At 34.2% G+C, this 60,948-nt stretch overlaps 3 protein-coding genes and 1 pseudogene across 7 annotated transcripts; 2 read left to right on the forward strand and 2 right to left on the reverse strand.

The window, feature by feature from the left end:
* The first annotated feature begins 37,377 nt into the window (after positions 1-37,377).
* Positions 37,378-42,304, forward strand: LOC112727102 (succinate--CoA ligase [ADP-forming] subunit beta, mitochondrial). Its single transcript, XM_025776732.3, has 12 exons — positions 37,378-37,770; positions 38,076-38,186; positions 38,888-38,999; positions 39,214-39,278; positions 39,847-39,924; positions 40,051-40,125; positions 40,223-40,375; positions 40,464-40,598; positions 40,846-41,010; positions 41,297-41,419; positions 41,867-41,938; positions 42,040-42,304. The coding sequence occupies exons 1-12, from the start codon at positions 37,669-37,671 to the stop codon at positions 42,112-42,114; spliced, it is 1,266 nt and encodes a 421-aa protein (XP_025632517.1). The 5' UTR covers positions 37,378-37,668; the 3' UTR covers positions 42,115-42,304.
* Positions 42,305-44,650: 2,346 nt separating this feature from the next.
* On the forward strand, positions 44,651-47,720 carry LOC112729179 (CRIB domain-containing protein RIC6-like). The gene is made up of 4 exons (XM_025779521.3): positions 44,651-44,853; positions 45,296-45,402; positions 46,436-46,535; positions 47,200-47,720. Exons 1-4 carry the CDS (start codon positions 44,784-44,786, stop codon positions 47,523-47,525), a joined length of 603 nt encoding a protein of 200 aa, XP_025635306.3. The 5' UTR covers positions 44,651-44,783; the 3' UTR covers positions 47,526-47,720.
* A 2,294-nt stretch (positions 47,721-50,014) lies between these two features.
* Positions 50,015-50,855, reverse strand: LOC112729180 (uncharacterized; annotated as a pseudogene).
* Positions 50,856-51,713: 858 nt separating this feature from the next.
* LOC112727103 (uncharacterized) lies at positions 51,714-59,066 on the reverse strand. Of its 5 annotated transcripts, none has more exons than XR_003165566.3 (13): positions 58,811-59,040; positions 58,270-58,474; positions 57,613-57,708; positions 57,138-57,241; positions 56,252-56,430; positions 55,310-55,432; positions 55,133-55,221; positions 54,341-54,446; positions 53,872-53,969; positions 53,456-53,710; positions 53,282-53,365; positions 52,152-52,240; positions 51,714-52,051 (listed from the first exon to the last, which is right to left on the reverse strand). XR_003165566.3 is itself a non-coding variant. In XM_025776733.3 (12 exons), the coding sequence occupies exons 2-12, from the start codon at positions 58,375-58,377 to the stop codon at positions 52,223-52,225; spliced, it is 1,260 nt and encodes a 419-aa protein (XP_025632518.1). In that variant the 5' UTR covers positions 58,378-58,474; positions 58,811-59,066; the 3' UTR covers positions 51,714-52,222. The 5 variants fall into 5 exon arrangements, 1 of the variants encoding a protein (XP_025632518.1); XR_003165567.3 differs by having other exon boundaries at positions 51,714-52,067; XR_011868368.1 differs by having other exon boundaries at positions 53,456-53,721.
* Positions 59,067-60,948: the final 1,882 nt, after the last annotated feature.

Below are 60,948 nucleotides of genomic sequence, written 5' to 3' on the forward strand. Positions count from 1 at the left end.
GGTGACGTCTGATGTTTGGGGAACGCCGTCTCGGATGACGAGGTGGATCTCCAATGGCTTCGTGATCAGGGGGCTATTTGTGGGGGTGGTGACGCTGAGCGTCAGTTCGAGCTTGCTCTTTTCGAGGTCAACGAGCGGGTTTGTTATCTTAACCCCAACTCTCCAACCGTTCTGGGTTGGATGTGGTTGTATGAGTCGATGTTCACTCGCCTTGGTGTGCGGCTTCCTTTTTCTCCTTTCGTTCAGGCATTATTGAACCGATGTTCCGTGGTGCCGTCTCAATTGCACCCGAACAGCTGGGCTGCTATTCGTACTTTTGAGCTTGTGTGCGAGTACTTGGAGCTTCCGACTTCGGTTAACGTTTTTCTTTTCATTTTCTTATGCATCTTGCCGACTAAAGAGGGGAAGCATAAGAAAGGGTATATGTCGTTTAAGGCTAAGCCTAATCGACGTATTTTTGGTCTGTATGAGAATTCTTTTCATGGTTTTAAGAGGGAGTATTTTTTAAGGTGCGTCCAGCTCGGGGCATCATCCATTCTGGCTGACTTTGGAAGGGGAGCGTCGGTTTCTGACGTATTGAAATTTTGGTGTCGGGCTGTCATATCTGATGTGGGTTACTTACGAGGCGTTGTCCCCGGAGGATAGGGATATCGCTGGTGTCCTTTGGCACCTTTTGGGGGAGCATCATTTGAATCCTCGGGATGTCATGGGAGACCTGACGGCGTGTCAGACCTTTATCGGTGTGTGTTTTGTCTTTTGTCTTTCATATCTTCCCGATTTAGGGACTTATCTTTCTTTTTCTCTTTTTGCTCTTTCAGTTGAAATGGCTGGTGGTTTGAGAACCTTGGCGAGGTTGAAGGCTGCCATGGATCAGAAGGTAGCTTCGAATGCTTCTCCTTCTACTCCTTCATCCTGTCCTGCCGATGATTCACGGACCGTCTCTCAGGAGCCAACCTCGGCCGGGGGTGGGGGTCCTGGTTCTCTGTGTCCGGGGGTCGCGGGTGGTGATGAGGAGGTGGTCGTGGTTTCAGCTACCGTTGCCTCTCGAAAGCGGAAGAGGCCGGAGAAGGTTAGCAGCTAGAACTTGGGGGAGGAGAGTATGGTGCCCTCTGTGATGGACTGAAGTTTTGACGCCCCGTCTTTCATTGATCAGCATCTCAAGCCTGGCACCGAGGAGTTTTTCATGACTGTGACGTTGCTTTTCAGGCGAAGTCGGTGTATCGAGCTCTTCTCCGTTCTGCCGTGATAGTTCAGAAGGCCGAGTCTGTGATGGCTCAGGTGGGTCTTTTGGACAAGAAGCTTCGTCATTCTCAGGCCTAGGTGGGCAAGATGAAAGACCAGTTGGAGGCGGCGGAGACGGCTAAGTTGAAGGCCGTCAAGGACGCCCAAGATGCCGAGGCCAAGCTGCTCCGTTTATCCGAGGTCAAGACTTCACTGTTGTCCCAACTGGGGGTGAGAAAAGATGGGCTTCGGATGCCGAGTCCCGAGCTTCCGTTCTTCTCGCCGAGGCAGACGCTTTGAAGGTTGAGGTGGCGAAGTTGAAGTGGGAGAAGGGGGAGCTACTGGCGAATGTGAAGAATACGATATCTGCTACCGAGGAGACGATGAAGGCTCAGTCTCTGGTCCTTGCACCAGATGTGGATGTGTCCGTGATAGGGGCGTTTAAGACCGTCCGCGATGGCCAGATTGTCGATATAGAGTAGAGTACTTGTAATTGTTATTTTTCGTAGGTTGTTTCTGGTTGTGGTTGGCCGTTTGGCCGTGATTTTTTCTTCCTCAGACTTTGTTTCTGTTTTGTGGTTGGCCGTTTCGGCCGTGTTTGTAACTTAGGTGCTTGGGCCTTTTATTACTTCTAAGTCATTTTGATGACTTTATTTTTATGATCGGGCCGTCCAGGCCGTTTACGTTTCAAGCCGCTATTTTTTACTTGTTGATGTGTGGGTCATCTGGATCGTTTGTTTTTAAGCCATTTCATGACTTGGGGTCTTACTCGCGGACCGTTCGTTATGACCCTCGTTGGGTCGCTTTTGTGGATATCTGTGTTCGTTTGGCCTCGGGGTAATCGGTCCTCGATGGTAGCTGCGTGTTGTGTGCCGTTTGGGAAGGGCAGTAGTTTAAGAAAGAGGAAAAGAGATTTAAATAATAAAATGGAATTTTTATTAAGATATTGGGCCTCATTAAAACCCTCTGAGGTGGGCGGGAAAGAGTACCCGAAAATGATAGCAAATAAGGAATGAGAAAATATAAACAGATGAGGAGATTTATCTTAAGATGCAAGGTTCTCCATGATGGCTGTTTCTAAGTGTAGTATCGTCGTAGGTTGGCGGCATTCCAGGTTCCCGGTACCTCAACTCTGTTAAGTCGTTCGAGTTTGTAGGCTCCTTTCTCGATTACCGCTTTTATTCGGTATGGACCTTCCCAATTGGGAGTGAGCTTTCATTCCCTGGGAGTAGGAGGACCGATGTTGTTCCGTCGCAAGATGAGGTCATCAGGCCCGAAGTCCCGTTGGATTAGGCCGCGGTTGTACACTTGTACCTTAAGTTGATTCTCTATTTTAGGGCCAGTTCTCGCAGGTGGGCTATGCTTCTGACATCGTCCGTGAGGTCCCATTCTGCTTCTTCGTCGTTGCCCCCAATGGTTCTTCTGGGGTTGGGATCACCGATTTTTACTAGAATGACGGTTTCCAGGCCGTAAGTTAGCTGGAACGGGGTTTCCCCGGTTGAGGTTTGGGGAGGATGGGGGGTTCCGCTAGTAACTTTTTGAAGTGCTAAAAAACTTCTTCGCACTCTGCCTCCTACTTGAAAGTGATGCCCTTTGGGATGATGCTCTGAGGAACTGGGAAAGGACAGTCAGTCGGCCGGTCAATTTTTGAATATCGTTGACCTAGCCCGATCATAATTTTCTTACCCCCAGTGGTAAGGGCCTCCGTTCTTGGGGCAGAAGCTATTTGCTTAGCTTTACACCCGTCCCAAAATATCATTTCTAATACATCAGTGGGGCAAGATTTCAAATAGAAAAAGGGAATAAAGATAGAATAGAATTAAGAATATATTACAATAGAATTAAACAGAATTTATATTTTTTCCATTGCAATATCCCGAAAAAGTAAATCAAATGATTCCCCTTTAATTCTTTTTTTACTTTTCTTTCAAATTAAATTGAAAGAAATTTTCCTCTGGAAAAGACTTTTTTTACCTAGACTGTTCATCTCGAGATTTGCTTCGACCCCGCGCTGGGTGATCATAAATCCCAGGAATTTTCCGGCTTCCATTCCGAATGCGCACTTCGTCGGGTTGAGACGCATTCGGTATTTCCTTAGGGTATTCATTACTAACTCAGAATCATTGATGAGTTGCTCGCCCGAATGAGTTTTGGCCAGCATATCATCGATATGGACTTCCAATTTAGTCCCGAATAAGTCTTGGAATATCTTGGTGACAAGTCTCTGGTAGCTGGCCCCCACATTTTTCAGTCCGAATGGCATAACCGTGTAGAAGTACGTGCCGTCAGGAGTTACGAAGGCCGTCTTCTCCTCTTCAGGCCAATGCATGGGTAATTGGTTATACCCTGAATAGGCATCCATGAAGCTAAGGTATTGGTGTCCTGACGCGGCGTCGACGAGTTTGTCAATGTTTGGAAGGGGAAAGGTGTCTTTAGGACAAGCTTTGTTCAAGTCCGTATAATCGACGCACATTTGCCACTTTCCATTTGCTTTCTTGACTAACACAAAATTGGCTAACTAGGTCGTGTAGCGTAGCTCTTATATGAAGCCAGCTTCGAGAAGGGTTTTGACTTGTTTCTTGACCTCGGTTGCTCGGTCTGGGGATATTTTCCTTCTTCTTTGGGTCACGGCCTTGGCCTTCGGGTCTATGGCTAAGAGGTGGCACATCAGGTCAGGATCTATGCCCAGCATGTCAGCCGGGGTAAATATGAATATGTCCCTGTTTTGTTTTAGGAGGTCTATTAGGTCTTCCTTTAAGTCGTAGGGTAAGTTCCTGTTGATGAATGTGTACTCCTCCTTTGTTTGCTTTATCTGTAGATTTTCCATGTCTCCTTCTGGTTCCGGTCAGGGTTGGCAGCCCTGGAGGGAATCGAGGTCGACAAGAAAGATCCCACCACGTCTCAGGACATTTTGCGGAGGGTTAAGCTAGTATTGTTGCATTCCACTACGATTTTCCAGTCTCCGTGGATTGTTCTGATAGTGCCGTCGTCGGCTTAGAACTTCATGAGTAAGAATTTGGTAAAGATGACGGCGGAAAGGTCATTGATGGTTTTTCTCCTGAGGATGATGTTGTAGGCAGTGGATTCTTGAGGACTACGAACACGAAGAGGATGGTCTTCCTTTGGCTTCCGGTTTCGATGGTAAGTGGAAGCACTATGGAGCCGTCCGGTTTAAGAAAATTGTCCCCGAGCCTGGTTATCCCGTTGCGGTGGGTTTGCAGATTTTCGTTCCAGAGTCCAAGTTTGTCGAAGGCTCCTCTAAAGAGGATATTGGAGTCCTTTCCGGTGTCGACTAGTATCCTCTTTACGAGTCCTATCCCGACTTTTGCGGAGATGACGAACGGGGCGTCTTCTGTCGAGGTGCCGTGTTGGCAATCCTCGGGGGAGAACGTGATCGTCTCTACGACTGTGGGGTCAGAGCTTGGTTTCTAACGGCCAAGATTTTGAGGTCCTTTTTTAGTGCTGATTTTGACTTTTCCGGAGAGACTTTCGAGTAATGACGTTTACGATTATAGTGGGATCTGTTTCTGGATTCTCTTGAGGTGTTTGTGGTCTTGTCTTGGGGTTGCATCTTTCGTGCTCTGGTGATCTGTCCTTTTCTTTTTGTCTTGGCTCCCTAATGAATTTGGCAAACTCCCTCTCGGATGGCTTGTTCAAGGGCGTCCTTTAAGTCGAAACAATCTTGGGTTTTATGGTCGTATGCTCGGTGGTAGTCGTAGTATAGGCTCCTGTTGCCACCCGTCCGCTCTTTCAGTTTTCGAGCCTTCGGGAGAATGCCCCGCTCAACTATTTGGTGGTAGATTTCAGTAATGGGGGTTGGTAGGGGGTGTAGTTTGAGAATTTTCCGACCCTGGGTGGTCGGTTGGTGTTTGCCGGCTTGGGATGTTCTTTTTGAGTTTATCTCAGTAGGGGGATTATGACGAGGTGTCGTGTTGCTGTGCTGCCTTATGTTGGCGGCTACGACTTGGCTCACCTCTTCGTCGTTTATGTACTACCTTGCGACGCTTTGGATCTCGTGCATGGTCCAGGTTGGTTTAGTGGTAAGGTGTTTTTGGAAGTCTTCGTTCATGAGGCCGTTGGTCAGACAGAGACTCGCGACTGAGTCTGTGAGTCCGTCGATCGTTAGGCACTCGTTGTTGAACCTATCAAGGTACTTTCTTGTGGATTTGTCTTGCTTCTGGGTGACTGATGAACGGACTTTTGTGTGGTCTAGAATTTCACAATAAAACATCGTTGCAAGTATATTTTCTAAACCAACAAAGAATTCTTTCATACAAAAATTTGGTTATCACTAAAACAAACCCAATAAAATTAAATCGAAGTATTTAAACCTCGGGTCGTCTCTCAAGGAATTGCAGGGAAGTGTAATTATTATTGGTTATGGAAAAGTATCTTTTTGGGGTTTTGAATAAGGAACAAGGAAATACATTGGTAAGAAAGTAAATTAATAACTAGAAAAGCTCTTGGCAAGGTATGAGAACTAGACGTCCTATCCTAGTTATCCTTATCAATTGTGATGAGAATTGTCCATTGCTCCCACTTAGTTAATCTCTAACCATGAAGGAAAGTCAAGTGGATAAATCAATTTGATTCCTCAAGTCCTAGTCAACTCCTAAGGAAAGACTAGCTTTAGAGGGATCCAAATCAATCAGCAACCTTCAATTATCAATCAACAAAGGAGTTTGATAACTCAAGAGTCTCCAATTACTCAACCAAAGCCAAGAACATAAAATTTAACTTAAAACCCTCCCAAGCATTTTATCAAACACTTGGAAGGCACAACATAAAAGCATAGAAACACAATAAGAGATAATAAAATCCAAACAACCAATTGAAAGCATCAATAACATAAATTGAAGGAAGCAATCATAAACGTGAAATACCTCAAATTGCATTAATAAGAAATTAAATCTAACATGGAAATTCATAAACCAAGTTGGAAACATAAAGTAATCAATAAGGGAAATAAATAAACTAGGATTCTAGAACAAATAAGAGTAGAAGAGAAACTAAATTATAGTAAAGTAGAAATCTAAAATTGAAAGTAGCTAAACCTAAGAATCCTAAAACCTAGAGAGAAGAGAGAGCCTCTCTCTCTAGAAAACTACATCTAAACCCTAAAATTATGTGTATGAATGAATGATTCAATGTGTGATGAGTCTCTGCTTGTCCCCTGGCTTTAGTCTGCATTTCTGGGCTGAAAACTAGGTCCAAACTCAGCCCAAAATTGCCCCCAGTGTCTTCTGTAATTTCTGCACGTGGTGCACGTCACGCGTACACATCAGTCACGCGTACGCGTCGATTGTCTTCTTCGCGTGTCACGCGTACGCGTCAGGTACGCGCACGCGTCATTCCTCGCTGGTCAGCTCCTTGGTTTCTTGTGTTCCTTCCATTTTGCAAGCTTCCTTTCCATCCTCTAAGCCATCCCTGCCCTATAAACCCTGAAAACACTTAACACACACATCAAGGCGTCGAATGGTAATAAGAGAGGATTAATAATTAGCAATTTTAAGGCCAAAGAAGCATGTTTTTAATCATAGCACAGAATTAGAAAGAAAAATGTAAAACATGTGAATTCTATGAATAAGTATGAGAATAGTGGATAAAATTCACTCAATTAAGCACAAGATGTACCACGAAATAGTGGTGCATTAGTGACTCCGAGTAGGCTTATGGGGTGTTTGGATTTGGCAATTCTGGTGGTGAACTGCGCCATGAACTTTCTCGAAATATCATGGAAGCTGGTTATGGAACCGTTCGGGAGGGTGTTGAACCATTTAATCGTAGGCCCTGCCAAAGTTACCGGGAAGGCTCTGCATTGGACAGCATCGGCAGCTCCCTCCAGGTTTATTCTTACCTCAAAGGCCGTCAGGTGTTCTTGGGGATCCTTAGTTTCATCGTATTTCATGTTCATGGGCTTATCAAAACCCTTCGGAAGTTTGGATCTTAGGATTCTGTCGGTGAATGGGGTGGCTCCCATTATCACGTGCTTGCTTCAAGCTCGTTTAGCTTCCCGATGGTGTCGTCAGCCGTCTTCGTTGTGTCGGCGCTCTGGTTCTCGGGATATGTTGCGGTCCAGTTGTTTGTTGTGTCGTCACTCAGGTGTCCTGTTCTGGGCTTCACGATGAGATCGGGTTCTGGAGGTTGCGTGGCTTCCGTGTTCTACGTGATACCGCTTTTTGATTGTGACCCGACCTTCGAGGCTTTGTACCCTGAGGCACAGCTCTTGGATTATTCGAGTTGCCTTTTCGCCTAGGCCGTCAGGCACTCGGGTTTCGTGGGGTGGATGGTTGTTTTCCCTTGGTTGCTGCTGAGGTGGGGTTGGTTGACGAACGGCGCTTGTTATGTTTCGATGAGTGGAATGGGTGGTCTCCTGACGTTCAGGAGTTAGAGCTTGTGTGCGTGAGTTGTGGTGAGGGCTTGGGGGTTGCTCCTCGGGGTTATTTGCCATGCCGTCATGACATTTCAGTCCCCATAGACGGCACCAATGTACTGGACGGCTCCGGTAAGGGTTGTGAGATGGATCGGGAACTTGCGAGTCGGAACGGTCAAGTCAGAATAGATCTAAGAGGTATGGAGTGTGCGATCAGTGACATACCTAAGGGGGCACGGAGCTCCCCTTTATAAAGGTGATGCTAATTATCTTATCTTATCTTATCTGGCCAAGATAAGGGAAGTGTTTGAATTTGAATGTTGGTTAGAAGGTCTAGTGGGCCGGTTTCGGACCTTCTAGAAAAGGGAAGCGGGCCGACTCGGATATCCAGGTTGGGAGGCCGTTCGGGGTGTGGGATCTGAAGGTCGGATCCGTAACAGTAACTAAGACGAATTAGCTTAACCAAATTAATTATAATTAACAAATCTTAGGTGAATAAATAATCCATTTACATATCCAAGTGTTTTTGGCAACTAAGTCCAACCAAGTTGATTCAAACTTAACAAAAACCACTTTCATTACATCAATGTGTACACACGCGTGTTTCAATAACGCAACACATATCCTCTTCGTCTTCGCGATCTTTCTTCTTTGCGTTCTTCCTTCTTCTTCGCTTTCCTCCTTCTTCTTCTTCGCATTCCTCCTTCTTCTTCACGTATTTTTTCTCAATCGTTATTATTTTATTACTGTTGTTGTTGTTGTATTTTTTCTTTTTCTCCTTTTAATTGAGATTCATTTGGATTAAAAAATAAATTTAATGTATTTTTGTTGATGATTGAGTATTTTTTACTGCTACTTGTTCAAAACTAAACTAATTTCGGTTCATTTGTGTGTTAATTGAGGTTCACCTGATGCTGTTGATAAGTATTGACCAAATTTTTTATTCTTTAAGTAATTTTGGTTCATTTCTTAATCATTTGAGATTCATTTGGATCTAGAAATAAATTTGATGTGTTTTTGTTGATGACTGAGTTTTTTTTACTACTTGTTCAAAACTGAATTAATTGAATGCAATGGAGTGGAATCTAATGCAATTGAATAAAGCGATAATGAATAATTTCGTTCTTGTTTGCTAAAAAATTTGGTCAATACTTATCAGTAGCATCAAGTGAACCTCAATTAGCATACAAATGAACCGAAATTAGTTCATATTTGAACAAACAGCAAAAAAGACTCAACCATTAACAAAAACACATCGAATTCATTTCTGGATCCAAATGAACCTCAATTAAATTAAGAAATAAATCGAAATTACTTATGGAATAAAAAATTTAGTCAGTACTTATCAGCAGCATCAAATGAATCTCAATTAACACACAAATGAACTGAAATAAATTAAGAAATGAACTAAAAATTATTTAATGATGGCATAAGAGAGAATCAGAACTAATAAAGATATTTGCAAAATGTTAGTGTTATTGGTGATAACGATAACGAAAGAGAAAGATAACGAAAGAGGAAAAGAAGAAGAAGAAGACGCAACATCGAGAGAGAAGAAGGAGGAAGAGGAGGGAAGAAGAAAAACTTGCGTACGCAAATTTGGAAGAAAAAGAAGAAGAAAGAAAAAAAAATTTGCTATTTCCGTTAAAAGTGAAAAGTTGTTTACATTTAAAAATTAATTATGTATCGCGTAAATATAGAGGAGGTTATAATAATTTGATTGAATTTGGTTAGTAAAATCACTTGGATTCATAACATTATTGGTAAACAAAACCAATAGTTACTTTTATCTTGCAGTTACAAACAATCATTATTGGTGTAAGAGCTAGTAAGAGTGATTTAGGTTTTTTTGGTAATTTTAACCTGATGAATTTATTTGTAATAAAATACGTTATAAAGCTGAATATTATATTTATTAATTATTAATAATGAAAATTAGTAATAATTGTAATATACAATAAAATAAAATTAGAAAAAGTTAATAAAATTATTTTTTTTATTAAATATAGAGAGACTCGAACTCACACATTCTTAGATAAATATAAAGAGACTATGTCATTTGAACTATAATTTATAGACGAAAAAGTCAATAGAATCATTAAATAATAAAAGTAAAATTACATAAATAGTCCTTACTGTTGATCAAATTATAAAGAAATAATAATTTGCAAGTTTGATCAATTTTTGGTTTAAATTCAATTAGACGAGTGATTTTAATTAGTTTGGACGGACGTGATCATCAATGGGTCAATTCACTACTAATGTATTGCTATACTATTTTTATTTTCTTTATTTTTTGTTTTGTTTTTTATTCCTTGCGATATTCTTTAATGATGATAAATTCAATCCTCTATAAAATTCAAGTTCTAATGATTAAAATAAATATATTTTTCAATTTCCACTAAATTGTTGTTTACCACATATTTCTTATGAAATAGTACAATTTAAATAGTACTTCTGAGGGCCCAATGCCCATTCTATACAGTAAGGCTCTTTTGATAAATAATCTAATTTATTTTATAATAATTTTTTTTATCTCAAGTATCTTATAATAAAATTTATTAAAAGTATAGTTATTCAACATACATATTAAAAATTTAATTAAAATTAGCGGAAGAATCAATCTATCTAACAAAGATATATAATTTTAAAAAATTTTATCATAATAAAAAATTATTAAAAATTAAAGTGTCTGATCTAAAATTTATTAGAAAATAATTTGAGTATTTGCTTATATTTTAATCACAAAAGCTGTAATTTATAATTAAATTAAGTTGGTCTAGTAGTTAATTTACTAGTTTATTTAAGCAAATATCAAAAATTTAAATCCCGCCTTATACATGTCACAATAATTTATTAACCAATCACAAATTTTTAAATAAAATTTTAATCTACAATGAATTAATTTTTAGTCTAAAATATCATAAGAAACCAAAAGCTGTAATTCACCATGAAAATTAAATAATGGTGGCGACATTAATGCGTGTATGGAGTGTTATATATACCTACTAGTTCTCAATTCAAAATTTCAATACCCATGTCCCATGTCATCAAAGATTCAAAGGCATGAGTCTACGATGCTAACGAACTATGAAGATCCAAATAGATAGGCAAATTAAGGCAATAAAATTGAAGGTAGGAAAAAAGAGAACTCACCTAACAATTTTATTTATTTACTTTTTTTTTTTTTGTGATGGACTAAAATCGTTGTCATATATTAAAGTTATCGGTTCAATTCTAAGAGACTAAAATTAAATGTTTTTCAATTTTAGCCAATTAAGGTCAATTATTGATTTCGTTGCCTAATTTGCCGTATCAGATTCTATATACAACGTTATTTTGCATAAGGAAAAGTCTAGGGCCAGCAATTTTATTAAATTCTGGCCAGCATGTAATCAGTAAAAAAAAATGAGCCATTGGATGAAATCTTACACTAATCTCACACCATTAAAACTATCTTAATGACTATTTAATGGCTACAAATCACAAAAGTTGCTGATCCCTATACCATTCCTCTTAGCATAAAGCGACGGTTGCCTAAATTTAGAAAATATTATTTTCTAAAAAAATGTTTACTAAAAAATTATAATTTTTAAAGATAAAAAAGTGGATGCGTGCCTAAGATCTATTAGGCAATATTTTAACTCCTTTCTAAAATATCGTTTCCTCACACTAAAATTGTTTAAGAGATTAATTTATTTATTTTTTAAAATTTATTTATAATTAATTTGTTGATTTAGTGCATTCAACGTGTTCCTCGCCCCCTCATTCAGTCATTCTGTCGCTTTCAAAGTTTATCTTAACGTACATTATCCTAAAAATAATACTTGGTTATTATTGCAAGAACGCCCAGAATGAGATATAATTTGATGCATGGAACTTGGCAGGAAAATAATGAAGAGGGGGGTGTCTATAATTTCATATCTTTTTTAGGTTTAATTATTTTATTATTTTTTATAATTATTATATTCATAATTAAATTTTTATATTTTTAATTAAATTTTATATTATTTTTAATTTTATAGTTAAATTTTTTTTGTGTCAAAAATATTAAAAATAATTTTTTTTAAAAAAATATGATAAAAAATCTAATTAGATTTAAATTATGTGTATTTTTAATTTATAAAAAAAATATTCTGTTAATTTTAATATTTTTTATAATAATAAAGATTTAATTATAAAATTAAAAATAATATAAAAATTTAATTAAAAATATAAAAATTTAATTATAAATTTAATAAAATTATAGGAGCAATAGATTAATTAAACTTTTTTTTTTGTTAAATTTCAATATGAAAAATGGTAAGAAGAGATTTTATTGTAGGGCATACCACAATCCTACTTTCATACATATTTTATGACTTTCTAAATTTAAACATAAAAGAATTCAAACATCCAATATTTGAGACACCATTATTTGTAAATAAATAATTATTACATAGGCAACCAATCTTTATTTATGATATTGATTGGAAAAAGAATTAATATTTAATTTAATCGTTGAACTCGTATGCAAGTCTTAATTTAGTTTATAAAGTTTTAATTGTTTTTTTTTTTAGTTTTCAAATTTTGTAAATGTGATTTATATTAATTTTTAAGACAATTTTTTATATAAAAATGTTAATGAAACATTGATATGAACAACCAAATATTATAAAATGATTTTGTTTTGATTTTAGCGCTTAGATAGTCTAAAAATGACACAAGATCACTTGCTTTGGGAGAAAAATTTTTAATAAATATCATTTACGATGTTTTTTTTTACTATTTGAGTGCCAAAATAAAAATAACATCGTTTTATAGAATTTAACGTGACATCTGACTATCTACATTAATATTCTATTAACGTTTATGTATCGAAAATTATTTTAAAGACTAACATAAGTCATATTTATAAAATTTGGATATTAAATAAAGATTATTGAAATTTTAAAAATTAAATTAAAGCTCGTGTGTAAATTGAAAATTATCTCAATAAATAAATAAAATCCAGAAAAGCACACGGAAGAGGAATGCATTATATGTCATATGAGAGTGACTATTTATAAAAAGAGTGAGAGCTAGGTGTAAATCTCTGACCGAGTGAAGAAAATATTTGTAAGAATTGAACTCGTAATTAAATTCATTAAATTATTAATTTATTAATTTATTGGTTTAATTGATAAATTAATGATTGAACTGTCAAAATCGATGTTATATAAATAAAAAATATAAAATAATTAAAAAAATTAAAATACATATTTTAACTAATATTTTAAGAATAATCAAATCTTAAATTTTAAAGATAATTAATACAAAAATAGATATAAAATTAGTTAATATTACTATAATAGTATCTTAATTTAACATACTAAGAATAATAATTTATAATATCAATAGATTTCAATATTAGTATCAAAATAGATAACTTTAATCACAACACTAATATTAAAATAGATGAAGTAGATTAAATAAATTTTTAATGAAATTTATATTTTTATTAATAATGGTACATAATTAAAAATATAATTAATTCAAAAAATTAAAAATTAAAAATTAAAATTAAATTAAATAGCTATAAAATTATTTAATTCAAAAATTTATTATATAATTAATTTTTGTCCTATATAATATTGAGAAGTGATCGCAGAGTGGCGCGCTGGGAGGTTCTTTGAATCCTGGCTCTACCAATTTGAAAATTTCCAAAATAACACATGCTAAATCACAGCTCTTGTAAACCAATAAAAACACATTTTTAAGATTTAACAGAAAAAAAACACACACATTTTAAAATTTTTTCATCAAGTGCAGGGAATTAGAAATTTTTAAAATCAGAAGGATTTATTCATTCTCCCCTATATTTTAGTCTTGTGGCTGCTTAAGCTGTTGGCTTACCTACTCATTCTTTTCTCAAATAAACTATGTGATCAGTATATGAGCATTATTGACCTGATTTTCAAAATTTAATCTCAACATTGGCTTAAATATCCCATGTGATGGAGAGCTGGATTTCATCGCTTTTCAATGGCAACTAACTTTATACTTATTGGGGTATGATTGGAACTACCACATTGACTTTCAGTTACATACATTACCCCTTATTTTTATTTTTTGAATAAAATAGTTCTGATTTTGCAAGTAATTTATTTAGTTTCAATTTTAATGATTAAAATGAGAGATAATTTAGTACAACTGTAATGATGACATAAAAGATAACACACATGTATAATTAATGTTGCAATACATAACATAAATTAACACGTGAGCAAATAATATTATAATATATGATACAATTATCTACGTCAATATGTTACATTTTATTTACTAACTCATCATCATATCATTATATGTGACCAAATCATGATGTGACACGTGTTATTAACGATCAATGTTATCAAGCCACATCAATACGTCATAAATAGAAAACATGTTAAGAACTAAGGTGGGTCATATTTGCTAATCTCAAAGATGTTTTTAGTGTAATTTAAATCGCAAAAAGAACTTTAAAACTTTAGTTGAGGTAACTATAACATTATAAACTTAGAACAGACAAACGTAGTTATAAAATACCTCAACAAAAATTTCTGACATTTGTTCAAAAAAATAATGATAGAAGCTTTTCTTCCTTCCATGAATCCCACTATGATTTTTGTTATTTAAAAAAACGAATAACTAGTAGTAATTTACTAATTTAGTTTTGGATTTTTTTTCAAACCAACTTTATACATGTCAAATATTTTTCTGTAAGAAGTATAAAATTTCAAACAACTAATTATGAGTTTGATTTAATTTGTTTTCATTGTTGACAGTATAAAATAATATAAAAATTTTATTTTAATGATTATTTAAACAATAATACTCTGTAAATAATTTTACTTAACAACTAACTATACAAAATTAAGAGAGGCATATATCATAGTATGAGTGTTATGCTTGAGAGTTGAAAAATAGAGAGAACTTGAAACAGAGAAGAGAAAGAGTAAACTTGAGTTGTGATTGTATTGAATTGAAAAATTATCTATTACATTGAGTAAGTGCTGCTTATATATATAACATATAACAGGCACAGTACCTATTAAACAAAAGCTAACTAACTTTTGATAACAGACTTATATAAAAGATAGCAGTATCCAATTACTAAAATTAGAAGGTAGATGATTTTGTCATAATATCAGCTACTTGCTCATTGGAAGGAACATGAATTACTAAAATTAGATGATGAATGACTCTTATAAAAAAACAGATCAAATTCAAAGTGTTATGCTTTGTTTGGTGCATTTCCATGAGATTAGTTGATTTGTGAAAATGTAATGCTTGATCAGAGGTGCCAGTTAGATATCTCAAGATTCTCTTTGCTGCACACCAATGATTGACTTATTTTGTTCACAGAATAAGCAATGGTGACATATTGTCAACCACCTACAATGCTTCTAAACAAAGTAGGATCCTCAAATAAATCCTCTGTTGCAACAGTAAGTCTAGAAGTTGAAGAAGATCATGTATATTTTTAGTCTGATTCAAAGTAATAATGTTATGAGAATGTCTAAAAAAAAAATTGAAATCACCAAGGTCTTTTAATAAAAAACTAGAATGCAATTTGTTGAATTTTATTTTCATCACCTCCAGTTACTAACATGTCATCAACATATATTAGTATGTATGTGACAGAGTGAGAAGTAAATCTTAGTGTTTTGAAATCCTATAGTTTTAAGAGAAGCAGTAATAGTTAAATAGCAGGCTGGAGGAGTCTGTTTAAGACCATAGATGAATTTATTTAATTTACAAACCAAGTGAGGATTAGAGTGTTCAAAGCCTTGAGGTTGGGACATATAAACAGTCTCATTGAGAAAAGTATTATGAAAATCATATTGCTTGATTCTCCATCCTTTAGATAAGGCTATGGTAATAATGATTCTGATTATGTTACTACTATTTCATTTTCTTGCAGTTCAACCAAGGACCAAGAAGGGCTTTATACTCAGTGAGCATTGCTTCCATATAAACTAGTGATAAAAGAGCATATTTGATGGATTTTGGCAAACAAGAATCTGACCTGATGAACTTTTGATCTTGTGAGCATTGGATAAGTACTAGAGGAATTTGATTTGCTAGACGAAATAAAAATTGGATTCATAGAAGAAGGAGGAACAACATTTTGTTGTGAAGTTTGTAATGAGGTAAACAATGATGATGCAGGAAAGGTATGTTCTCTTGACACTATTATTTTTCCTTCTTTAGTTTAACATTTATAACATTTTTGTTGCATACAATATCCAATAAAAATGCATAGTCTTTTAAGAAGATTAGAGTAAACAGTGTTAGAATATGAATAGGGAAGCTTATGAGATTTTGCCATAAGTGATATTACATTTGATGAATCATGAAGAACACAATGACAATGATGATATCTTACAAACTAATGGTGGTTGGAGTTGTAACGGAAAGAAGAGAGTTGATAGAGAAGATATTAGTAGAAGGAAACTCATTGTGAAACTTCAGATTCATGTCTTCATTACAGTGATTTAATTTCACATTACCACCATAGAAGGAGTATAAATACTAAAGTTTTAAATATCGAACTGATGGAGTGTTTAAAAATTTAAAAGTTCAACAACCAAAATTCAATTGAAATTGAATCAAATATAATAAAATAATATTTATTATTTTAAATTAGTTAATAACTAAAAGATTATACCGATTTAATTAGTCAATCAATTTTTTAACCATTTCATTATCAAACGTTTTTTATTTTAAATTAAATTAGTCTAATAACTGATTCTCAATTAATATGATGGAATTGACCTTTTTAGTCCGATTATCAAAATTATGATAAATACACTTACATTTATTTCACTAAACTATGATTAATTTTTTTTTGGTGACTAAACTATGATTAATTTAAGAGGTATAACAATATATACAAACTTTTTGTGTTGTTTCCCATTTATTAGGAAAAGCATGTGCTTTTGAGGGACCTTTTATTAATCGATTATTTTTCGAGATCGAATAGATGGAATTGAGTAGTTGGAATTAATGGTTGGCTTTAGTTGAATTTTAGCCTATGATCAACAAGTTTTTCTCCTGCAATAATCTCCAATTATATGCTTTTTAATGTAGTGGTTTTCTACCAACTTTTATTTTGTCTACTTTTAAACGTTTTAAAATGCGTTTAGTTTGTATTTTTATTTTTTATTTTTATTTTTATTTTTAATATTTTTATTTTTTAGATTTTATGAAAAAATAAAAATAAGAAGTAAAAATAAAAACATAAAATAATAACACAAACTAAATGCACTTTTAGAATTTAGTTGGCAGGAACAAGTGGAGCAGGACGGGGGAAGTGCGGACAGACTTCACAAGGCTAGGTTGCAAGCGAGCCTGAGACGGCTAACTAGAAAGGTTAGTATCTCGGTAGCAACTGGCAATGTAGAAGGGGCCATGGCGGATGTGGCTGACGGTGGTGATCCCCTGGGGGCAGGAGCAAGGTCTGAACCGGGAACAGGGGGTCATTCAGAGGGCGCAGAATTCCAGGGGACGCAAAAAGAGCAGGTCCAGGAAAATCAAGCAACTTGGACACTGACTGTGGAATCGGGTGCTGTCTTATATGATGAGGAGGAAGACATTATGAAAATTTTGCAAGCACAAAATGAGGAAATAGCGGCAAAGAGAAGAATGGCGAAGCAGAAGGAGAAGGCGAGAAGGAGTCGGCCAAAAAATCAAAATAAGGTGAGTAAAAATTTGTTTAAATGATTGTGAGCTGTTGGAACATTAAGGGGTTGAGGGGGGACGGAAAATTGAGCATGGTGAAATCTTTGAAGCATAAATATAACCTGAACATGTTAGGACTGCTTGAAACAAAAAAAGAAGTGATTACTAAATATGATGTAAGGCTTTGGGGAATTAGTACTGCTGGATGGGATTATGTAGACTCTGTAGGGGCAGCGGGGGTCTGTTATTGATGTGGGATGATGGAATGTTTCAAGTATATCACAGCTATAAAGGTGAGAGGTGGTTGTGTGTTGAAGGAGTATTAACAAGGACCAACTTTCGTTGTGCCTTATGTGGCAGGAGTGTGTCAGATTCCTTTCTGCTTTCTAGGAGACTTTAATGAAATTTTACACATTGAGGATCGCAAAGGAGCTACTACCTTACCGGCATCATCGGAAGAGTTTAAGAGGTGGGTGCATGACATGCAGTTGATAGATTTACCTCTTATTGATAGGAAGTACACATGGTTTAGGGGTCGCTCTTGTAGTCGGATTGACAGGGTTCTGGTCAATATTGAATGGACTGAGAAGTTTCCGGATATTTGGCTAAAAGGGGGCCCAAGGGAGTTGTCCGATCACTGCCCGTTGATCTTAGAAGGTACAAGACTAGGAGAGGGACCTAGGCCATTCAGAAGTCTGGATTCCTGGTTTACGCATGAGGGGTTTCTGAGAATGGTGAAGGATGAATGGAGAAGCCTCGGAGAAGTGCAGTTCACGTGCAAACTGAGGGCTTTAACAGTACCACTGAGGTGATGGCACAAGGATAACTTTCGGGACCTGGATAAGAGACTTATGAGGTTTGAGGAGGAGATCACCAGGCTGGACAAGTTAGTTAGTGATGGGGTGTATGATGGTACAACGGAGGCTAGACGGAAGGCGCTGGTGAGCTTTTGTGAAAAATGGTACATTAGGAAGGAAATCCACTGGAAGCAGATGTCTCGGTCCAAGCATGCTGAAAACATGGATAAGAATACCAGATACTTTCATAACATTGCCTCGGCCAGAAGACGGAATAATAGGATCAACGCCCTGATGATACATGGAAGACTTGTACGGAATCAGGCGAGAATAAAAGGTGCAATTAGTCTACAGGGACTTATATAGACAGGATTATGCTCCGAGGATTGGAATCAGAGATGGCTTAGTGAAGCAGATCCATAGGGATGAGGCTGAAGAACTGGAAGTGATGCCATTGGAGGAGGAAATCAAGGAGGCCGTGTGGGACTGCGAATCTTCAAAGGCACCAGGGAGTAATGGGTATAACACGAACTTCATAAAGAGATGCTGGGAGGACATTGGGCCGGAATTCATTGCAGCGGTACTGGGGTTCTTTCACAGTACTAAGTTGCCGCTGGATGGTAATGTAACGTGGGTGACTTTAGCCCCAAAGTTTGAAAGTGCAAAGGAGGTGAAGGATTTTAGGCCGATTAGTATGGTGGGGTGTGTGTATAAAGTAATTTCGAAGGTGTTGGTACGAAGAATGCGATCTATGATGCCGGGGTTAGTCGGTGAGACTCAGACTGCTTTTGTAAAGGGTAGGAAAATTCATGATGGCGCACTTATAGCCTGCAAGATGGTTCATTGGCTGAAGACGCGGAAAAGGACAGCGGCTATTATCAAACTGGATTTCCAAAAAGCCTATGACAGAGTAAGATGGAGTTTTGTTGATATTGTACTCCAGAAGAAGGGCTTCGGCCAACGATGGAGGAATTGGGTGAAGGAGTGTGTTACTACGGCCACCATGTCAGTCTTGGTAAACGGGTCACTATCCAAGCAATTCAAGATGGAAAGGGGACTAAGACAAGGAGACCCACTTTCTCCACTACTATTCGTGCTAGTGGTCGATGTCTTGCATAGGATGGTGGGAGAAGCTGTCAGAAACGGGCGCATTGCTCCGTTACTGGTAGGGAGCGCTTATGTTGAACTGTCGCACTTACAATTTGCAGATGACACCATTTTGTTTTGCCCGCCGGTGACTGAAACAATCCTAAACTATAAGAGACTGCTGCGGTGTTTTGAGTTGATGTCTGGACTGAGTATCAATTTTGATAAGTCGAATTTAATATCAGTGAATTGTGATCAAGGATGGATTGATCATGCGTGTGGGCTACTGGGACGCCAGCAAGCCGCTCTACTGGTTAGATATCTGGGAATCTCTCTAGGAGCGAATCCGCGCCTGGTGAAGACTTGGAAACCAATCATCGATAAAGTGGAACAGAAGCTTAGCTTATGGAAAGCGAAGGTGTTGAATAAATCAGGTAAGCTTGTACTTATTAAATCGGTCCTGAATAGCCTCCCCATATATTACCTAAGTCTGTACAAGATGCCGAAAGCGGTGGCGAACAAACTGATTGCTCTGCAAAGGAACTTTATGTGGTGCAAGGAAAATGGTAACTCTGGTATAGCTTTGGTCAAATGGGAGCTAGTCCAGGCTCCAAAAAAGGCTGGGGGCTTAGGGGTAGGTGATGCAGTGCTGAGAAACACAACGCTCCTGTTTAAGTGGTGGTGGCGGTTTTCAAAGGAGGATTGCCCACTGTGGAAGAAGATAGTTTGTTCATGCAACAAGTTGAACCCGGATGTAATGCTAGCAACTCAACTTCTACCAGTAAAAGGAGGGCCTTGAAAAGACATATGTCAGCTAAATATAAAAGAACAACGGATTCGAGATAAAGTGGTTAATGGCCTAGCAATGGATGTAGGCAATGGTCTGCAAACCCGGTTTTGGAAAGATAACTGGGTTCAAGGTGGTGCTCTCAAATGGAGTTTTCCAAGGCTCTACTCCATTTCAAGCCAGCAAGGGGTTGTCATTGGGGATTGTGGATTTTGGGATGGACTAGAATGGATATGAAATTTTCAATGGAGGAGGGAGTTATTCCAATGGGAGCTGGAACTTGTCCATCAGCTCCATGAGAGATTAAGGTCAGTTAAGCTATCAGCTGGTCGGGAGGACAATATGGTGTGAAAGTTTGAAAATAAAGGTATCTTTTCAACTAGCTCTGTGATCCAGGCCATACAATCGGAGATACTGCCGGCTGAGATTACGAGCTATAGCTTCACGAGCTCCCTCTAGAAAGTTTTTGTACCTCTGAGAATTGAGCTTTTTGGGTGGTTTGTGCTAGTTGATAGAGTGAACACCAAGGAGAGGTTGACTAAGCTAGGAGTTAACATTCTGAGTGATAGTATGTGTGTACTATGTGCCAAAGAAATCGAATCTGCTGAGCATTTATTTCTTCGGTGTGAGGTTACATGGCAGGTGTTGTGCAAGTGGTTGAGGGCACTTCGTCGAGAGTGGGTAATTCCTGGAAACATTAAAGAACTCTTTGGGAGTTGGCGTGGCATGCACGATAGACAACAAGGGCAGAGGGTGTGGATGATAGTGTTCTTTGCAGTGATTTGGAACATCTGATTGGAACGCAATGCACGGATTTTTAAGAATGAAAAAAACGAGTATTGAGATAATTCACACACGGATGGAGTTGAGCTACACAACATGGTATGGTTGTGATCCTGTGGGAAGCTGATGGCAGTGATGGAGAGGCCAGGGGTTGAATGTTTTCTGTTGGTAGCTCATTATGTTTCTATTTTTTTATATGCTCCGCTGTCATATGTTGAGCTTCCTTCGTTTCAAAAAAAAAAAAAACTTTTCTAACCAATTTTGTCACACAGCTCCTCCTGAGCTTGAACTCTTGATATTTAAAACAACTCAACTGGTATTCTAAAACTTCTCTTCTATGTTTTTTTTGGTGTCTAAACTTCTCTTCTATTTGGTTCCGCGTAAGACGATGACAAATATTCAAATTTCAAATATTTGATTTTATTGACTTAGAAGAACAATATCTTTTACAATTTTAGGTGATAAAAATATTGATTTTATTCAACTTTTTTTTCTTTTATAAAAGAGGATGTTTTTTGTTAATAAATTATAGTTCAAATGGTATAATTTTTTTATACTCAATTAAGAGGTCGTGAATTCGAGCCTTCCTATTTTTGATATAAAAAAAGGATGTTTTCAAATGAATAGTCGGTTAAGCATTTTGTTTTAAGCTTATTTTGATTTAAATTCTCCTAATCCTAGCAATGTAAATCAAATCACGTCCTCATTCTAGCAACTACAAAATCGATTTATGAATTATGATATTATAAAGCATCTATGACCTTTCTTAAAATACTATTCTAAGTAATCTCATCAATACCAAAAAATAAAAAAGAGTTACCAGGATTGGTTGAGTGATCAGTTACAGATTTAAATCCTACCTTATGCAAGTAGTAATTTATTAATCAATAATAAATTCTTAAATAAAATTTAGATTGTCACAAATTACTCCTTAATATGTCAGATTAGAAAATACTATAGACAACTAAAAAAAAAAGATATTTTGATCAAATTTAAATAAAAATAAACAACAATAATAAATTAAGAATCATCCAATTTTTAAAGTCCAAAACCTGAAACAACCCCTCCAACAATAAGACACATGAGTTTATGCAGAGAAGTGGTCTGGTAGCTCACTAATTTTAATAACATTACATGAATATAATTTTTTTAAAATTATATCGATTTTATCCTGACATTATATATTATAACCAAAAAAATTATAGAATCAAATTACTTTTATAAAAAAGTCGTAGGAGACAAAAGTCTTCGTCAACTAAGAAGACCGAGATTTCTGTAGATAAAAAAAATAAATAATAAACTTTTTAGTTATTATCTTCATGTGAACAAGTTTAATTTTTTTACTAATAATTAATTTTAACGTTTATTATCTAAAACTTGAAAGAATTTAATGTGTATACTTTTATATTTGATTAGGTGTTAAGTCTGTTGCACAAATAAAAATAATTAATTTCCATGCTTATAATATTCTCTCTCTCTCTCTCTCTCTCTCTCTCTATATATATATATATATATATATATATATATATATAATTAGATATTAATATAAAAAAATTTATATTGATAGTTATAAAATTAACTCAAAATTAAATTTTTTAAAAACAATTAAATCTTGATTTGAATTATTAATCATAACATTATTATTCCCTCCAAATTATATATAATAAATATTTAAAGGAAGAGAAGTGAAAATATAGATTAGAAAGATAAACGGTAAAAATTTTGAAACTAAATAAAAAAAACTTAAAAAATGCATATAATAATAATAATAATTATATTTTTTATGTGAATAATATTACAAAATTATTTTTTAATTATATTTAATTATAAATTTAATGTATTATAATTTTACGAATTTATTTAAATTATATTATTTTGTTAATTTTATTATTTGTATAACATAAAGATAGAGAGAGATAGAGAATGAGAGAGAAAAGTAAGAGAAAGAAAAGAAGAAAAAGGAGAGAGGAAATTTGTTAATTTTGGAGAAAAAGATTTTATTTTAATTGCAATGAAAGAATATTTTGTGACATATTTTAGTTTGTCAAATTAGTGATATAAATTATAAGTTATATATAGAGTATGAAGGATAAAGAGAAATAGAGAAGTGGAGATATGTAGATAAGAGGATAGAGGAAGGGAATTTATTAAGTTTGGAGGAAAATATTTTATTTCAATTGCGATGAGGGAGTGACATGTGATACATTTTGGTTATTAACTTAGTAATATAATATAGCTATATTTTAATTTCAATATTTCAATTAGAGAATGTCATGTTGCACATTTTGATTGTCAAATTTGTAATTAGTTATTGATAATAATATATAAGAAAAATAGAGTGTGTAAAAGAATGAGAGAGATACACACAATGTCAGTTACTCCTAACTCTATATATATATTATTGTATTAATAGACACGTTAATGTATAATTTATTTATTAAATGTATGTCTCGTTAACGGATCCAAAAATTGTAATATGGAGTGCTCAAATTTTAGACAAATTTTTTAATTTTTTTATAAGCAATTTAGGCATAATATGTAGTTCTAGATAATATTCTAAACCAAAATTTAAGCTCAGCCATTTGTAAAAACTGCTAACTATGAGCAAAACATGCTAACTACACAACTAGCATAGAGATTTAAAGCAAAGCTTTTGGTCTTAAATGTGAATGAATTGGTTGCCATGATTTGAAGTTAACTCTACTGCGCGATCTTGGGAGAGAAGAGGGTGGAAGGTTCTGCCCTTCACGCAACGGCTGTGGAGTTTGTGAGGCCCAACAGCGACGAGGAGAATGGTGGGGGAACGGGAGGGCAGGAAGCAGGACGGCTGGTTGTTGGTGGCGGCGGCTGTGATGACCATCGGGTAGAGGAAGATGACGTGGATAGTAGTAAGCCGCGAGGAGCTTGTCGAGCCACTACTGAGCTGACCGGCGCCGGGAATGAGTTGATCGGTGGTGCAGGGCAAAAGGCGAGTCTGGCGGAGAACTGCTTAACCAACAAAGTAAATGGTGTTAGGTTGATGGCATATTCCGATGAGGAATTGACAAAGAAGAGATATGAGGCTGCTGCAGAGGGTGACGCTGTAAGCGCAGGAGAGGTAGGAAAAACAGTAGCTAGGAATGAGCTGGGGGGGTTGAATGGATCCTGTGCCAGAGCAAATAGGGTGAATGTGATTGACAAAAGGAACACTTGAGCTAGCTCGATGAGGGATGGTGAAGCGGAAGAATTAGATTCAGGGGATGAAACTATTTTGTTGGAGGAAATTTGTGTCCAAGAGGAAGGGGCTATAAGGGACTTGGAGAAGTCGGGATGTTCAGATAATGACGTTGACAGTGAGTCGTACCAAGTAGAGCAAGGTGGTAATTGGGTTGCAGACTTGGAGAAAAATAGAGTAGCTTGGGATTTGGCGATGGAATCAGGAGTTGTTCCTTATGATGAAGAATATGATATTATGACTGCTCTTCAAATTCAGAATGAACTTATTGCACAGAAAAGGAAGCAAGCAAAACAAAAAGAGAAAGCAAGAAGGAGTCGTCCTAAAAATCGGAATAAGGTGTGTAATACAATTTTTAAATGATATTAGTTTTTAAATGTGAGGGGTTTAGGGGGTTGTTGGAAGCTTGGGTATGGTGAAAAATATAAAACAAAATATAGTTTGAACATGTTAGGATTAATAGAGACGAAAAAGCAGGTGGATACAAAGTTGATGCGGTGTAATTTTGGAAAAATGATGCAGTGGATTGGGTTCTTGTGAGTTCCGAACGGTGCTTTTAAAGGTTTTTTGTTGTTGTGGGATGTACTAATATTTGACTTGCGTAATTGCTATAAAGGGGAGAGATGGTTATGTGTGGAAGGGGTGTTGACGAACAAGAATTTTAATTTTGCGTTGTGCTGGTTGAGTTTTATCTATGGTTTGTGTCAAGTCCCTATTTGCTACATGGGTGACTTTAATGAGGTTGTGCAAGTGGAAGAAAAGAAATGAGCTAGTATGTTTACAGTATCAGCAGTAGTTTTTAAAACATGGATACAAGATATGGAGCTGGTGGTTTTAGAGTTGATTGATCGGAAGTTTACGTGGTTCTGGGGTCAATCGTGCAGTTGCTTTGATCGGGTATTAGTTAGCGTGGGATGGATTGAAGAGTTTTCTGAGACGATGCTGAAAGGCGGGCAAAGAGGTTTATCTGATCATTGTCCTTTGATTGTGGATAATAGTAGATTGCTAGGGAGTCCGAGACTGTTTCGGAGTTTAAATTCTTGGATCATTCATGAGGATTTCTCAAAATGGTAAAAGAGGATTGGTGGGGCTAGGAGATTTCTCAGGTGTTTTGGATTTTTTCAACAAATCAATTAGGAGCTACAAGAGTGGACTGAGTTTGATCTTTTAGTTGTTGACGGCATTGCTAGATATGACTATGGAGGGATGTCTGTTTGTTTGATTAGCATTTATTTTTTGTTTATTTGTTTTGTTTAGTTTCTCCACCTTGTTGTGTTGAGCTCTTTTCTTAAAAAAAAAAAAAAAACTCTTAGTGAGAAATGCTGGTAAACTTTGGTAGTAGGTAGTTTTTTCTTTAACTTTAGTGAAACTCTAAACACTACAAGAAAAATATTGAATACTGTTAGATTTACCGTCAGATTTAGCATCAGAGGTTAGCGTCGGGTTTAGTGGCAGCTTTACCGGCGGATTTTGCAATGAATTCGTTGGGCAAAAGATTTACCGTCGAAAACCAGAATCCGACGGCAATAGTTGGAGGGAAAAGCGAAATAATTGGCGCCACGATTACCCTCGGATTTACAGGCGAATAAATATGACGATAATCTTGATTAGTGAAACGTTACATTTTGATCAACTGCGAAGCTTTATCTGCCAGTAAATTCGACGGTAAGTGTGTTCTAAATTCGAACCACAAACCCTCTTTTCTCTCATTTTGAAATACTTTCTCTCTCTTTAACCTTCTCTCTTCTCACTCTCTCTCTAACCCTCTCCCCATTCCCTCAACGTTCCTCCAATAGCCTCTTTCGACGGTCCCCTCTTGTCAGCTGAATCGAATCGCTACTGTTGGTGCCGCTTTTGTCGCTACTGTTGTCGCTGCCTCTGTCGCTGCTCGCTGTTGCTCCCTCCAGGTAGCACCTTCTTCTCTTCTTAAATTTGGTTCTGGCTTGATATTGGATCACCATTGATGAGAATAGATTCTAAATTGATTCCAAATTGAAAGTTAAGAATTAATTCTAAATTGTGTTTTTGTTGTATTGTTGTTTATTGTATTGTTCTAAATTTTAACTAATTAGGTACTCAACTAATTAGTTAACAATGTAAATCATATAATGTCTAATATAATTTAAATTTAGAGACAAATACATTTTACAATATTAGCTTGAATAAGGTCTAGTAATTTATACAAACTAGAATTTAAAGTTTTGATTTGAATTTACAAAAGTATGTCAAGTAATAGGTTTTAGATAATATTTAATCTCATCAATCTAAGAGTCGAGTTAGAAAGAGAACATCATTAATATTTAACAATGCTTAATGATATGTATGTTTTAGTAGTGTTAAAGTTTGAGAATAGTTTCTCGAATGGTTAGTTAGGTTTAGATTCAAGGGTTCTAACTTTGTAAAGTTTCGTGTTTGAATATGTTTTGATTGTTGTGTGGTTTATCAACATGAAGGTTAGCACATTTTTAGGGAAGGTTATGTCAAAATTTCTTGAAAATAATATAATTGTGGGAGGGTTTGTGTTAATTGGTATGCTCTTTGTAGACATGACGACAGGTAAAGGTGATGGATCGGTCGTGGTTGTGGTCGTGGTAGAGAGAAGATTTCTACTGGTACCTCTAGGACTTCTCAATCGTCCCCTTCTACTCCGACTATTCCGGTGATGTCACAGGCAATGGGTGTACTGGACCAGCTGTTCATCATGGTCCTTAACCCCAATTACAAGGCTCCTTCTACCTTGACGACGCTGTCTCCATCCGTTCAGCAGCCCATTGATGGGACGATGCCACCTTCATCTGCTCAGCAGTCCACTATATTGACACCGCCGCCTCCAGCGACAGACACTATGGTGCCGGAATCCTCTCACAGATCCCAGCCAGATTCTCCTCTACCACCTCCCATCGTATGGATGGCGATTTGTCCTGATGGGACGACGACGTGAGTACTATTTTAAGTCTTTTATATGCAAACCATTTTAGCTAGTCAGTTTAATTTAGGTTAAATTACACAGTTGGTCCCTACACTTTCAGTGAAATTGCAAATTGGTTCCTACACTTTAAAAGTTTGTAATTGGATCCCTAAAGAGAATTAAAATTTGCAATTTAGTCCCCGCCGGTCAAAAAGTATTGATTTAATAGGATATTCTCAGAATATGCTGAGAATATTCTGTTAAAATAGAGTATATACTGAGAATATTCTGTTAAATCAAACACTTTTTGAACGACAGGGACTAAATTACAAATTTTAATTATCTTTAGGGACCCAATTACAAAATTTTAAAGTATAGGAACCAATTTATAATTTCACTAAAAGTGTAGGGACCAACTGTGCAATTTAACCTTTAATTTAATTACACTCAATTTTCTAGTTTTAGTGGATTTAGATTGTTAAGATAGGTTTAACTTAGAATAGTAGGTTTGAACTACTGAAAGTGTTTGCTAATTCTTGATTGTTGATGGATATTGCTGCTTAAGGTATATAATGCGATATAGATGAAACTATTAATCTTAATTAACTGAACTGCTTATTGATGATTGATGGATGTTGCTCCTTGATTCTTGATTCTTGTTTGTTGATTGTTGATAGATATTGTTATTTAAGTGAATTGTTGATGGATAGAGATTTTGGCGCATTCTAGTTATAGATGAAACTTTGCCAAAATTTCTAAAAAAAAAAATCTAAATATAATTGAAGTTTATAGATTACTTCAAATAATTTTTTAGTAAACTACTAATCTTAAGTTTTCTATTTATAGGTTTACGCCAAATAAAAATGCATGTACACAGGAGTGTACTAATGTAATCAAATTGATGTACGACCACCCATGGCCGAGCTACAAGAAGATCCCAACTGAGACCAGAGAGTGATAATTTTAGAAGCGGGAGGTAAAAACTTAACATATTCAAACCTTAGTTTATATCTTCTATTTTATTTAATTATGTATTTAATTTCAATTCACTCGTGCTAAATGTTCATTCTACAGGAGAAATTTATATGGGACAAGACTTACAATCTCATGATCAGGAAGATCTTCGACCATTGGATGGCTAGGCGGCTTCAGCAGATGTTGGAGGACGTACGTGAGCGTCGCGACCACCTCACCATTTGGCTCCACCCGGACATTAAGAAGACATTGTATATCCATTGGGAGACTGATGAGGGGTTCAAGCGTCGCCGTCTCAAGAACAGAGCTAACAGAACATTGGCCAGGTCGTCAAAGTATACCAGTGGGTCAATGACTTTCATAAAGACAAAGGCCAGGCTAGTAAGTAACTTGTTTCATTTTGTTACTAAGTTCGTTTAGTCTTAATATAATGTCATTATTACTTGACTTAACATGTGGTTTCTAAATGTGTAGTCTAAGTCGTTGGATCATGAGGCGACAATGGCGGAGACCTTCAAGTATACTCACACGATGAAGGAGAACAAAGAGAAATTTGCTAATTAACATGCTGCAGATCATTATGTGAGTAAACATCATGTGATATATCATTTTTAAATTAACTACAATCCTAACCATAAAATGTGTTACACAGGAATCCTACACGTAGAGATTGGAGGCCGCAACCCAACAATCTCATTGTACCGGAGACAACAGCAACAACTCTGCTGCATCAGTCATCGATCCTGATAGGGTTTGGCGCGAGGCCGCATCTAAACCGTAACAAGAATCGCGTGTATGAGCTGGGATCGTTCTTCTCTGACAGCCTCCACACACCCACATTGAGACAAATTTCGACGCTAAAAATCAAATTTTGGCGCTAAATCCGCCGCAAGTTATCGGCGGACAGCAAAATTCGACGATAAACAATTACCGGCGAAGTTTATACCGTCAGATTTAATCCTACAAAAAATTCGATTGTGTTCAATATTTTTCTTGTAGTGAAACTTTAATTGTTGCAAGTTATTAATAATGTTATGTTTAATTTTTTTTTCAAATTATGTAGATCTGTATGTATTGTCAAGATATGCTTCTCTAGTGAACTTCGAAGCTTTTCAGGTAGCTGAGTCTGAGCAAGATGATGCCAAGACAAAAAAAGTTGACACTGAACAAGAAAAATCTGAACTAAGACTTAGCTTGCTCAACTTCAGCATCGATTTCACTCGAATGAACTTGGTATACTAACATCATCTACTTGTATAGAAATATAAAGAATAGTATTATAAAATCTAATCATATAGAAGTATAAGGAATATTAGTATAGAAGCATTAGAGTTGTCTAACTTTAGCTAATGCACAATTATTTATAGGATCTTTGACTCCTAATGAAATTTTATCAATTGAAAATTTTATAAAAGGTGTTTTTTTTGTGAGATTCTTTTGTTTTGTTTTATTAATTTTAGTTCAGAATTACACAATTTTAGTTTAAAATGGGAAAGATGTTGAACAAATGTTTATGATAAACCAATAATTATTGTTACATACAAGAATCAAGAGAAGTAATATTTTGCGGAAGATAATCAAGTAAAAAAATACGAGTAAGAAGACTTACTAATAGAGAATTAGAGATTAGGAGATTCACTAACAACAAATTATTATGATAGATGAATGTGTGTAAATAAGGATTTGAATATAATAGAGAATCAAAGAAAATATGTTTGTAAAAAAGAAATAAATAAAAAAATTACCTAAGAAAGAATGCTAGGGGGCCAGCAACTTTTGTGATTTGTAGCTATCAAATAGTCATCAATGATGGTTTTAATGGTGTGAGATTGGTGTGAGATTTCATCCAATGACTCACTTTTCTTTGCTGGTTACATGCTGGCCAGAATTTAACAAAGTTGCTGCCCCCTAGACTTTTCCAATATTTGTCTCTCTAAAAAAAGATTTGGTCATTTCTCTAAATATTATAAAAATTAATCTTTTTTTTATAATTTTTGTATTAATGCCTTAGCGGTCTTTTTTAATAATTAAATCTCCCTAACAATCCTTTATAATAATTTTCTCATTTTTTTCGTAGTTTCATTTTTGACATGACTGAAACAATAATATCAATAATATATTATAAAATTACAAAATACAAGTAATTTATAATATGTTTAGTTAAGAAGTTATCATATATCTTATTAATTAAAATCAGTTCCTTCAAAAAAAAAAACTTAAAAATAAATTATAGATATTTTTTGAAAGAAATTATTAGTTAAATTTCAGTCTCCATCCCAAAAAATTTCAGTTTTCTGTATCCTGTTTTTTGGAGGTACTGAAGTAACTGGAATATTGTGTCCCAAGATTAAAATTTTAATTCTAGTCTCAGTTTAAGTACCTCAAGAAAAAAGATCTTTATAGAATACAATACAAAAATATCAAAATAAAATGATAGCTGAAATTAAATAAGTTAAGATGAAAAAGTAACATATTTTTTTTAAGAATATCAATTTAGAAAAAAAAGAATATTTTTTACAAAAAAATATCTAAAGTACACAATGTAATTATCAAAATATAACTATATAAGTCATGATTAATATTCTATAAAATAATATAAATGTTAAATATGTTAATATTATAAGAACAAACGAATTTTTTTAAAAATAAACACAAAAAATGAATATATAAAAACTAATTTAAAAAATATACAAATTTGAGTGTATGATATTAAATTAGTTAAATAAAAAATATTAATAAATTAAATAATTAAGATAAAAACTTATCACATAATAAAATATAGTATATATAAAATTATTAAATTATATAATATTTTTTATTTTTTCAAATACATATTTTATATATAGATATAGTTTTTTAAAGTTTTGAAAGGTCGAGATTATTACTCACTCCCCTCTATATCCATTCCAATGTATATATATAAAGAGGACATTTGAAATGAGAATAAAAAGTTTGCGTGAATATGAGAATACATCCTCAACCATTTGATTATTATGAATCTAATTAAATACTTTGTTAAATAAATCACATGATATTAGAAGAAATTCTATAAATACAGATATCAAACACAAGTTATTTTCGGTTTTGTCCCTAAATCTTTTTCAAAAATTCATGTGTTGTCCCTTTGTCTTAGCTACAGATGTCAATCAATTAGAGTTAATATTCAAAATGACCGTTAAAATTTGACTTCTGACTTAATTTAGCTCTCTAATTTTTAATTGAACTAAATTGTACCCCAAAATTTTAAAGCATGATTCAAGTTGACCCCTCTATTCATTTCCGTCACTGAAAAATGATGTGGCACCATTTAACGCAATTATTTTGTTGTTTGCGCCTAAACGACGTTGTATTACTTTTTCTCTTCTTTTTCCTCCTCCTTAAGCAGCCATGGCTTAGATATTGCTTCGAGCTTGAGAAACCTCATGTATGGTCTCAACTTCAGCTTTAGACTCATCTCTACTTTTTTCAATCTTCCTTCGTATAGCCGTTAAATCCGTCACTCACACTCTCTCCTTTTCTCCATGGCTTCTCTCCAACCCATTTTCAGTGATCAACTAATCCTTACCACCTTCATCTGCACACACATGAGCAATTGCTTCATTTACAACAACAACAACAACCACAACCACAACTTCTTCCATTTTCTCTATTTCACTTCAAACTGATTCTTAATTATCATCATTATTATTATTATTGAAAAATAAAATACAGAATGGGGGCTAGGTTTTCGGTGCAGCACTACAACCTTAGTTCACCCTCTTCCTTTATAGAGAGTTCCCTCCACATTCTCAACGCTGTCGATGCTAGAACCGCTGCCCCTCCCCCATTGATCACATCGCTGCCCCCACTGTAAAACATGTGAAATTAGTAAATAATTAGCAAATAAATTAATTATTATCCTAACAAATTAGAAAATAAAATTTTAGAGTTTAATGTGGTAGAATTAATTAGGGTTAAGTATTTTTTCGTCCCTAAGGTATGAGGCGAAAATCTAAATCGTCTCCGACTTTTTTTTGTTATTAAAATCATCCTCAACGTTACAAAACGTTATAAAATCGTCATTTTCTACTTTAATTTTATTTTTTTACCAAATTACCCTTAATAATTAATATAAATAATAAAAATAATATTAAAAAATAAAAATAAAACCCTTCCCCCACACCTGCACCCCCACTCCGTGTCTCTTCCCTTTCTTCTCTCCCCACCCCATCCCACCCCACTCCCGTATCTCTTCCCTTTCTTTCCATTCTCTATGCATGCCACCAATGGACTTACCATACTGCCTCAACCATAACTCACCCCTAATTCCTTACATTCACCTCCCTGACCCAACCCATATTCCTCATACCCACCATCGTTACAAGACACTCCTCCGTGACTACGCCGTTTCTGAGCCGTTAACCGAAACGCTCTTCCCGAGGGACATCCGGCCTTCCCTCCCGCAGCGAGTTCTCTCTCTACCAGGCAGTTGATGCCTTCGACAATGATGGTTGGTGGTCCGGTGAGATCACCGGCAGGCTTGGGCCTCACTATTACTATGTTTATTTCCGTACAACCAACGAAGAGATCGCTTATCCTTCTAGGGTTCATCATGAGTGGGTTAACGGCGACTGAATTCTCTCCCAAGGAGAGCAACCACAGCCACAACCACTGCAGAATCAGCAACAACAGCTAGGTCACCAAGATTGAAACTTTGAGCCCTGGTCCTCTGCCTTCTAGAGGCCGTGCGCTCCCACATCTCCGCCACCACGAGGTCTACGGGATCTTCACATGCAACCACATCCTCTTCAACCATGCGCAAAATCACACGGGTCGTTGGCCGGATCAAGTTCGGGTCTGCAGAGAAAGCTCTTCTTGTTAGCGTCGAGCTCCATCACCCACAACTGCGACAGCACCAGCGCCAGCAGCAGTAGGAGGAATTTTTTTTTATTTTTGTCACTTCCTTCCTCTTTTCGTGCTTCCTTTTTTTATTTTTTTTTATTTTTGAAGAACATAAAAAATTTCTATTATTGCTGATTTTGATCTGAAGTTGTAGCTGATGATGATTGTTGAATTGTTAAATCTAAAGTTTCTGTTGATTTATTTTATAGTTGTTGTTGTTGAATTGGCTGAAAATGCTGAATTTGTTGTTGCTAAATCTAAAGTACTTAACCCTTGAAATTTATTTTAAGGTTGTTGTTGCTGAATTGGCTGAAGAGGAAAGCTTTTTTGTTTAAACTGAGAAGAAGAATTGGGGCTTGGGGAAGGGGGAATTCGAAGAGAGTAGGAGAAACGGGATGGAAAAAAATATGGAAGAGATATCGGGGGCGGGGGCAGGGGCAGGGGCGGGGGGTGGGGGTTTGTTTTTGTTTTTGTGGTTGTTGTTCTTGTTGCTGAATTGGCTGAAGGGAGAGGGTGTTTTGTTTAAGCTTGAGAAGAAGAATTGGGGTTTGGGAAAGGGGGAGTTCGAAGAGGAGTAGGAGGAAAGGATGGGGAAGGAACAGGGAACAGGGGGAGTTCGAATAGGTAGGGGGTGGGGGTGTTTTTGTTTTTTGTTATTATTTTTTAATATTATCTTTATTATTTGTTAAGGGTAATTTGGTCAAAAAAATTAAAATTGGTGTAGAAAAGGACGATTTTATAACGTTTTGTAACGTTGAGGATGATTTTAGTAAGGAAAAAAGATCGGGGACGATTTTGATTTTGACCCAAGACGTTAGGGATGAAAAGAGTACTTAACCCAATTAATTAAAATAAGAATTTTTACACCAATTTTAAAGAATTTGGCCAAAGATTTGGCCGAACGGACCGAACTAGGCCTGTATTGGGCTCAAGGCCCAGCCCAACCCAATCCACTAAGTTAAATGGCATCAGCCATTTCCCTTCCTTGTTCATACACACACCACACACGTTGAAGAACACAGCCAAGGGGGAGGAGAAGTTGTAAACCCTTGGTCTTGATTCCATCTTCCATAACTTCTCGCTCTGAGCTCCGATCAACACACCATTTGTGGCCACACGACCAGTGCGTTGAGCTCTACAAAGTCCAGTACGCTGTAAGGTGAGAAAGTCTTGCGAAACCTTAGACTAGATGACCATAGGATAGGAATGAATGCATGAGTATGTTGAATGCTTAGTAATTGTTGATATAGATTGTGTAATTCTTTTGGTGGTTGATGTTGGAGATGAAATGGAATGTTAAATGATGACTTAAATGATAGTTGATAAGGTGATGAGAATGAGTATGTATATGTGATGAATTATTGATGATGTTTGATGTGGTTAATGATTCATGATGTGAATGCAGTTGTGGTTGGTGAAAAATGATGATTTTAATAATGATAAATGAGAACGAGGGTTGAGGATATATGAATGTTGATGTATTGATAAATGTGTTGGTATAATTGAGAATCTTGGTATAAAGTAGTTTATATTGAGGTGAGATTGGTTATGAAAGGATGTGGGGTTGTGTTGGTTGTGATAGGGTGTGTTTTATTTTAGGGTATGGCTTGTAAATGTGGTTAGTGAGTTATAAATTTAGTGGAAATAGAGGTTTGAGGAACTTTATGAAAAAATTGATTTTTAGCCGAATTTCGACGAGCCATAACTCAGCTTCCGGACTCCTAAATTCTTTCAAACTTATTTTATATGAAAATTGGGTTCATGAAGTTTACGCTGTTTGAAGAACGGATGAAAAATGTTTTAAAACGAGAAAGTTATGCGCGTCGGAAGTTTGGTATGTAAAGCTAAAATTCTGTAGACTTAACCATTTTTAATTGATCTGCAATGCATGCGTGCGCAAACCCCTCCATACGCGGATTGGCGTTTCTGTCTGGCATGCATGCGTACGCGGACGAGGCAATGCGTACGCGAGATGGGCAAATTGCACTCCCACGCATACGCGTGGCCCCTATTTCAGCAAAGTTAATTTTTGTGTTTTAAAACCCAATTTCGAACCTCTAAACCTTTATTTTTACTTTTTTAGCTCCTAAACCTTAGTTTGATACTTAGTGATGAGACGTAATTAGAAAGAGGTAGTAACTTGGGAGTGAATCAAGTTGTGGAGTAATGAACTATGAGTGTAAAGTGGTGATTTTGAGCTTGAGAAGTGTTAACTGAACTAATATAATTATGAAGATGATAATAATGAATTTCAATTGAGTGAGAGATGAATTGATGATAATAATGACCTTAAGGTGTAATGGTGATTGAATTTGAATGAATTATAATGATGATGAGATTGAAATTGATTGTAATATGCCTCCGGATAAGACATAGTGGTGCTATCCACTTGCTACGGGTAAGAGGCGAGAATGCCGGGTAAGATGCTGTGGTGTTATCCACTTGCTCCGGGAAAGTTCAAGGCTTCGGGTAAGACGCAAGGGCTGTGTTCTGTTGCTGCTTGCTCCGGGTCGAGAACTGTAACACTGCTTGGGTAAGAGGCAGGGTGAAGTTGTTCCTTGCTCCGGGTACGCGGGTAAGATATAAGGGTTGCGGCGTTGTCTCACTTGCTCCGTATTTGGTGTTCTGTCCACGGTTAGCTACCAGGACATGTCAGGATAGCTAAGTAACCGACAGTTGATATCAACAGTCATAGGACAAGCATACATCATGTGCATTTGTCTGTTTTGCTTTGGTTTGCATTCTTGGGTTTGCCTAATTGATATTTATGATTAACTGCTATGTGTTTAGACTGCTATATCTGTAAACTACCTGTGTTTTCTTTGTCTGTTTGTTTGTCTATGTTAAGACTTGGTTAAGTTAGGAATCCCTAGAAAACCACCTTGACTTATGGTTTCTACTTTAGTTCTTTAAATTTTATAATCTGAGTGTCGGCGTTCTAGAATTGCCTCTGGCTTTCTCGAGACCTTATTTATTATATATGTAGGCACCTTAACCATACTGAGAACCCTCGGTTCTCATTAGATACAATATTGTTATTTTTCAGATACAGGTTGAGAAGCACCACTCTGTATTCTGGAGACTCTGATGAAGCGAAGAACTCTTGGAACTCAGGGGCGTATTTTGTTTATATTTATATATGTATATAGATTCTCCACCTTGTATTTTATGTTTGTCCCTCTTAGAGGTTGACTCGGAGAAACAAGTTGTCATTTTTATGCTTTGGGTTGTTTTGGGATTCTCATGTATATATATGTATATATGTCTATATACTCTGTTCGGTTTAACTTTGCGAGCTGGGTCAGGAGCCTTGTTATCTGTATCTTGAAACTCTCTTATCCTACTTCGTTACGTTAACGCTTACGAGAGTGACGCGCTATTCTGCCTAACGCTTTGTTTTAAACCTTCTTTCAAAAGGCTCCTAGTTATAATTTTTTTTACTATATTATATATAATTTTACTTTTAGAGGTCGTAATACCTTGCCACCTCAATTTTATGACATAAGCATAAAACTGAGTGGTAGGGTGTTACACCCACCCGCGAACCCCGTCACACACGATTATGCCGCTATCGTCGTGAGTGCTGCTCTACTTTTCTTCACTTTCTCTGCATTGCATTCACAAATAGAAAATAAGAAAGCTTTTTATGTGATTGAAGCTGTTGATTCAAAGGCTGATTATTCCAGCCAATACAAGCTAGATAAGAGAATGAACAGGAAGATACAGTATGAGGAGGAGGAGGGGGGCGACAAACGGTGCACGTCGGTGCCAATGGCCAAGGTTGCACGACCAAGGAAGAGGTGGCGACGACTACAAATACGGCCGTGGTGGAAGGATGTTACAGGAGCTTTTTGTTAGTTTGTTTGTATTTTGCAGTATGGAAATTTGGAAACCCCCTTTTAGTGTGAAGGAACAGAAAATTGGGTTTTTAAAATTTTAGGGTACAATTTGAGTTAATTAGAAATAGGAGGGCTAAATTGAGTCGAAAGATAAATTTCAGGACCATTTTGAGTATTAACTCGAATAAATTGGATTTATCGGTTAGATTCGTTAGATTCATTCTTAGATTATAATATTTTATCAAATTTATTTTAATGAGTCGAAATTAATTTTAATTTTTAAAGTTAATTCGAAATAAAACTCGATTAATTGTTAATAGATGATTGTTACGGTGTCTAAAAGTATTTGCTTAATTTATTAAAAAAGATTAAAAATTAATATTTAATTTAAAAAATATAAAAATAAATAATTATTAAATAGTCAAAATTTATCCTAAAAAATAAGTTAAATAAAAGTTAGACACCAAATTATAAATACCATAAAATTTACCTGGTTAATAATATTAATTTTAAAAATAATAAAAAATTAAAATAATTAACTTAAATTTTAAAAAACGAATTTAATTGATAAATTTTTTTAAAATTAATTTAATAAACAAATAATGTTTTAAAAACGAATTTAACTATTAACTAGATTGCTAAACATATATCCAGCCACCCTAATAACAAATAATGTTATACTTGTCAAGAGAAATTGACGATGTTATGATGTTATTCTCTCCAATAATAATGGTCAATGATAATAAATTAATAATATACATTATTATTGATTTATTATTTCCATTTCTTAAATACTTTTCAACCGCATTTTTTAAGGAGAAATAATAATTAAAAATAAATTAATAAAATAAAATAAAAATAAAAATGGGAAAGAAATCCTAGGGTCCGCTATCATTGGCGTTCAGCAGCAGCAGCAGCAGTGCAGCACAAAGAGTGCGCGTTCAAAAGTGTCACATTACACATTTTCGCTTTTTCCATTCACTCTTTTCCCTCGCCGTTTCGTTATTTCAATGTCGGATCTCAAATATAACTAAATCAAAAATCCCTCAACATTATTATATCACAATACAGAGAAGGAAAAAAAGAAAGAAGAAAAGAAAAGTAAAGAGAGAAGAAAATGGTTCGGGGACTATTGAACAAGCTCGTCTCTCGCTCCCTCTCCGTCGCCGGAAGATGGCAGCACAACCAGCTCCGCCGTCTTAACATCCACGAGTACCAGGTCACTCTCCTATCCTCTCTCTCTCTCTCTCTCTCTCATTGTTTTCGACAATTTCAAATATGATTTGAATTTCGTTGATTATTATTTACACTTTTAGGTTTAGATATCTATTTTGATGCTTGACTTGTTGAAAAATAACAATGGAATGATAATTGTAGTAATATTATTCGTGGTATTGGTGAATCGTTGTTGAGAATGATGAATCTGCGATTTCGTGATGGATCGAGCGGTGTGACTGATGGAAATGACTACGGAATTTAATTTAATGTTTATTTATTTATTTATTTGTTGTTGATTGAAAATAGGGAGCGGAGTTGATGAGCAAGTACGGAGTGAATGTTCCGAGAGGCGTAGCTGTTTCCTCTGTTGAAGAGGCAAGGAAGGTTATCAAGGATGTCTTTCCTAATGAAAGCGAGGTAATTTGATATAGTTAGCATATATTTTTTCTGTAGAGGAATTTCACTCTCTGACATGTTGAGATTTTCGATAGCGATGCTTTATAATTACTTCTTGTGGTTGCTTATAGATATTCTTGTTTTATCCAACAAATAAAAAGGAGGAAAGATAGGAAGGATATGAGTTGTGATAACCTTGATGCTTTCACATAAATTGGGAAACTAAATGTCAACAATGTTTAGTTTCATAAATTGTCTGCATTTTTTCCTTTCAATATTAAACGAAAAGGATTTATTTATTTACATTGTTATATAACTGTCTCAGAAGTCTAACCTGTCGTGATAGCATATGATTACTTGTCAGTGTAAATCGACACTAATACTTTAACATTGCATCAAAATTGATCTTCTTGAAAAAAATGTATCATCTTGTTTGCTTTTGGATGTCCCTTTTCTTTGTTAGGATTTTTTGTGGAGAACATTGAGAACAACCAGTTCTCTGCGTTGTTTTAATAATTGATATAAAGTGTTGACATGTACCCTTTACGGTTCAACAGCTCAAATTGATGGGTTTCCACTTTCAAATATTTAATAGCTGAGCTGTGGAATTGTGAATGGTGTAGAGGGACGGATTTTTTTACTCAAAAATTATCTAACAATTTCTCTTATTATGGAAAAATAATATGTGATGACAAGTGATGTGACTAGGATTGTTTGTGCAGATCGTGGTTAAGAGTCAAGTTTTGGCTGGTGGACGAGGCTTGGGAACTTTTAAAAATGGTCTTAAGGGTGGTGTACACATTGTTAAGGCTGACCAGGTTGCAGATATTGCTGGTAATACATGTTCCCTCTGATGTCACTACACAAAATGAACATTTTTTTGGTTCTCATTTGAATTTATATGCGTATGGCATTTGATATGACAATCTCAGTTGATTCATTTCAATATTATGGTCTTGATTTAGAGTTGAGTTCATTTAGGATGGATGTGCATAGTGGTATTATTGTTTTGCAGTTGTTGTAGTTATTGGCATTGTTATTATTTCAGGGAAGATGCTTGGGCAGATACTTGTTACCAAACAAACTGGTGCTCAGGGAAAACCAGTTAACAAGGTTTGAAATATATTTGATCATTATCTATAATTTTTTATTTCTGGAAATGTCTTCATTTTCAGTATGCATGTATATGCCAGGAATTTTCATCTCTTGACATGATATTTATAGATGTAATACAGTGGCACCAGCTTTCTCAGATAATTAATACTTGTGGTGTCTGTTTTTTTTTTTAATATTTTTTTTAGCTAAAGTTGCATGGTTAGAGCACATAGTTTCTTATACTGTATGTTTGTAGGATGAACAAAATGTTCATGTTGCCTTTTTAGCATATGATCTGGTAGTGTTTTTAGTGGTTGGATTGGTCACCTGGACTTGCTTGTATTCATATGTGCTATTTGTTCTTATCATCTATCTATATACTTCTGGTTGATTCTATTCATATGTGCTATCTATTCACACACACACACACACACACACACAATTACACAATTTGATGAGCACAATATACCCAATGAGAGCTGTTGTTTTGTTTTGAAATGATGTTCAAATTTTTTTTTATGCACTGGATACACGGTCCTGCTGGATGGATTATTTTTTGATATTTCTAATTGTCTGTTTTCTACAGGTTTATTTGTGTCAAAAACTGGCACTTGTGAATGAGATGTACTTTTCTATAATCCTGGATCGTAAGTCTGCTGGTCCTGTAAGTATTCTGTACTGTTTGTTTAAATTTAATTTGCGTTATTTGCAAAGTGTTAAACCCTTGCAACTTCTTTATGGTATTTATGTAACTGAATTTCAATTCTTTTTCCTTTTATTGGTTTTGCAGCTTGTCATTGCATGTAGTAAGGGAGGAACCAGCATTGAAGACCTTGCAGAGAAATTCCCAGACATGATTATAAAGGTCTTATTCTTGGCATTTCTCATGATTACTAAAATTTTGTGTCCTGCTAGTATATTTTCTTTGCATGATAACCCGATGGGATCCTTCTTTCTAGTAGGTACCGATTGATGTTTTTAAAGGAATTACTGATGAAGATGCTGCAAAGGTGGTTGATGGCTTGGCTCCCAAAGGAGCTGATAAAAATAAATCTATTGAACAAGTGAAGAATTTGTATAATCTTTTCCGCAAAACTGACTGCACTCTTTTAGAAGTAAGCACATGGAATATCCTATATTTGTTTTCAATATATTATTATAAAAAGAATATGTACATTAATGACAGTCAAATATCTTGAACAGATCAATCCTCTAGCTGAAACTGCTGATAACCAGTTGGTTGCTGCTGATGCTAAGATGAATTTTGATGATAATGCTGCATATCGTCAGAAAGAGATATTTGCTCTCCGTGATACGACGCAAGAGGATCCTCGAGAGGTTTACTTCTGTGTTTTTTTGTGTCTTACATTAGTCCTTACACATAAACCACCTTGCCCTTATCACTTGTGCAGCTCAAGTTGTCTATACATTTCTGTTATTCTGATATTGACGATTTTGTTTGTATTTGATTGTATTGGCAATGCCAGTCTTCTCAATATCTGTTGGTGCTTTTTTGTCAAGTCCTTTCTATGTAGTTTATTTCTCATCACTTGATATGTATGGTGTGTCTTTCTTCTTTCAACAGGTGGCTGCTGCAAAGGCAGATTTAAATTATATTGGGTTAGATGGAGAAATTGGTTGCATGGTGAATGGTGCAGGGTTAGCAATGGCCACAATGGATATAATTAAATTGCATGGGGGTACTCCTGCCAATTTTCTGGATGTAGGTGGCAATGCCTCTGAAGGCCAGGTAATGTTGAAAATTTTAGATTGATCCCTTAGCTCCACTTTATGATCGAGATAATTGATTTTCTCTTTTGTCATTTCTGCCGGTAATCTGCTGGTGCCTTAACCTGATTTTTATTCCAATTGATGAAATCTGAAAAACATTTTGGCTTCATAGGTACTTCAACATCTTTTATGTAATCAGTATGTAATCTGCTGGTGCATGAATATGAACCTTAAGAAAGCCTAGGTATTCCCTTGAAAGATCTCCACATTGTAATATTTATGTTCGCTCCAATTTTATAAACCAGGTGGTTGAGGCATTTAAGATATTGACTGCTGATGACAAAGTAAAGGCTATTTTGGTTAACATTTTTGGTGGCATCATGAAGTGCGATGTTATTGCAAGTGGAATAGTAAATGCTGCCAAACAGGTATGTAATATCCTGTCATCAAACAGTCACAAAGAGGAGACAAAACTATGCTTTTGGAAAACAGTTTTATCCTTTGACCTATCATAATTCATAAGTTTGAGAAGAAAAACGTTGTTTCTCCATGCCAATTTGCTGCTTCTTATTCTTCTCCATCTTTTATTTTTTTATGCTTATTTGCTGCTTTAGATAATGGTTATTATTTATGAGATATTGAAAAACTCAAAATGAACTCCAGAAAATCAGTCTTTTCTATTGGAATTAATTTCTTGATAGTGCAGTTTTTGAAATATGTTGAATAAAGCGAAAATTATATAGCTACGGATAGATTTTGCATCGTCTCCACCTTTTTTTCTAAGGGGGAAAAACGGCAACATGATTTTTTAAATTAAACAGAAGTAGGACTAAATCCTCGTCGTCTTATAACACTATCATGCTATTATTTTCAAGGTTCAACTAAAAGTACCAGTTGTGGTTCGTCTTGAAGGCACCAATGTTGATCAAGGAAAAAGAATTTTGAAGGTAAATCCTAATTCATGTACATAGATAACTAGTCCATTAGAAACGAAAGCAAGAATGTTCCAAATGCATATTATGTTGATAATCTTTTGATGATTTAACAGGAAAGTGGCATGAAACTAATAACAGCCGAAGATTTGGATGATGCTGCACAGAAAGCAGTGAAAGCTTACAAATGAAGGGTTACTTTTGTCCAAATTTAGCATTCAGTTCAATCACTATTTTTTTGTTAAGCCCTTATTTTTATGTTAAGGGAATCGATGCAAGCCTGTTTTGATAAGGGAATTGATGCAAGGAACTTATTGAACCCGTTTGTGGTTATCAAAGTGATTCCAATAAGAGTTAGTGATACCCACATTGTTGATTCAAGTGGTTGCCATTTGGCTCCCCTCTTTCAAATTCTAAAAGATATCTTTCTTGTGTCTTCTATGCCAATAACACTTAGACACATGTCTTTCATGTTAGGCATTGCGAAATTGGTGACTCGTGAAGGACCCCTAAACCCTTGACATTTTTATCAGATTTGAGAAGACTAATTTTATTAGCCATCTGAATTTGCAAGCCAGTAAATTCATACCTCTGGCCTGTGGGTACTCGACTTCTATGTGAGATGTCGTTATTACAAACTCATGTTTAACATGCGGTTGATTGATTTGATTTAGGGTTTTTTTTAAAGGTTAATTTTATTAATGTTTATGTTCGTAATAATATTATAAAATAAGAAAAAGTATAGGTAGACAATGAAAATAATAAACAATGTAAACAATGAATATATCAGATGTTCAATTCACTAGGTGTGCGGATGATTTTTCTAATATTAAGATTTAGGTGGGTAATTTGGGGGTGTAGTGTGTTTTTACTTTATTGAGCCAATTTTAAAGTCCATTGTTCACATTGTTCACAAAAATCATTGTCTATCTAGTAAAGTCCATAAAATAATTTTTTCTTTATTATTAATATTTTAAATAAAACGTGTTAGCATTTAATATTTATTATGAAATGAATTTTTTTATAATATTAACTTATCATTTATTATTTATTGTTATCTAATATTTAACATTTATCAATATTCAATAGAATTCATTACATATCATTTTGATAGCAGTTTTATAATTGTATAAATAATTAAAAATTTTAGAAAAAAGGGATAGTGATGTAGAACCAACATACCAAAGAGAGGATATTAACAAAATTATCAAGACAATTTCCGTTTTCTGAAATTTGAAAATAAAAAATTACTAAAAATAATAAAAATTAAAAATGCAAACTACATGCACCCTAAAAGTGTCAGGAGAGAAGAATTACACTAAAAGGCTCTGGAGAATTTTAATAATTAATGTTAAAATAGTACCTAAAGTCACCTTAGTCACATTATTACACTATTCTTAGAAAAGTGATTAATTATTTTAATAGTCAATTTTTTTAGAGTATAATAATCAAAATTTTCATAAGTGAATACGCAAATTATTTTAGAACAATATAATCAAACTTTTTATGAATGTAAAAAAATCAGCCACTATTATAGATGTAACCATAGTTTGATTATAAGTGTAATTCAAGTTTGATTATATTATTTATAATTTGATTATTGTAAATATGTGATCATTCCAAGTTTCAATAGGTATTTTTATACGAGTAACTGATTGGTAATTAAATTTTTATAATTTTCCAAAACACATCTTTTAACATTATAACAGACACTCACTGAACATTTGGGGTGATAATTATTTTTGAATATTTGATTAGATAATATGATTTCATACTTCATTTTTGATAATGTCTCTAATTTAAATTTTATAAATATGGACAAAATCAACATATGATTAGTTGGAGGGACAAGCATTCATTTTTCTTAACAAGGATTTTTCACATTCAAGTTCTAGATTGAAAAAATTAATGTTAAAAGTACTTTACCTCTTATAGAATTTTAGAAACTCAAATAAAACTACTTTCACTAGAAAAAATAAATGTGATTTTAATCCCATATAATAAAACTCATTTGATTCACGGTATATATCAATTGAAACCCATTGGCCTTTGGGTTGTAGTATCAATATACAATGTGATATCAACTGATATTATGTTAAAATATAAAAGTAAAAACTAAATCAAATATATGAACCCCTAAGAACCAACTATATCATATACTTATGTTAACTTAAATAAATTGAAAAGCTTAGTTAAAATACTAGCATTCCAGTTATTTTGTCTCCAAGAAAATAGGAATGATGAACATCCTCAAGAGCCTAATCATGTGGACAATATTCATTGTACGAAATGATTTGTTAAATTTAGAAACCTTTCAAAATTGATTTCCTTTTAATTAATTCTCATTGTCACACCTAAAATTTCGACCAGCTTCTGGTTTTGATTGACTAGGAAAATCAACAAAGCAAACAATTGCCACCGAATCAAACCAAAGTTAAACATGGTTATACATTCCTTAAACAGATCTTTTGTTAGTTAGATTCCTAAAACACATTTGTCAAAAACTACTTTAGGTTTTTGAGCCATTATTTTTTCTCTTTCTTCAAGTGACAAAGAAACAAAATTAACCCAAACACACAACCCTAGTTCCACATTAATTAATTGATGGCTACTCTCTGGGTTTTTTCTCCAATTCAAAGACACATAAAATCTTGAGGTGGTGGCCCTTTTGATTAAAAGGGAAGAACTTTAATGATAGGGTGGAAATTCAATAATACAGAAAAGTTCTTTCCTTATATTTGCTCTTACCATGGGTCTCAAATTTAATGTTGGGTTCTTATCTTTCATGCTAAAGGGTATAATCAAAGTATAGGCTTTATAAATTGTGAGGAGAAATTTCAAGCTATTAGATAGATATTTGATGAGCATGTCTTCAAGCAACAAGGTCAAAGGACTTCTTAAAGGCCTTAGATACATTTCTCAAATGTTTGGTAAGTAAATCTCATCATGTAATGAAATCATTGCAAACCCCAAAAGAAAAAAGAAAAATGAGTGCATTCAATTCGGTTAAACCTTTAAGAATTTACATGAAAATATTTTTCTTGACTTCCTTAACAAGTGTCCTTGACTTACATTATCATTTACTACATATTAAGAAAATTAGCTTGATGATATTTTTGCCCTTACATTCTGTTATTCAAACAATTTCTTCAAACAACTCATTATATGGCTTCTTTGTATAATATTTTGCATAAGTTGTATGATTAATGAGTGACCATGTAGAGTGCATAGACTAAACCCTAAAATCATATCCCGGGAAAAAGATGAATATTTGTTGCTATAATTGTTTGCATCCACCCTTTTATAAAATTAATTAAATAAATTCTCTTGGCAGAACCTGATGCAACTTTTTTGTATTTTTTGGGTCAATAGAAACGGATGCTACTAAAGAGAAAGAAATACAAATTGGATATCCCACAGATGTAAAGCATGTGGCCCATATAGGATATGATGGTCCCTCTGTGAATTCTCCTAGCTGGGTAATTATCTACTTGCTAATTTTATAGTATATTAATTAATATTCTGCTTAAATAGGATTTAAACTATATAAAATATATTTTTCTTTATTTGTCATTTTTTTTATAATTTTTTCATCCACTAAAACTTACAAGTGGTTTGTTTTGGTTGTCATTCTTAGTTTTTTCTATTAAGTACTAACATATGCTACATGTTAAATGTAAATAGCAATATAGCATATAGTATTTCATGAAATAAACATTAACGATAATGCTATGGAGAAAAAAAAAAAAACAGGTAGAATTTATCTTATTTAATATTTATTAATTATTATAATAAATATTAAATAAGATAAATTCTGACTTTTTAGATTATTTTTTATTATTATTAAACATTTTCATAAATAAATAACTTTTAAATTTTACTAAACTAGAATAATTGTTTAGAATTATATAGTTAGAAGAATGCTTATAATAAGAACTTGAAAAAAAAAAAAAACGAAAAGCTCTTTTAAATAGTGCAATATTTGCCTCGGAAAAATTACACTTTCTTACCAAATCTTAGTATGGAGGGCTCTCATGCCTAAATGGGTCGTCCCATTAGCATGTAGCTAAAATAATTGTATTTGTTTAAAAAATATATATGAATGATTTAATTAATGAATATATATTTAAATTAATTTTTAAAAAATTTTAGATAAATATTTTAGTCTTAATAAATATTTATTGTTTAGATGTTTTTGATATATATTTTTGTCAGACAAATTGTTTCTCTCCATCACTTTCAATTAATTTTAATATGCATGTTAAACAAATAAATTTCTAACAATGGGTTAACCAATCTGTTTGATATAATTAATTTGCGAATACTTCTAAAAAATAAAAATTTTATTAAGAACCAAAATGTCCATCTAAAATTCTTTATTTGAGTGTTTATTTATAATTAATCATACTTTTCTGAATTTTTGTTATGTCTTACTAAAAACACTTGTTAAGAATATTACAAATTTGATTAAAAAAATTTGTAAATTAAATGTTAATTTTTTTAAATTTTCAGATGAATGAGTTCAAACATTCTTCTCCAAGGTCGGCGTCATCACCTCTTGTTCCCAGCGATCTTCAAAATAGAGAACAGGATAATTCAACCAACTTCGAAGGTAACATTCTTCTTCTTCTTCTTCTTCTTCTTCTGAATTTGTTATTTGATTAAACAATCCCAACAAAGAAAAATGTTAATGATTGAAAAAAATTTATTCTCATTAAATAAAACAAATATATAAGTGAGCAAAAATTCTCTTTCTGTTAATTAACATTTCATTTTACGTATAAAAAAATTTATTCTTTTCTCATTAATATTTCTTTTAAGGGAGAGAATAAAATATTTTTCACTTTTAATTTTTTACTCAAAATTTATAATTTATGTTGAATTATAAGTATAATTTTAATTATTATATTAAAGGTCTTAATTTATTTATGGACACATTATATTTTTTATCCTTAAACTTTTTTTCAAAAAAATTTTTAACGTTTAATTTTATTTAATTTGTCCTTAACAATTTTAATTTGTGTCAAAATTATCTATGCACGCTAACTTTATCTAAAGCTTTAATAAAATTGAAAACGTTCAAATAATTTTAACAAAAATTAAAAATATTAAAAATAAAATTAAATGAATAAAAAATCTTAGAGACAACATTCAATAAAATTAAACATTAAGAATATTTTTGAAAAAATTATAAACATTAAAAAAAACTTTACCCTTAATTTATTTTTTAGTTTTTTACACGTCTAATGTGTGTGTATATTAACCCATGCATTTAGATAAAGTGACAAAGAAAAAGGAATCAAAAGAATCTCCTACAAAGGAGAAATCATCAGACAGGCCTAGACAATCAAGGAGGTCTTCTAAGTCCAAGGAATCTCCTTCTAATGGGCTTATTCTGGCCCAACAAGCAGATGTAGAGTCACCAAGAAGTGGCCCACAAGACATTCCCAAGAAAGGTAGAACAAGGAAGTCAAAAGATGCTAGTGGGTCCACTAGGCCCAGGACCAAGGACCAATCTTCAGAATCAAGTAACTTGAATTTTGACTCAACACCCAAGTCTAGGAGCAAGCAGAGGCACATTGAAGAAAATGAGCAAATATGAAAGAGAAACTAGTTATTGGGAGAGAGGGAAAAAAAAAAAAAAAAACTGAAGGAGGAACTAGTTAGTGTGATATCTTTGAGAAAATTTGATTTACTTGGTATTAGTTAGTGTGTTGCATAGGAGAATTAGAGCACATTCCTCTTGATAATCCTTACATTTTTTATATATATGTATATCATTATGTGAGTTTCTTAATTTGGTTAACCCCTCCCTCCTCCCCCCAATCTCCTTTTTTTTCCCTTCTAATTCCATAGAATCGTGTATTTTTTTACACATTAATGGTATGTGATTACACTAACTAGTGAAAATTGTTCATCTTAGTTGGCATAGTTTGTTTGAAATCAATTACGAGAAAATATATTATTAAGTGAAATGGAAGAAGAAATGTCATTTCATCCTGATGCAGCAACATAAGAATATAATGCAACAAAGAGAATAAAGTATAAAAATTTTAAAAAAATTCCTTAATTCTTATTTTTTTTTAATTTTATTCTTAATATTTTAAATATATTTTTGTTATACCTTTGAAAGTTAACATCTTTAGTGAAGATACTAATATGACAATCATACATTTAATAAGGAATTAAGGATAAAACATATAATTTTCTACTTATAAGAATAAGAGATACAATACTCACTAAAATAAAATACACACCAATTATAGTAAAAAAATTGCACAAATAAAAACAAGAACAAACCAAGATCTTATCGTAAAAATTCTTTCTCTTATTTCATTTTAATTAAAATAGAATATAAGAGAGTCACAAATTATTCAACAAAACATACATATAATATAACAAACCAATCAACCCAAGTAATAAAGTTTACAAACAATAACCAAGAAAATAAAATATGACAAAACAAAGTTGCTGCCGCATGGCTTATAACTCCAACCACAGACGTCATTTCGAAAATTTAAATGGTCAAAGTGAAGAATCAGATGTCTAGAATGCAGTGTACAAATTTAAGCTTGAGCTAATAGTTAACAAATCTCCAAGAAAAAATTACCGTTACAGTTTTGTATATGTGTGAAAACTGAAAAACTTTCTTTTCTTTTTTCTCACGTGTTTATAGACTAAAATACTAATATTTAAGTTTTTATTCCATGTAAAAAAGAAGTCCAAAACCTAACAACATTAATGGGTGTAGGATGTGAATGTTATGACTCATGAATAGGGATGACAAGTAGGGAAGTCCGTTCCGCTAAAAACCCGTCGTTTGGCGGGCTGGCCCACTCTGCCCCACCTAGTGAGGCGGTCCTAAAATCCCACCCCACCTCGTCTAATTGTGGACTGGCGGACTGGCGGGCTAAGCCCGTCAAAACTCCTCTTTTTGTTTTTTACTATTAACTACTAAATAATATATATAATTTCACAATCATATTAATAAATTTATAATTTCTAATGGCATAAAAAATTATATTTTTTATATTCACAAACATTAAAGTCTTTGTAATTATAAATATCTAATAAATATAATTATAAATCAAGTTTTCATTCAAAACATAAGTATAAATATTCACTCCAAAGCAAAATAAATATAATCCAAAACATAATTATAAATATTGTCTCCAAAGTAATATAAACATAATCCAAAACACTTAATTTTTATCTTTATACTCTTGTAAGTTAGGTTCGGTAAAGTTAGGTTTTGGCAAAAAAATTTCAAAAATACCCCATCACTAAAAAAAACCTTAGCCCGGCGGAGAAACTCGCCCACCCGCCAAAGCCTGCGGTTTAAGCGGTGCGGGTTAGGCGGGCTTTTGCTATTTAGCGGTCCCAATTTTTCAACCCTACCCGCCTTTTTTGACGGGTTACGTGGGACGGCCCAACATGTTTAGGCCCGTTTGCCACCCCTATTCATGAACATATGATTGTTATATTACAGATTATTGATGTCAAGAAAATATAAATCCAATCATTAGGTTTTTATTTTGAAAGAAAGAGACAATCTCTATTTGTGGTGCCTATACATCATTAAAGTCACACTTTAACCTTGATATTAAGCCCTTTTTTGGTAATTTGAATTTTGATTATTGAATGGATAACATTAAAATATATGAGGTAAATACTAAATCGGTATTCGAAAGATTCAACGCTGAGAAAATAGTACTTGACTTTTGTTATTGATAAAATGATTTTCGAAAGATTTTAAAATTTGACAAAAACGACCAACCGTCAATTGAGTTACCTAGAGTTAAGGTTTAAAGGTGACGCGTTAGTTAACAATTACAATAATTACAAAATTTAATCACTTTTAATTTTTATAATTTAAAAAATATCCCCAATTTTAATTTTTTAAAAACCATAACCCTCTTTTTTCTAAAACTCTCATCTCTTCCCCTTTCTCATCATCATCCATTAATTTTCTTTCCCAATTAAATCCTTTTCATTTTCATCTACATTCCTCATTCTTTTTATTCTTCTAACCAAAGATGCTTCTCTGATACTCAACCCCTTCTTCTCAAGACTCAACCCTTTTTTCATTTCTCATTTTTTTTCATATGTCATTAACTCCTCCAAAAGCTTCTCCACCTCGTAGCTCTTCTTCTCCTCTTGATGTTGTTGATCACCACTTGACCCACCTGCCACCTCCGATACCAAACCAGAACCAAATCCATACTCAGAATTATCATCAACACAACTCACAAATGGGTCTGCGTTGATGGCACCACCAACACCAATAGCTCCTCCATAATTCAGATCGTAGAGGTTCAGAATCCTTACCTGGTTGTTCATGTTGTTGTTGTTATTGTTGTTGTTGTTGTTGGCATCACTATATTAATACAGAGGAGGATGATTACTCGATCTTCAAATTGGAGGAGGAGGAAGGTTCGTCATCCTCGTTGGGGAAATTCACTTTTGCTTTCTTTCCGCAAATCTTACGAGCTTCTCTGTCATAGGCCCTGGTGGCTTCTCTGGTGGTGTTGAAGGTTCCAAGACAAACGCGAACACCTTTTCTTGGATCGCGAATCTCCACCGCCCATTTTCTCTCTTCACACGCCTTTCCAATCGCAAACTGAACCATTGTTTCAAGAACACAGAGTCTTTCATGCGATACCTCTGCAGAAAATCTCACCCTTTTGCCGCTATCACCACCACCACCACAACTACAACCAGAGCCTCGTTAATCACTACCTGATTCCCAAAAATAGCATCGTTGAAAGAAAAAAGAAGAAGAAAAAAAAAAGGAGATTAGGGTTTTAGAAAATGATGATGATTTAAAAAAAAAAGATGAGAGTTTTAGGAAAAAAAAGAGGATTAGGGTTTTAAAAAAATTGAAATTGGAGTTTTTTTTTAATTATAAAAATTAAAAGTGGGTAAATTTTGTATATGATAATTGTTAATCGACACATCACCCCTAAACCTTAACTCCAAGTAACTCAATTGATTTTTGGGGATCATTTTGTTAATAACAAAAATCAGGTACTATTTTGTCAGCATCAGAAACTTTCGAATACTGATTTGGTATTTATTTCTATTTTTAAATTACTTAAGGCAAAAATAAATTAAAAAAAATATTAGAGACAAATTTAAAACTATCTCTAAATAAAAATTAAAGTTTATCCCAACAATGATAATAGTATGCTTTTTTGTTTCAACTATTTTTTTTTTTTTAAATTTAATCTTCTTAAACATAGTGCTAGGTTAAACTTAATATTATACCTTTTATTAAAATAAATAATAATGTTAATTTCACTTTATTGTGGAGCAAATATATAATACTACAATGAAAATGGAGCTCTACAACAAGAAAGCTTGTTAAGATTATTATGGTAAGTTTTTAACTTTTTAGGATAAATTATTATTTCTATTTTGTTTAAAACGCTGATAAATTTATTTATAAAAAATTAAAATTAACTTTATACCCATAAAAAATAAATTTCTCTTAACAAAACTAATCAAACTTTACAAATCATTAAAAATATCCAAATTATCCTCTTACCTAACCTAATATAATTCCAATTCTAATCTTACTCCACTCCTATTCCAACAATATACTGAAAATTTGAATGCATCTTTTTTTATAAAAGCTATTTTAAATAGTAACTTTAACATGTGTTTTCAAAACACATATTAGTTTAATCTTATCTTTTAAAATTAAAAACAATATCAAAATTTCACAAAAATAAATAAAGAAAACGACTCTTTCTCATCGGTGACTTTGAATCCAAATGAATTTGGGCTATTTTACTCTCAAATCTTTTTATTATGAAAAATATTTATCGAATAAAAAGGTACATTTGAAGTACACTTTTTGGTTCCTGGCTAAAACCAAAAGCATACCTAACATTTTTTTTATTTAAATTTAATTTTTGTTCCTAACAGAATGAACTTATTTTAAGATTACTAATACAATAGATACTAATTTAGTTGTTGAAGAAAAATAAATAATAATAAAAGTATTTTTGCGAGGCCCATGCACAAAATCTGAAGACGGTGATGTTTTCTGGGTCTCTAGATCTTGTGGCGTTTGTATTGAAGAATAATTCAAAGTACTTAGTACTTCATTTCCAAGGATCAACACTGGAGAAGCATGGAACTACAGCCATCACTAGAGGGTAAAAGAAAAATGGGAGAAAAGAGAAAAAAGAAAAAGCAAAAAGGATAGGGGCTAAGCTGAAACCTCAAGATCATGTTAACCACAGCTGCCAATCAAATAGTTAGAGAAAATGTACTACTGCCTCTATGGCTCTGTCACTTCTTGCCCTGGGCCTGCATGAACAACCAATGAAAAACTCAGATTTTGTATGAATACAATCAAAGTAGTGTGTCGGAAACTAGAAAGATGTTCTGTTTCGGAGACACAAATACCAAAGACGGCGAGATACTGGAGACAGAGAAAGAGACTGAAATTTCTGACTCTGTTTAGTCATACTGTCCTCCCCAGGGAGGACAGAAAATTTATCTCCCGAGACAAAAAATTTTGTACGCATTTTCTGTATGTGACACACAAAATTTGGGGATTGTTTCAGTAGCAAGGTCATAGCATGTTTGGTTTCTTGTTTTGAGCCAAAAATCATGGTTTTAGCAAAGCGATAGTATCCAATAATGTATGTAAGAAGAATCTTATGCCAAAGATAGGATATGGATCCCTTTTGTGTTGAGGGCTAACATGTTCATTAAATATCAACCATTCAAAATTATTAAGTCATGCATGTCATTGGAGATTTTTGAACGGTTAAGATTCTACAAACATAACAATCTCATGTTTGGGGGGGGGGGGGGGGGGACAAAGTGGAAAAAGAGTTATTAAGGGCTTGTTTCATTGTCTATTATTTTTAAGTTTATTTGTATTATGAGTTTAATTTTGATACACTGACAGTGTAAAACGTTTTATATAGTCATCCAATCACATTCTTTCTTTTGGATGACCATTCACGCAGTTAATGTAAAAGATAGTTATTTTTGCTAATGTAGAGTTATGTAATTGGATGTACATGTAAAACTGTTTTACGTTGATAGTGCATCAAAATTAAATTCTCGTATAATAACATAAACACATTGCTTTCATTCTATATTTTGTTTCCAAGCTTTTTGCAAAGAAAATAATTAAAACAACAAAATCTTGTTTTTCTTAGTTCATTTGCGTAAACACAGAAAAATATAAACAAATAAAATTGAGCATTTTTGTAAGTGAATAGAGTAGAAACAAAGTGGCAATGGCAAAAATCAAGATCCACATATTTGCTGCTAGAGTAAAAGCATTCTCTGATGTTCCTGAAATAACTAGAGGAGATAGAGAATGTAAATTACCTTGCTCAGGTACTTCTTCTGAATTTTCAATGCCTCCTCACATGCTTTTTTAGCATCAAGATTCGAAGTAATATCACCCAAGATCTGAAGAGATAGTTAAGTGAGATACATGCAAGAAACATATTCAAGTATATATATATGTATATTGACACATGCATTTGAAAGAAGACAAACCTGGACAACGTCATCGACGCCCTTGGCCTCGTTCAAAATCCGCCTATGCTTGATTTCTAGCACACTTGCAACAACGAAAACAGCTAGTGCACTACTTTCTTCTGCATTGCCCGTCTTCACATTTTTTCTCTCAAATTTTCCATATTGCTTCAAAATCTTGTCACTTAGTGTTTGTGGAGAGGCATTTGCTTTAGCTCGTTCTGGCTCTTCGTATTTTGCAAAGATGTTTGGATTGTATTCCATTCCCCATATCAACTGGAAACAATCTATGTTATGTCATAAGTTGAGCTATCAATTTGAAGCCAAAATAAGCTCCAAACTCAATCTCATCAAGATAGTAGAAAGATGGCTCATCTACGTATAAACGAGTTTATTTATCAATGAAATTAATATTGTTAATAGCATTTTATCCTTACCTCCCAAAGATACAAAGTATCTGCGAAAGAAAATTCTCTTCGAAAAAGAACCATCAGCATGCGAAATGCAAATAGATACTCTCCACCATCTAAATCCTCTGTGAAATAAAAAGAGATGAAGCTTAAGGATTTTTTCTTGCATATTTATACAGACGCTTTTTTCCTTCATGATTGCAAGCTTTCAGGATACTTCTCCCACTGGGAGGGGCCACAAACTGCTACAGTATGAAGTTTCATAGGACACAAGTGCAGGTATATGTACAAGTATCTATCATCAAGCAACCTTTAAACACGATTAACAAAGAAGAAAGAATTCTTTACCAAAAAGATTCACTATTTAATTGAAAATTATTCACACCACTTGGAGCCATTTGAGACTGCTTCTAGTATAAATTAAAAAGATAGAAGAATCTAAACTATGGAACTATCTCGTATCGTATTAGAAGCTGGCCAAAGAAGTTTTACTGACCAAGGTGTTCGTGAAGTTTAGGATCAACTGTTTTCATTATCTGTGAGAGCGTAGCCAACTGAGATTGCACCCCCATTGAACTTGCACTGGTCCTGAAGTTCTCTCTCTGTTGGGAAAACAACAGCAGGAGAAAACACCAAAATATGAATTGATTGGGATTAAACATTTTCAATCTTCGAAAAGAAAACAATAAACTACAGCAAACTACTAAATGATAACTTAGTGAGAAATAAGTAATTCTTCATTAGAACCAAATGTAGTAATACAATGATCAACTGTATCAGTTGAATTTCTACAAAAAGGACAACATCATTACAACAAGAAAGAAATAGGTAACTACTCCTTGAGGAATCACTTTCATTCTCATGCATGTCTCTTGTTATCTCTAGTTATCTAAAACTACTAGATGTGTGACAATATACAAGTTTTGTGAATAATATCACCAAATTGGCATGCCTATCAAGCACAATTCTAGCTCCATTAAAAAACGGTAATTATCCTCTCATGGTCAACATGAACATGAGTACATGACCTTGTCATATTCACATCTCTACCACTGATTTTTATCTTTTGAACATTTTTTTTAGAATAATGAAAGAAACGGTGGAACTGTGAACATGACAGTCACTTTCCTGAGAGGATTCAAACACAAACAAAGCTTTCGACAAATCTTTTTAGTTAAATAATTCCTCAGGAACACAAGGTTGTATTGCTACATATCAATTACTGATACCAGAAACATCTAGAACTAGCATGTTAAGGAAATTTTATTGTTCAGTACATCTAGCATACCATCCTTCGCATTGCACGATCAAAGCACCAATAGCTATCTGCTTCGTTCTCGATGAGAATAATCAAAGGTGAGCATATATCATTCATTCCTGAAAAGTAAATGTGGTCCCTTTAGAATGTCCCATTTTTGGAGCTCTTTCAACTCATCATTTGAAAATTTAGAAGAGAGAGTCTCACCTTGCACATAACCAATATCATCATCCAACCACGCATAAACTGATAGAACATCCCAAAGTTTTGCTTGATTAGCTTCACTCTCATAAAAGACAAGTGCTCGATCAGTTCGATTAACATCCAGGCCTACAATACAAATTTGTCATCACAGATGCTATTATGACAAATAAATTATTTATAAAACAAGCTTTCTTAAGAAGAAAAAAACAGCGTTAAATTATGAAACTATTATATGATGCCCTTTTCATGAGAACATCATGGAACATATGCAATCACCCTCAGAAGTCAGAACTCATGCACAAGACATTCTGATTTAAAACTCCTTATCTAAGACATAAACCTGCAGGTTCCTAGTCAATTTTGATGAATTCTCAGACTTTTATTAACAGGTTATCATTTAGGGTAGTGAAAATTATATGCAGCCATTGCTTTTTCATGAAAATTTTGATAGACGAGCAGGTTGCATATTTGCTTTAAAGTAACATCTCAAAGTTTTCCCCCTTTTCGTGAGATCACCAGGTAACCCACATGTTTGGCCCATAGGAATAGTTCACGATAGAAGGAAGCATAAGGTTATGAAGTATGAAGTATCTTCCTTGGATTAGAAGTTGCATTCTTGTCCAAGGATCAAGGTTGCTTACCACCCTGTGTTAATGACTTATCATTGTCAGTATAAGTTATATGCTATGTAAGCCAGGTTGTACCATTTCCATCACTACATATTTAATTCATTATTTTGTAAATAATTTCTTCAGGTGTTACATTAATGATATTTACATTTATGAAGAAAATTTACATGCCACTGATTTTATGATTGCAAAAGAAGAGTTAATAGACACGAGCTTTAATCTTTAGTGAAGCTCAAAATTTGAAATTTGTAGATCTAAACTAAATAAAGCAGAATGGAAATATGTATCCACTATTTATGCAGCAGTGTATACATACCAATCTGATGTAACACTTGCATCCACTGCAAAACTTTCTTATTTGAAGGTTGGACACCTATCAAAGATTTATCTATTGGGTAGCCATCCTCATCGATGAGGGGTGTTGTAATAAATTTTCCGCTACCAATCATTGGAACCATCCTTTGACATTCTGCTTTCCACATATCATACTGTCCCCTGCATAATCAATTTATAAATGATTTTATTTACTCATTTTGTTTAATTTCAGTAAATAGAGAGAGAGAGAGAGAGAGAGAGAGAGAGAGAGAGAGAGAGAGAGAACAAATGGTGAGAAGATGTAGGGTTTACACCCTAAAACATTTAAACAAGCACCATTTTGCATTTAGAAAGACCAACATGGAGTAGAGAGGAAACATCAGTAGCTACCCAATCTCATGTTGATACATTCTAGAAATTATAGGTGTCAAAGTTACAAAACAATAACCCTTTTGTTCATAGATTATGTGGCACGAAGAATAAAAATAACAGACAAAAGGGTCACCCAAGTGGTAACAATTTTCATTTCACAATTTTGATTAGAATGGCATGATATGAACATTGGCCAATAATTGTATATGAGCACTATAATGGTGATAGGAAACAGGGAGTGACAGACAGGAAACACTAGTAACAGCAATAAAAGGGAAGTCATGCTCGCAATGACAACTAGAGGACGGTTGCATTGGCCGATGACGTATGGCAATGAGCAGTATTTTATGAGAAAACACTCAAAACAGTCCTCTAAAAGATTACAGAATGTATATTTAAAGGAAAAATTGGACGTCATGCTTATCTTCAGAGAACAAATTTGAGCTTTACTGTTAGAATAACCCATTTAATCTGATTTATTAATTCTACAGAGATATGCTTCAACTATAATATACCTTCGACGGTTCTTGAGCTCCGTCCGTTCTTCAAATGTACTGTTAGGATCATAGCAACCTAGCAAGAACTCCCATACTTCCCCTTTGATTGAAGGATGGACACCCTACATGATTCATAGAAGTAGATATGGGTAGCAATAAGCACAAATGAAAAAGGAGAGCGAGAGAGAGAATCCTGAATAGTGACAATGATAAGTGCAGATCAGACTGTTATCATAGATCATCATCAAAAGGTATTTGTTTCACAGAGAACAATGTCTAAGGCACTTTGAAGTGAGTAATTTATAAACTAGCCCTTCTCATTAATATAGCTACCGTCTACAATCTATTAGGTCACAATGTTGTTAAATGCAAGTAATCAATGACAAATCCGCAAATTCAGAGGCAACCACACAGGTAGAAACCAAAAGAAAAAAATGTCATTATTAACAGATTCGATCATGTGACCAGTATCGAGATAGAAAATATAGATTACCCCGCGCTGGATTCGTCTAAGCACTTTGGCAATGTTCAAGTGACCTTCTGCATCGAATGATGAATTCCATCTTCTTTGACTTAGAGTTTTGCCAGCCTGTGCCAAAACAAAAGTGCAGCGTATAAATCACAAAAGCCTTTTATGTAAACTTTCAAATATATGAAAATTGCAACAATAATACTGAAAAGCATCTATATTATATACAATGACAATGACAGCTAAGCCTTATTCGACTAGTTGGGATCAGTTAGACATATCAACCTACGTAAAAATCTAAAAATTGCCTACGTGGGGTAAGCTACAGATGTCACAAAAAGCAAACTTTGATCTTTCTACCTTGTACAAGTTTCAATGAGTTGCATATCATCTAATCGAGTGTGGCAATACTAGTATAATCACTACTCAAAATAACTAAATTTAGTTGACGATATGTTTTCTGGACACATATCTCTTCATACACCATACTGAGATCCATTCTACCAGCAAAAGACTTTTGCTATGATCCCAACTCTAACAATCAAACTCTTATTTTCCAGGCTTGGAATTAGGTATACAAACAACATAACTCTTTCTTTTGACACAACTCATTCAATTGATGTGCAAATCTTATCAAACAAAATTCAGCAGCATGAGCTAAAGCACAAAAAGAACTCTCACCCTTGGCTTAAAACGAGGAGCTGGAGCGTCGGCTTGGCATTCCGGTCTAATGGGATAGAAGTCATTCAACTCAGTAGCTCCAGAACTCCTCGCAAGAACCTTCCACATCCCCCACAACTAATCATCTACTTCAACACCAAAACCTTAATCAAACCCCTACTCTCTTGTTAGAGAGCCATAACAACCATCATTGTCAATACCCTACCTGCTTAATCCAACAACATATTTCAAAATTATTAACATTTTATAAAAGAACATTATCAAACCCAACACAAAGGTACAAAATGTTCAATTTCACTAGGCATGGCATCATTCCCTTAATAAGATGCAGACTTTGTTTCGAAGAAGTTGTCAAATTCTCCCAATAGATAAATAAAAAAAATCAGATTAGATGAGAATTTTAAAATCAAAATCGCTGTTGTGTGGAAATAATTATCACGTTAATCAGATTATGCATCTTAGAACAGCTCTTGAAAGAAAAATCCAGATGGGGATATATGTTTGAAGCAATTATGAAATCACAAGTGAGAAAAGGAGGAACCTTTTTCGAATTCTGAAGAAATGATTTCCACAGAACGAACAAATGAACGAACGAACGAACGAATGTGTGAAAGATTGGAACAGGGAATGAACGAAAGAATGAATGTGTGAGAGAGAGTGAATGAAGGGAAGAGAAGGAGAATATAGTGCTGTGTTGTGTTAATTTGAATTGAATGGACAATTATTCAGTGATTCGCAATAAATGAATATTTTTTTTTTATTTTTGTTTATGAATTATGATGGACAGACAGGACTTTTATGAATGGGACATTTTTTGCTTCAACGGTTCTTTGCATATTTTGTTGCGTTGCTTTTTTTTATTTTAAAAAAGAAATTTAAGATATCTTGATTTATTTTGAAGAATTTTTTATTTATTAATATGCATGCTTAGATTCGAGGTACATTTCAAATAGGAGAAGTTCTACATTCATGTAAAAATTACATGGATGATATCCAAGTAATTTTTATTCCACGCCCCATATTCCCATTTATTTTACACGCGCCTCTTATAACCTATATAACGAATCTTTATTTTGCGTTATCAACGTTTCTCAACGTAAACTTTTTCATACAACATAAACCTCTTTCTTCTTCTTCTTCTTCTTCTTCTTTTTCTTCTTCTTCTTCTTCAACCTAATTAAATTCGTTGTTCTCCTCTTTCGCGTTTTTCTTCTCTGCATTATAGATCTGGATTGATTCAACGCAATTATCTTTGTCGTTCATCATCTTCTTCGTTTTTTTCTTCGATCTGCACTTTTGAATTGAAACAATGAATGAATCAACTTCAAATCAGTTGAATGAGTGCGATTTTGATGATTCTTCTCAAACGCATCAATTTGATGAGGTTTGGATTATTGATTCTGAATCAAATTTAATGGAATGAAATTTTTAATTTTATTTGAAGTGAATTGAATGGACTGAGGTGATCTACATCTAAATTGAATTCAATTGAATTGATAATATGTAACTGTGAGTAATTGTGAGTGTCAGTAATTGTGAGTAGTAGAGTAGATGTGAGTAACTTTTCGGTTCGGTAAGTACTAAAGAGGTGGTTCATCACTTTCATATTTTCGGTTCGGTCCGTAGAAAGGAGTCTAACAAAAATTAGACCAATATGTTCTGTTTTCTTCTCTAAGCACTATATAAATGTTTCACCGTAATTAAGATTTCGGTTCACCATAACTAAAATTTCGGTTCACCATGAGTACTGTGTTCGGTTCATTCTGCACTATTCAAAACTCTTCTTCCTCTCTAAGTAAATGTGAGTAACTTTTCGGTTCGATAAGTACTAAAGAGGTGGTTCATCACTTTCATGTTTTCAGTTCGGTCCGCAGAAAGGAGTCTAACAAAAATTAGACCAATATGTTCTGTTTTCTTCCCTAAGCACAATATAATTGTTTCACCGTAATTAAGATTTCGGTTCACCATAACTAAGATTTCGGTTTACCATGAGTACTGTATTCGGTTCATTCTGCACTATTCAAAATTCTTCTTCCTCACCTTCTACTGCTTCTTCACCAGAGAGAGAAGGAGGAAAAGATAAAAAAATACAACAGCAACAATAACAAAAGAATGACGATAGGGTTTCAGGGTTTAGGGTTTATGAGTTCAGGGTTCAGTGTACAGGGATTCAGTGTGTTTCAAACTTTCAGTTCACCCTGTGTATTAATTTCGGTTCACCGTGTTCATGGTTGAGGGTTTAGGGTTTAGGGGTCTAGGGTTTAGGGTTCAGGGTTTATGGTTTTAGGGATTTAGGGTTTACGGTAGGGTTCAGGATTTAGGGTTTAGGGTTTAGCATTTAGGGTTCAGAGTTCAGAGTTCAGGGTTTGGGTTCAGGGTTTAGGGTTTAGGTTTTAGGGTGTAGGATTTAGGGTTTAGGTTTTAGGGTTTTAGGGATTTAGGGTTTATAGGTTCAGGGTTCAGTGTTCAGGGTTCTGGTTTTCGTGTTTAGGGGTTCATAATTTTTTGGTAAACAGGAGAGCGATTTGGATTACTCTTCTGAAATGAATCAAACTGACAAAGTTTGAATTATTCAATTTTGAATCGAATTGAATGGAATGCAATTGCTATTTTGAATTGAATTAAATGGACGGAGGTGTACTGAATTGAATTGAATTAAATTGATAATATGTAAATTGT

Source organism: Arachis hypogaea, chromosome 12 (assembly GCF_003086295.3).
Source record: "Arachis hypogaea cultivar Tifrunner chromosome 12, arahy.Tifrunner.gnm2.J5K5, whole genome shotgun sequence".
Classification (NCBI taxonomy): Eukaryota; Viridiplantae; Streptophyta; class Magnoliopsida; order Fabales; family Fabaceae; genus Arachis; species Arachis hypogaea.

What these genes read in the sequence shown, in the direction of transcription:
- LOC112727102 (XM_025776732.3), top strand. Translation starts at nt 37,669, where the DNA reads ATGGTTCGGGGACTATTGAACAAGCTCGTCTCTCGCTCCCTCTCCGTC. An exon ending in TTAACATCCACGAGTACCAG is followed by an intron (nt 37,771 to 38,075) that starts GTCACTCTCCTA and finishes GATTGAAAATAG; the next exon opens with GGAGCGGAGTTGATGAGCAA. An exon ending in AGGGAAAACCAGTTAACAAG is followed by an intron (nt 39,279 to 39,846) that starts GTTTGAAATATA and finishes TGTTTTCTACAG; the next exon opens with GTTTATTTGTGTCAAAAACT.
- LOC112729179 (XM_025779521.3), top strand. Translation starts at nt 44,784, where the DNA reads ATGAGCATGTCTTCAAGCAACAAGGTCAAAGGACTTCTTAAAGGCCTT. An exon ending in ATACATTTCTCAAATGTTTG is followed by an intron (nt 44,854 to 45,295) that starts GTAAGTAAATCT and finishes TTGGGTCAATAG; the next exon opens with AAACGGATGCTACTAAAGAG. An exon ending in TAATTCAACCAACTTCGAAG is followed by an intron (nt 46,536 to 47,199) that starts GTAACATTCTTC and finishes CCATGCATTTAG; the next exon opens with ATAAAGTGACAAAGAAAAAG.
- LOC112727103 (XM_025776733.3), bottom strand. Translation starts at nt 58,377, where the DNA reads ATGTGGAAGGTTCTTGCGAGGAGTTCTGGAGCTACTGAGTTGAATGAC. An exon ending in TGATATTGGTTATGTGCAAG is followed by an intron (nt 55,222 to 55,309) that starts GTGAGACTCTCT and finishes TTTACTTTTCAG; the next exon opens with GAATGAATGATATATGCTCA. An exon ending in TAAACTTCACGAACACCTTG is followed by an intron (nt 53,970 to 54,340) that starts GTCAGTAAAACT and finishes TTTATTTCACAG; the next exon opens with AGGATTTAGATGGTGGAGAG.